The sequence below is a fragment of the Micromys minutus genome (assembly GCF_963924665.1).
Source record: "Micromys minutus genome assembly, chromosome: 2".
Taxonomy (NCBI): domain Eukaryota; kingdom Metazoa; phylum Chordata; class Mammalia; order Rodentia; family Muridae; genus Micromys; species Micromys minutus.
In genome coordinates this window covers 25,690,486-25,751,433 of record NC_137971.1, presented here as the reverse complement: position 1 = coordinate 25,751,433, position 60,948 = coordinate 25,690,486, and the positions used below count along the sequence as shown (strand labels likewise).

At 38.0% G+C, this 60,948-nt stretch overlaps 1 protein-coding gene across 2 annotated transcripts; it reads left to right on the top strand.

Moving 5' to 3' along the window:
* Window positions 1-647: 647 nt before the first annotated feature.
* On the top strand, window positions 648-45,273 carry KIF20B (kinesin family member 20B; the record flags this gene model as incomplete). 2 transcript variants are annotated; one of them, XM_080911808.1, is made up of 31 exons in its annotated part: window positions 648-794; window positions 4,116-4,202; window positions 4,282-4,398; window positions 5,231-5,369; window positions 7,129-7,313; window positions 9,472-9,508; window positions 9,976-10,200; window positions 10,693-10,804; window positions 11,825-11,896; window positions 11,986-12,132; window positions 12,664-12,826; window positions 13,665-13,937; window positions 14,936-15,075; window positions 15,228-15,366; window positions 16,397-16,505; window positions 17,606-17,640; window positions 21,752-21,878; window positions 24,323-25,556; window positions 26,018-26,156; window positions 27,409-27,528; window positions 29,205-29,265; window positions 30,356-30,481; window positions 31,659-31,789; window positions 32,848-33,003; window positions 35,497-35,673; window positions 37,648-37,758; window positions 39,431-39,628; window positions 40,765-40,866; window positions 41,213-41,360; window positions 43,169-43,311; window positions 45,196-45,273. In XM_080911808.1, the coding sequence occupies 31 exons, from the start codon at window positions 648-650 to the stop codon at window positions 45,271-45,273; spliced, it is 5,178 nt and encodes a 1,725-aa protein (XP_080767934.1). The 2 variants fall into 2 exon arrangements, with proteins under 2 accessions (XP_080767934.1, XP_080767933.1); XM_080911807.1 differs by having other exon boundaries at window positions 16,277-16,505.
* Between the last annotated feature and the right edge of the window lie 15,675 nt (window positions 45,274-60,948).

The window sequence follows — 60,948 nt, the reverse complement described above, 5'->3', positions numbered from 1 at the left end:
GACAGTGTACTCATGTACATAAAATGAATAGGTAAATCTGAAAAAATTGGATCACAAATAGCTGTAGCTCAATATTAGTATTTTCAGGACCTATAATTTTGCCTTTTATCTTTTCATAAGTCATGTACTGTAACAAAGCAGCCTAATGTTTTCTTTCTGTGAAATCTAAGGTTTTGGGGGGTGGGGAAGTAATGGGTTGGATTATAGACTTTATTTTTATGTTAACTAATTGCTTAATTTGAGACAGGCCCCCACTATATTGGGCTGTCTTCAAACTCACTGATCTACCTGCTTGTGCCTTGTGAAGTTGGTGGTCTGGGCTCATGATCCTGTCCAGATTCTTTTTAATTTTTTTGTTTTTCTTCTTTGAGACAAGGTCTATAGCCTAGATTGTCCTTGGATGCCTACCCTATGTAGCTAAGATGAACTGGAACTTGTATTTTTCCTGGTCCATCTCTGTAGTGCTGGAAGTATAGGCCCATGCCCTCACACCCTATTTATGGTTGGGATGGGACTCAGAGTTTTGTGCATGGTAGCCTGTTAACTCAATTACATGTTAGTTTCTAAGAGTGTAGACATCAAATTGTGGGTAGCTTACATGATGATTTATTAAGGCTTCCTAAAGAGTTTGCTGTTTTTCTGGCAGAATGGAATCTCATTTGAATCAAGATGGATTGCCTAGACCATCTTATGTTTTTAGTGCTGACCCACTTGCAAGGCCTTCAGAAATCAATTTTGATGGTGTTAAGCTTGATCTCTCTCATGAGTTTTCCTTAGTCGCTTCAGACCCTGGGGTAAGTACAATGTAAGAAAAACACTCGATTATTGTGCTCAAGGGAACATGTGTTTATTTCACAGTTTCCAGGTTTAAAGCAGATTAGAATCGTGGTATTGTTGCTGTTCCTTTCCTCTTCTACTCCCTTCTCTTCTCTTCTCTCTCTCTTTTTTTTCCTGAGACAGGGTGTCTTAGTCAGGCCGTGAAAACATCATGGCCATGAAGCAAGTTGGGAAGGAAAGGGTTTATTCAGCTTACACTTCCACATTACTGTTTATCACCACAGGAAGTCAGCACTGGAACTCAAGCAGGAAGTAGGAGCTGATGCAGAGGCCATGGAAGGATGTTACTTACTGGCTTGCTTCCCATGGTTTGCTTAACTTGCTTTCTTACAGAACCCAGGTCTACCAGCCTAGGGATGGCACCGCCCACAGTGGCTGGGCCCCTCTCCCCTTGATCACTAGTTGAGAAAATGCCTTACAGCTGGATCTCAAGGAGGCATTTACTCAGCTGAGGCTCCTTTCTCTGTGATAACTCCAGCTTGTGTCAAGTTGACACAAAACCAGCTAGTACAATGGGTTTCTCTGTGTAAGCCTGGCTGCCCTCGAATTTGATCTGAAGACAAGGCTAGCCTTGAGGTCAGAGACATCTTCCTGTCTCTGTCTCCTGAGTGATGAAATCAAGGGCATATACCACCAGCTACCTATCTGTATTTTAGCTTTTCAATGGAGTCCTGGGAAAAAAGTAATAAATAACAGTTTATTTTCAAAACAGTGGGTCTAAACAACTTAGCATGTATGTATTCTTACCTGGTAGCCATTTGAAAACACTTAAATAATAAAACATTTTCAGGTTTTAGTTCTCTGCTGGTTAACCTAATGTTCGAATATTCATGTGGCTTAGTTGATTGTAATAATTACTTTTATTACGAAGTTCTGGTGTTGAATATTATGCAGTTCTGGAACTGACAGTGTCTCCATTGCCGTGCAAATGTTCCAAAGTCCTTCTAATCTAGTAGATAGCTGATCTGATCATAGGAAAGCAGGGTCACAGAAATCTTCAGCTGAAGATTCTCAACCTGTGTCACCTGATAGTAGGAAGCTTTCAGTTCCTGAAGCATGAAAAGTAAATATCGAATTCAGGTGGTAACCTTACGAACTTCAAGGTTCTTTTTCTGAGTCGCTCAGTAGTTTTCTATGTAATTGATCCTTTACTTTTCTAAAGGAGGTTTAAAATCAATTTGTCAGTTTTTCCATATAAGCTTTCTGGAAGAAAATGTTTAATTGAGAATGCATTGAATCTGTATATTAGTTTGAAAAACATGCATCATAACAGGATCCAGTTTCCAAACACTGAGAAGCTGTGTCTTTATTAGGGGTGGCTCTTTAATTTCTCTCAGCAGTGCTTTGTAGGTTTCAGTGTGTAAATAGGTCTTTTCTCTCATCTATTCCTGGTTTAGAATTTTTTATATGCTTGTGAATGGTGTTGTTTTTTAAAATAAATCTCTAATTGTTCCCATATAGATAGAAGAATAATTGAATTTTCATATTAATTTGTATCCTGCTACATTGTTGAACTGCTTTAATATTTTAGTGACTCAGATTTTGTAGGTAGATGTTCCTGTTTATGAGAAAACATCTTCATTCTTAATTGGGTGTGTCTTCTTTTCTGCCCCCCTTTTTTCCCAGGTTGCACTGGGTAGGACTATTTCTAGTATAGTGTGGAATAGAGTTGTTAAAAATTTTATTTTATTTTTGTCATGATTAATTATTTTTGTAAATGACCTTTATCAAGTCAGTGAATTATGTGAATTAAGTTTTTTAAAAAGTTTGTTTTATATTTAAATGGGTAAATTTATTTAAATAAAATCTTCATATTTTAATTAATTTAGAAATAGAACATCACACAGCTGGTTTAAGGAAACCACTTAAACACTCTCCTAATCCCAAACTATACATCTTTGTGAACTTTATCCAGTTTGGATAAAGTTTATTTTCATTTTTAAGTCAGGCTCTCTCTTTGTAGCTGTCCCTCATCTCACCTTCCAGTCTCTGAATCCTAGGATTTGTTGTTTCTGTGGAATATATCTCTCTCTGTATATATATATATCTCACTTAATCTAGGTCTGGTCTGGAATGTGTATGTGTCAGAGAATGATCTTGAATTCCTGAACCTCTTACTAAAATCACATGCCTTGTTCTTACAACTGAGTACCTTCTCTCTTCCCATCACCTATGGAAATTAAAAACTTTTATTTATCTCTTTTTAAAGAAATCTGGATTATCTTGATAAAAACCATGGCCTGTATTTGTTAGGCAATCAATCACTTTACCACTGAACTATATATCTAAGATCTTTTACATTGCCCAGACTGGCTTTGAACTTGTATATATCTTGCAGCCTTCCATTTATGATCTTCCTGCTTTACCTTCAGAGTGTCTGGATTATAGAGTGTGATAGCATACCCAGAACACTCAGATTTAGTTATGATTTTGTTTGAGAAGGTGTATTATTTTACATATATATCAGTGTTTTGTCTGTGTGTATGTATCATGTTTGTCTGGTGCCTTAGGGCAAATCCTGGAATTAAGAGTTACAGATGGTAGTGAGCTGTCTGTTGGTGCTGGAAATTGATTTCAGGTTCTCTACAAGAACATTATACATTACTTTTTCTTTTTTCTTTCTTTTCTTTTTTTTTTTTTTTTTTTTTTTTTTTTTTTGAGACTGGGTTTCTTTATGTAGTCCTAGCTATTCTGGAACTCACTCTGTTGTTTAGGCTGGCCCCAGCTCAGAGATCTGTCTGCCTCTGCTTCCCAAGGATTAAAGGTTCTCACAACCACTGCCAAGCCTATTTTTCTTTTTTTAAGTATATGATGAAGTTAAACATGTAGTGGCTGGGTATAATGGTGCAGGCCTATAATCCTAGTACTTGAGAGGCCAATATTCAAGATTCACAATTTAGTAGTTGGTTCATTTCTCAGTGGGAATAGCTGATACTGCTCTGCCTAACCATCTGTGTTTGATCCTTAAGGAACCACATAGGAGAAGGAGAGGATCAACTCTTGAAAGTTGTCCTCTAAAGTCCACGAGCTAGCTAAGGCAGCCCTTCTCACCAAAACAAAACACCACCAACAACAAAAATTGGGAATCTTTGGCTTGCCTTAGCTTTGACTTGGTTGTAGAAACATTGAGAAACAAAGCCAATGCAGGGTAGTGAGTGGATAAATTCTGTCGATTATTATATGATCAGCTATATGGAGATGGTTAATCTCTGAAAAGCTATGTTTTATACTTTTCTCTTTTAAATGGCTTTTTGTTTTTGTTTTGTTCTTTTTTGTAGGCAAACAGTTTGGAATCTAAAAATTACCTCCAAGTTTGTCTTCGAATAAGACCATTTACACAGTCAGAAAAAGAACATGAGGCTGAGGTTTGTGTTGAATTTTATTAGATTTTAATGTTTTGCTTTCATTCGTAAAAGCAGTTCTTATTGTGAGCATGTTTTCTAGGGCTGTGTGCAAGTTCTGGATTCACAGACTGTTCTGCTGAAAGACCCTCAAAGCATCCTTGGCCACTTAAGTGAGAAGAGCTCTGGACAATTGGCACAGAAATTCAGTTTTTCTAAAGTAAGGAAGTACCCTGGGAAACTGAGGAAGTTTTTGTCTGTGAGGGAGCTATGTAGTAGATTGAGTGAAGGCCTTGCACATGTAGAACACATACTCTCCCTAAAATACACCCCAGCACCCCTCCTTGCTCTGTTTCAAATTCATGGCTTTTTAATGTTTTTAATAGAGTGAGACCTGGCTTAGGCTCAGTTGTTGTATAATTGTGTGCAGTGAAGTATTGTGTGCAATGAAGTATTGTGTGCAGTGAAGTATTGTGTGCAATGAAGTATTGTGTGCAATGACGTATTGTGTGCAATGAAGTATTGTGTGCAATGACGTTTATGCTTTGTGGTCATAGAATTTCAGTTTTTTGTGCGAATTTTTTCCCTAAAACTAAAACTGAGGACTGTACATTTAAAATTTGAACTGACTAAATCATTGTATTGATCATAAATTATTTTATTGTCCTTTTTATTCTAATTAAAAGTATTTTTTTTTAAACTTCAAAAAATTGACCTAGAGCTAGGTATGTGAAGTTTCTATCTTAGAGCTTTTTTTTTTGTTAAATTTTATCACCTGTGTGTGCATTCCCTGGTGTGGTAAAGTGCTTGTGAAAACCTGGTAGGATTCTTTCTGCCATGTGGTTATCAGAGATTTAACTCAAGTTCTTAGGCTTGCTGCCAGCGTTGAAGTTTCTGTCCTAAACATTTGTTTGAGAGCAGTTAATTACTTGTCATTGTACTATTGTGGTAAAGATATGCTACCTATTTTAAATAAATATTTCAAAACAAATGTCTAATAGTTTTGGAACATGAATTTTCTAAAAAAACTATAACCTAAAATGGTCTCATAGGTTTTTGGACCTGAAACTTCACAGAAAGAATTCTTTCTGGGTTGCATTATGCAACCAGTTAAAGACCTCTTAAAGGGACACAGTCGACTGATCTTTACATATGGGCTGACCAATTCTGGAAAAACATATACATTTCAAGGTAAATATTATTTATTTTGACTAGAAAAGAAAAAGAACAGTTAATTCAGTATTTTCCCAATTATATTGTAATATTTTCATCATATAGTTATTTTTTAATTTTACTATTTTATTATATATAATCACATCATTTCTTCTCCCCAGCTCCTTATATATCTGCTCTGCTCTCCTTGAATTCATGATCTTATTTTCTTTAATTATTATTTATATATATAGGTTGTGTGTGTGTGTGTGTGTGTTTCTATAGTATAGATTTTCTATTACTGTAAAGAGAAACCATGACCATAGCACTCTTATGAAGGAAAATATTAGGGTTGGCTTACAGTTCAGAGGTTTAGTTCATTATCTTCACGGTGGGAAACATGGCAGTGTACAAGCAGAGATGGTGCTGGAGGAGGAACTTGGAGTTTCCATAAAGTTTAGCAGACAGAAGAGAGCTGTCTTTAGCTTCTGAGACTTCAAAGGCTACCCTTATAGTGACACACTTTCTCCAACAAGGTCACATCTCTTAATGGTGCTGTTTCCTATGGGCCAAGCATTCAAACACATGAGTCTATAGGGCTATTCTGGGTCATTCCTGTTCAAATGACCACAATATATGAATAAATAGATAAGCATAACCTACTGAGTGTTAAATACTGTTTATATGTATGTTTTTAAGACCTATAAACACATTAATGTAGACAGTATTGGAGCGGGAAGTACTGGTGCACTTTATTGCCAGCACTTAGGAGGCAGAGGCAGGCTGCTCTTTGAGTTCCTGGACATTCTGCTCTATGTAATGTGTTCCAGGCTAGCCAGAGCTAAATAATGAGACCTTATCTCAGAAAACAAAATGAAGGTTTTCATTTAGGCATTTTCATGTATATGTGTCACTGCTACATGTTGTTTTCACTTGCCCTACTTTATTCACTCCCCCCATGCCTTCCTCTTCTGTCTCCTTCCTCCTCTCAACAGTCTTTCTGCTTGCATGCTGTATATTATAGATGTATGATGCATATGTTCATAGTTACATATATTCTAACCCTCTGTTTTGTCTTCTCTTCATTTTTTTTCTTTGCTCTCACAGTTCTTTTCCTACTTTAGTGATAGTCTCTTTCTCGATTTAAATCTAGGTCTGCATAGAAGAGGAAACACACACACTTGGTTTCTGCATTTGGCTTATTTCTCTGCACACTGATGTCCACTTTTTGCTGGATAAGCGCTTTATAAATATAGCACCTCCCCAGCTGTATTCTATCATTTTCTTGTCCTAACTCTCCTCAACCTGATTACACAGAGACAACTACTAGTTAGCCATCTTATCTGGATGTCCTCCTAATTTTTAAAAACATGTCATTTATATATTGCTGATGGTATTTAATTCAAATATATGCATAAAACTACATTATACATAAAATAGAAAGTAAAATGATGTAAGAATTAAGATATGCTTTAGAGAATTAAGCATAAGATAAATGAGAAACTATTTTTTGTAATTATGGGTGATAGATATTAGGGCTGAATCTGAGTAAAATTTCTGAGTATTGAATCAGAGTATGTTGACAATACAGTAAAGACTATATAAATGATAGAAACCTGAATAATTCTTTAACTTATATATATTATAAATACATATTTTCTTATATATATTCTCATATTATAAATATATATGTAGATATATATATATATATATATTTCCTTTTTACTCTTGATTATTAGGTAGAATAAAAGGAGCTTTGTTAATTCAAAAAAGTTGCCTTTGTCCTATTCTTTTATAGGCACAGAAGAAAACATTGGCATTCTGCCTAGAACACTGAATGTATTGTTTGATAGTCTTCAGGAAAGACTATATACAAAGATGAACTTCAAACCACATAGATGTAGAGAATACTTACAGTTATCATCGGATCAAGAGAAAGAGGAAAGTGCTAACAAAAATACATTGCTGCGACAAACTAAAGAGGTACGCCAGTATTTTAGTATAAAACTCATGAGATGTTTTGTAAACTTTCAGGATAAGGATAATTTTAGCTTGTATTATATTCTAGTTTTGGTCATAGGGGTTTTTGCTTTTGAAAAAAATATGTAAGGCAGTTGGCAATACCAATTAGAAATATAATGATGCTAGTCTTTTTTGTTATAGAATTAGTATTATACTTTGAAAATATGTAATATTATGAAAAAATATAAAATCATTTGATTAGAAAAGAATGTAGGAAATGAAAAGCAATTTTATGACTAACGTCCTAGTTAGGTTAGTTGACATCAACTTTGCAATCTTCCTGCTTCTGCGTCCTGGGTGCTTGACTTACTGAGTACACCATATACTTTCCTCATGCAGAGAGCTTTGTCTCTGAATGAATATACACATATGCAGTACCTTCCTGTTTATTATTATTATTTTTTGATACTGGTTATTTGAGCTATATTTTTGCTCCCCGCTTGTTACATACAGAATACAGTTTTCTTTTAAACAGCAGTGAAATATTATTCTTTTAAAAATAACCTAGCTTCTCATATAGCCTGACTTCAGTCTCTTAGTCCTCGGTATCATTGTGTCATTAGCAGTTAAGTTTGTGTGGTCAACTAATTTCATATTGGCGAACTTACTGTCATCAGTGCTTCAGTGAGTGGATGTTCTATTTCAAATATATTTCCTGTTGCTTTCTCTAAAATGAGTTCAAGAGTGAGAAATCCCTCTTCCTTTTATGGACCCAATCTCACTGTATAGCCTTGCTTGTCCTTGACTCTGTCTGCCTTAGCTCCCTAGTGCTGGGATTCCAAGCATTGCTTGCCCTGAGAGCGGTTTCCTAGTCTGTAGACAGACGCCTAAATGGTCTCAGTTCAGCCTTTGTTTATATTTCTCTACAAATGAGCTAATTAGTACATCTTAGAATTTTTCCTGTGAAATTTTAGGTGTTTGTTGCCATGTGATTTATTATTTTTAAAGAACTCATTTGTTAAAGTAAGTCCTAGGGACTGGAGGTTTAGTGTGGCGGTAGAGGGATAGCCTAACATATGAGACACACAGTTCATTCAAGCCAAACACACATAACAGTCAAATATATTAGTAAAGGCTTATAACTTCTACAGACTATCATTGGCTTCTCTTTTGTATATTTTGCTTTTCTTTAGATATGTACACAACATGCATACACATGTGAATACAATTTTTTATGTGCATGATGTATATGTGAGAATGCTGACGCCCATGTGCCAAGGTACAAGTGAGGTCAGAGGAAGACTTGGGAAAGTTAGTATTTTTTTCTGCTCTTGGTTCTGGGGTTCAAAATCAGATCAGGTTTATGTAGCAAGTGCTTTATCTGCTGAGCCATCTCCTTGGCCTCTGTTTTTTGTTTTCTTTTCAATATTCATTTAGTATGTTAATGTACTGTGATCTAACAATGTTTCAAATGTTTATAGAGTATGATCTTGCCTTTGTGTAGAGAGACAATTAATACTTCTGACTGGGAAGTTTATAGTTAGTCCATAGTTCTGCAGCCAGGAATTATGTGTGTGTGTGTGTGTGTGTGTGTGTGTCTGTCTGTCTGTCTGTCTGTCTGTCTGTCGGTCAGTGTCTATGTCTATGCGTCTATGTCTGTCTGTCTGTATCTGGTTCTGTCAGGCTGTCAGAAAACTTAGATAAGTCTGTTTTCTCTACTGTTTGGGCCATGGGGTTCTCACTTAGGTCTTCAGGCTTAGCAGCAAGTGCCTGTACCCTCTTAGCCATTTCACTGATTTTGGATTCAGGAAGTTATTAACATTTTCAGCTAGTGAGGGCTTTTTTTTGTGGGGACTTAGTACAAAGTTTTAAGGTGATCTAGTGCATCACATGGCAGATACAGAGCCAAACCGATTTTTATAGCTCACCAATTCCGAGATAAACCATTAATCCACTGATTAATAAATGAATTAATCCATGAGGTCAGAGCCCTTGGGATTTAATCACCTCTTTTTTTCCTCAGAATTGAAACAGGGTTCTTACTGCAGCTCTGGCTTGGAATGAATTAAGTATTTGAAAGGTTATATATTTGTTCGTAGCTTAATTGGATAGGTGATTAAAATCTTAGTTATTTGGCTTGTAACAAAAAGTGGTTTTAAACTTTACTTTTTCTTTTTAGGTTACCATACATAATGACAGTTATGACATTGTTTGTGGTAAGGATTTTTTTCTCACTTATGTTATTTGCTTGTCTTGAAATGTATTTGAAAGGTTTTATTTTCAGAATCACTCTCAGTGTTGATTTTTTTTTTTTTTTTGATCATGCATTTCCTACAGTTCCTACAAAATGTTTCAAAGCTATTCAAATTGTGAATAGCTGTAAGGTTTCATTTATACTTAGTATAATGAATATATTATCTCTGACTTTGACTTTAATATTGAATTAGAGAATTGTTCTTATTTTTCTTGGTCATTTTCATTAGTTTGTATTTGATTCTTTCTTAATTCCGAACAATTAAGATTAAAAGAAACTAAGATTTGGTTGCCACAAATATTCCTTTGTTCCCTAAAATGTTTCAATGTTGATGGTAAAGAGATTAAGGATTTTAGGAGCCATGATCTATATATTTCTGCTTCATATTTAGTCAGGGTCTTACGCCTTTTATGCCTTTTGTTGTTATAGGACGCTTAACAACCTCTTTGACTATCCCAGAATTTGAAGAATCCATGAGCAGTTGTGACCAATCTAGTCTGAATGTGGAAAATATAAAATACTCGGTGTGGGTTTCTTTCTTTGAGATTTACAATGAAAGTATTTATGATTTGTTTGTTCCTGTGTCCTCTAAGTTCCAAAAGAGAAAAATGCTACGCCTTTCCCAAGATGTAAAGGGCTATTCTTTTATAAAAGGTACGTTAGTGACTTTTAATTTCATTGTTCCAAAGTTCACTATTAGGTTTTGTGATAGATATAGTCAATAAAAAGGTAGGGCTGTTTTTTCTTTTAATTAATTATTTTTTAGCTGTTATTAACAGAAAGAAAAGCAGTTTGTGCTTTGGCAGTAATATTTGCATATAATCAATATGCCTAGCATGATTGATTTGCTTGAATGTTAATTATATTCTTGGTGATAAAATGCAGGATTTTTTTACACTGTTTTACTTTGCATTTGGAACCATTCAATATTGCTAGTCCTCCTGGTGTGCTTGCATAACTTAAATACTAAGTGTCTTTAGAGTTCATCTTTACATGACTATGGAATACGGAATAGTTTCAGTTGGTGCTCTAGGATGTGTGAGTAGAAGATTTTATGTGGTACTAGGAAAATACTTTGCAAAGATTATACTGTAACATAATTGTTATTTTACTTAAATTATTGCATACCTTCTTTATTTGTTAAAGATTTGCAGTGGATCCAGGTGTCTGATTCTAAAGAAGCATATAGACTCTTAAAACTAGGAGTGAAGCATCAGAGTGTTGCCTTCACAAAGCTGAACAACGCTTCTAGTAGAAGGTAAGTGTTGAACCCTACTCTACAATCCTTAGACAACCACAGTTGTCTGTGCAAATGTAAGAAGCTAATTTTAGATGGATGTGACCAGTATGTTCTCTGAAATCTATTGTGAATTTGTAGGTATGAAAACCACCTGTAGATAAAAAAAAGTACTAATTGATTTGTGTGGGGAGAGTAGGTTTTCTAAAATGCAGGATGTTTCTGAGGCATTTTTACTCTTGTAAATATCAGTGTCCTGGATTCTTTTCTCAGTTGCTGAAGTGGTGGCCTTTTCTCTATCCCTTACTGTATTATGTATTATTTGAAAAATGATTCAGGCCATACTCCCAAAGGGTTAAGGAAGGATGTTTGTGATGAGTGGTCTTAGGAGGTAGGAGAGTAAGCTTTGTCGGTGGGATGCATAAATTCTTGCTTGTAAGGAGGAAATGCCATCTACACTGACGTGGGCATAGGGTGATCTACAGCGTGTGTATAGGGCAGATTTATGCTTTGCTTTGGGTATATTTTCAAAGAATGTAGCTGTACATCCCAGCATTCTCACTAATAGTATGATCTTTACAAGGACATTTTTGTTATTCCCCATAGTCATGGAGGTTGAGTCCAAGGTCTCACATGCACTAGGCAGGCCTTCTTCTGCTGACCTGCATCCATCTCCAGCCATCGATTTACATTTTATTTTGAAACAGTCTTATTCAGTAGCCCAGGCTGGCCTTGAACTTTAGATCTGTTTGATTTATCCTCATGAGTAGCTGCATATTGAATCTTATTTATTACACATAATTTTATTAATAATTAATAGAAATTGGAGTGTCAAGAGGGGAACTTTGAGGGATTTGGGGTTTGGCAAGTGAGGATGTGATGCTAGATAGTTGGGTGGGCGTAGGTGAGAGTGGAGTATAGAAATGTATCTGGTGGATGATAGATGGAGCTAGTGTAGAGAAATGCCTCTGCACATGCTTGTCTCTCCTACAACATGGGCATTGAATGGGATGATAATACTTGATTTTGTTCTTTTTTTAGTCACAGCATATTCACCATTAGAATATTACAGATAGAAGATTCTGAAATACCTCGTGTAATACGAGTTAGTGAGTAAGTTGAACATTTTTTAAATTGTAGTTGTTTTGAAACATTTTGAAAATTTTTATAGTAACCTTTTTTTGGGGGGGGTGTTGGTTTAGATTGTCTTTATGTGATCTTGCTGGTTCAGAACGAAGCATGAAGACACAGAACGAAGGTGAAAGGTTAAGAGAGGCTGGGAACATCAACACTTCTTTATTGACTCTGGGAAAGTGTATCAATGTCTTGAAGAACAGTGAAAAGTCAAAGTAAGTGCCATTGGTATAAATATCAATATCTTTAAATTTTTCACTTTGTTATCTGTAGGAAGTACTTTCTGAAAACCTGTTTCTTACACAACAATTACTTTCTATAGCACACACACACACACACACATTTAGAAAATACAGTGATAGGCTTCAGCATTGATTATCTTTTTAGGGTGATTAGATAATAGATTAAGTAGCTTTCATAACATAGAAAGATGCTTTATAATATATGCTGTAGAATTACTCTATTCTGGGGAATACAGTTGAGTTAAATGTTTTGTTTTTAAACATTTGCCTAGTATGTTGTTGCATTGATCCTGACAATGTTTTTTAAAACAGAGAAAAACTATTACAAGGGGAAGTGGTTAAGCAAATTTTATTAGCAACTCAATTTCAAGAGTGTATTTATTTCTGTAGTATTAGAGAGTCATTTCTGGGGCTTGGCACATACTAGGCAAGAGCTCTCATACTTATTCATAATCCTGCATGAAATATATTTTTAACTTGCTGTGTTTTCAAATTTTCCCATAGGTTTCAACAGCATGTGCCTTTTCGAGAAAGTAAGCTGACCCACTATTTCCAAAGCTTTTTCACTGGAAAAGGGAAAATATGTATGATCATCAATATTAGTCAGTGTTGTTCTGCCTATGATGAGACACTCAATGTACTGAAGTTCTCAACTATTGCACAAAAGGTGAGTGTATTTAGATTTGTGCTAAATGTATGAATATCTCGTAGTGCCTCAACTGCTTGCTTAACTGCCTTGGAAGAGCAAGTGTTTGAGTTTTGTTTTGTTTGCTTTCCTGCTTTCTTTCTTTCTTTCTTTCTTTCTTTCTTCCTTCCTTCCTTCCTTCCTTCCTTCCTTCCTTCCTTCCTTCCTTCCCGCCCTCCGCCCCCCTCCCTCTCTCTCTCTCTCTCTCTCTCTCTCTCTCTCTCTCTCTCTCTTTCTCTCTCTCTCTCCCCTTACCCCTCTGTGTTTGTTTCTTCAGTGTGAAACTACAGGTGTGTGCCACCATGTCTGAGCAGTGACATGAGTACTAGGAAATATTTTAAAATAAAATTGTAATTGTTGAACTAACTAGAAAAACATGAAAAACTTGAACTTTGTCCCCAAAAGGAGTAAAATGACATTTACTATCATGTATTAGTGATAGACTATAGATTCTTGGTAATTATGGAATGAGCACTGCTACTCATCTGGCTCTGAGTGATGGCTGTCCCTGCTAGAGACAGTACAGAGAGCACAGAGAGGCATGTCTCCCTACAGACTGCATGAAAAGTACACTTTTCTTTCCCTATGCTGATTTCTTTTCTGAATGTTTGCATAACTTTAGAATTCAATCATTTGACAGTTACAAAGTTAGGCTGGGTGGAGCAGCTCACACCTTTAACCCTAGCATTGGTAGGCAGAGGAGGATGGATGGGTTCTGTTCGGGCTGATGCTATCTGGTGAGAAACTCTCAAAAATGTGCTTCAGTGAAAAACATTTTTTCCTTTTCTCTTGTAAAAAGCCATGTTGGATATTTTAACAGGTTTATGTTCCAGATACTTCAAGTTCTTCTCAAGAGAAATCTTTTGGGTCTGTTAAATCTTCACTAGACAGTAATTTGGATAATAAAATACTAAATGTAAAAAGAAAAACTGTTTCCTGGGAAAATAGTCTAGAAGATGTGGTTGAAAATGAAGATTTAGTTGAGGACTTAGAAGAGAATGAAGAAACACAAAGCATGGAAACTGAACTTACAGATGAAGATAGTGATAAGCCCTTAGAGGAATGCAGAGCCTTCACAAGTGACACGAATAAGGTATCATTTAGAACTTTGCTTGGCTTATTTATTTATTTTGAAGTTAGATATCACTTTTGAGAACCTCTTTTGTGTATCTAAGGGATCATATAAGTATATGCATGTGGAGGTCAGGAATAAGTGTGTGTGTGTGTGTGTGAGTGAGAGAGAGAGAAAAAGAGAGGGAGAGGAAGAGAGAGGAGAGTGAGTTGGGGGAGGGAGAGCTTGTGCTGTGGTGCTCATGTGGAGATAGAGGACAACCTCGGGTGTTAGTCCTTGCCTTCCACTTTCTTTGAGACAAGCTCTCAGGGTCCACTGCTGTTGCATAAACCAAGCTCACTAGCCCGTGGGATCCCTGGGCTTTGAAATGTGTACTACTGCATCTGGCTTTGTATCTAGTTTTTGTATGTGTGCGTGTTGGGGCATGGGGTGGTATCTAAACTGTTGTGCTCATCTTGTATAGCAATTATGTTATCTTCTGGGACATACTCCTTTCCAGGACAGTTTTCTGTTTTTATGTACAATCTCACTATGTAGTCCAGGCTGGCCTGGAATTCACAGATCACCTGCCCCTTCCTTCTGAGTGCTGAGATCAAAGTCATGGGTTAGCATGCCCAGTGAATAGGACATTTTGACCCAGCCTCTACCATTTCTTATAGATTTGGTCCTTATGTTCTCTGTGTATGAAATGTGGTACTATCAAACTCATGGAGTTGTGTAAATAAAATGAAAAAACATAATTACCTAACAGTTCTTAGTAGAAAAGAAGTGTCCCGATTTTTAAGTACATGTTTGTTTTTAAGATGAATATTCTTTCTGTATAGGTTTGTCTCTAAAATGTGGAGAGCTGCACTTGGTTTTCCAGGTTAGGGACTCTATGCCTGCATAGTTTTCTGTAAGACTATTAGTAGCATTAAAAGAATACAGTTACAGATGACTAAACTATAGCACCTGTCTGAGCAATCTGATATATTTTTCAGGATTTACTTTTTTCTATAATGTATATGTGCTTATTTTAGAAACTGTTGGATTTAATAGAAAACTTGAAGAAAAGACTAATAAATGAAAAAAAAGAAAAGTTGACATTGGAATTTAAAATTCGAGAAGAAGTTACACAGGAATTCACTCAGTACTGGAGCCAAAGGGAAACCGATTTTAAGTAAGTTAATTCTTCATTACCTATCAAGAATTGAGATTTATTTAATAGCTATTTCTTAATTTATATTATGTGATTTTTGAAAGTGGTGACTTTTACAAATGATGTTACATATGGTTAAATTGCTCTTTTAATGTAATTAATTTGTTTTAAAGGGAGACACTTCTTCACGAACGAGAGATATTAGAAGAAAACGCTGAACGTCGCTTGGCAATCTTTAAAGATTTGGTTGGAAAAGGTGACAGTCAAGACGAACCAACAAATAGAATTTGTGCCATGAAACTTGAAACTGAAGTATGTCAATGAGAATATTAAAAATAATTTGGCTTTTGGTACCAGGATTTAATAACCCACTTAAGTGATGAGAAATGCTAGTTATAAAATATTAGTATTTAAAATTAAAACAGTACTTTTTATTTTTGTATTTATTGTAATGAGTCATGTATTATTGGAAATGGATAGTAAATAGGTGGAGTTTTGGATTGTGTTTCTGAGACAGACCCTCATAGAGCCCAGGCTGGTCTGGAACTCCGCAGTGTGTCACTTTGCTAGGTGCACAAGCAGTTCTAACAGAACTTTTGTTTTTAGAAACACATTTTTGTGGCTTTTGTTTCCATTTCAGTTTTTCTTGAGTCATTGTATTGCTTGTAGGCAGTAAGGATGTAAAGGAACCTGTAAAGGCCCTTACTGAATTGTTCTGATCAAAACAGAAACACTTGTTCATGAAAGGGCCTGCCTTTGTTGGAAAATAGCTCGAGGAAAGTTGATGAGTTTTGCTGCTTTCACTGAAACTGATGAGGGCTTTTGTGAGGGATTGTTTGAGTTCCTCTGAGTGTGTGCTGTGCTTGTTTCTCAACCACTGGATACCATGGCCACAGAGCTCCAGGCTTTCTGTCACTGCATTATGATGTGATGTGAACATGGCTTAGAATGTGGACTTAGGTATGGAATGGAGGAATGCCACATAAGCCTCCAAATGTGATTAGAGGCACACTGGAACTCTATCAAATTGTTCTTTAATGATCGTATAAGATTTATGATCTATTACTGAGGAAATAAACTTCATATTCTATATTTTTTAAAATGAATATTAAAACACAAATTTTGTATAATTGGGGGGTCATATACTTTAAAGAATCTTTAAAGTATGCTCACATGTAGAGAAGTCTGTTAATGTTAGACATGTGGTTTTTGTTATTTCTAGGAAGCTCATAATTATGTAGGAGTTGAAGATATTTTTGATTCTCTTCAAGATGATGTCACTGATATTAAGAAACAGGCCGAACTTGCTCATTTGTGTATTACATCTCTTGTTGATCCCCAGGAAGCTATTGCTTGTTTGCAACTAAAGTTTAACCAAGTTAAAGCAGAATTAGCTGAAACTAAAGAAGAACTAATTAAAGCCCAAGAACAGCTAAAAAATAGAGATAGTGGTAAGTGCATGTCTTTTTACTCTTGTCTGGGTCTTTACGAATACATAAACTGTTGATGGTGAGTACAGGGATTTGTAATCTTTTGAAAATCGTAACTTTTAAATTGTGGGGAACAGAAAATGCTTTAATCTACATAACAAAGCTCACTATATTTTATCATTTGTTTTGTGATTTACTACTATAAATATTTTTTTAGGACTGGGCAGATAGTTCAGTAAAGTTGATGCCATGTATTAAGACCTGAGTTTGAGTCCCCAGGCTGTACAAAACTTGCTGGACATGTTGGCTGTGTTTGTAATTCCCATGCTAGGGACATGAACAGAGACAGGTCTTGGAACTTGCTTACTAGCCAGCCTTGCTTAATTAAGCACAAGCTCAGAGAGAGACTGTGGCTCAAAAGCAAGATGGACAATGCCTAAGGAAGGACATTTGAGGTTGACCTTTGTCCTCTACAAGTACATAAGTATACATGATCCACATGTCCATACACACAAAATAACTAAAGTAGTTTTTATTATTAGAAAAGACTTCTCAAAACAGAGCAAACAAACAGAGAAGCAACCCAGAAATAAAACAAGAGTCCTGACAAGAAATCATAACAAAAAGTGTAAAGTTGTATTTGTTTATTTTTTTAAGGAAACCTTTACATAGAATAGTTGAGAGTAGGGTAATGTCTGGAATGGTTTGAAATAGTCTTTTGAACTGATACTCATTTGATCTTTAAGGAGGAAAACCATGCACACATGCATGCACGCATAAGTGACATGGGTTTTAAGGGAGGTGAAGTAACCCACACGTTACTGTGTGAAAGAAGAGAGGTAAAGATAGCGAGTCAGTGGTGCCTTGTGAAGCGGACCAGTCAGGCGCTACCCATTGGTTCTGTGTCACCACCATGTTTCTGCTTCTTTAGCATGTACCTATCAGTTTGCTCCAAATTTTGAAAGTGACTTTTTCTGAAACATCTAACAGTTTAATATTAACCCTGAAATTCTTTTTCTGAATTTAATGTAATTTAATAGCCTGTGTTTCACTCAGGGTTCCTTTTGTTTTTAGATGCTTAGATTTTTTTTTTTTATTGTTAATATTCTTTATCTTTACAGACTCTTTGGCTCAGGCACTCAAGACATCAAGTAAGGTAATTTAAATTTAAATTTTACTTTGTCTTGGTAAGAATCTAATGAGTAAATAAAGTGGAATGGGTTATATCTTTATGGTTATTTTAAAATATTTTTGAAAAGTGCCATAAATGAAGGTATTATGAAGAATACAGAGGTTGGGCCTGGAGAGATGGGTTCAGTAGATCAGAATGAACCACATTCAGTTGCCAGCTGCTCCTCTTTCAGATGGCTCACAGATTGCACATAACTCAAGTTCCAGAGGACTCAAAGCATCTGGCCTCAGAGAGCTCGAGTACACACACACACACACAAAATTGCAAATAAAAGTAAATGTATAAAAGCAATTCAGCACTTTCTTCACCTGCATACTACTTTTCAGTGACGGTCAATAGAAAAATTTCTTCAAATCTTCTAATTTATGCATATGTAGAACTTCATTCTTTGTAATGTTCTAAAAATGGGATTATATTTTTGGTCTTATTGGATAATCTTGGAATTACTTCTGTCACTACATACTAGATTATATTCTTTTAGTAGTGTGTTATGTTGATTTGATGTATTAACTAGTGTTTATCTAATTGCCTGGTGTTTTTAAATGTATGGTGGACTGAGTTGTACAGTCTGACCAGAGGCTCTTTCTGTTTGACGGGCAGAGCTTGTTAGCGTCAGGTCAGATAGTCACCCCTGTGGGCCTAGGAGTATTTAATATACGTTCAAAGACAAGACTGTAGGTATGTGAATGTAGAGTGAGTTTAATGCTCAGAACTTACCACCTTTCCTAGGCAAAACTGTACTTTTAGACATTATAGTTGGTTTATACAATTCCTCTTTATTTTTCTAGTACTGAAAGTAGTTCTAGTTTAAAATAGTAAATGATCTAAAATTGAAAATAAAGCCCTCATGTAATGTTTCTTCTAATTAAAGAGGAAAAAGTAAAGAACAGAAGATACCTTACATATATACATATGTGCATGTATTCATATATATGTATGTATACTTTCCCAGGTACTCTTTTAGCTGTTTTTTATATTAACTCACTTAAATATCAACAATTTTTTTGATACAGATATGTTTATTGCTTATTCTTTTGAGATTGGGTCTTTTATATCTCAAAATGCCCTCCAGTTTGCCATGTGGCCCAGGACTTGTCTTCTTTCCTTCACCTTCCAAGTACTACAATACAGGATTGTGTCATTATGCCATTTTATTTTTCCTAGAGCTAAATGACTTGTATAGGATGACATAGTTGAAGATCGAAGAGCAAAGCTTTAAACACAGGAACACTGGATTGGGTGTTCTGGTATCTATCTAGTTTGTAAAATCAGGACCTCAAAGTGGTGGCCTAGGTTATGACCTCAGATTTATGTTAGTCCTCTTATCTTAGCCTTTTTTATGCTAGGGTTAAAAACATGGGCCCTCATGCCCCACGAACATTGTTTAAAGCAAATTAATATTGTGTGAGGTATAGTAGTACATGCTTATAATTCCAGTACTTGGGGGGTGAAGGAGGGAGAATCAATTCTAAGTTAGCCTAGGCTGAGACCCTGTGTGTAAAAGTAGATCATACTGGATAATGTGTTGCCATTGGTTATTTGTTTAAGTATTGAAAGTATTCTAAAGCTGCATCATGTTTGTATTCTAGTTTTCGCCAAATATATTTTCCAATCATTGTCATTTTCTTTTTAAAGGAAATAGTTCTATATGCTAGTCTTTGGGGTACATTCCTTTAGTTCCAACACTGAGAAGGCAAAGAAGGCTGGTCTCTTGAGTTCAAGGCCAGCCTTGTCTACATAGTGAGTTGCTGCCTCTGAAAACCTAAAGGTTTTCAAGCATTTAAGAGTAGAATAGGTTAGAATCAATGGAGTGACGCTGTTAATAAATTGCAGAATCTAATGTGTAAAAAACACATTTTAAAAATTTAACTTTTTAAAGTGCCTTTTTAATTAGTGATGTTTATATTTTGATTCAGACTGAGATATTTTAAAATTGCACATGCATCCAAAAGTAATTTACATAAGAAAGGAGAATCACTATATCCTGCCACTGAGTTTTGTTTATTTAGGTGCACAGATCTAAAGTGTTGAAAATGTAAAAGAGGGATCACTGCTTTAAAGCATATCTTAAGTATGCTGACTGTACTCTGTATATGAGAAGGAGCCTAATAACACATAAACGCTGGATGTCTTAGGGTTTCTATTGGTGTGATAAAACACCATGACCAACAGCAACATGCGAGGGAAGAATTTATTTCAGCTTTCATTTTCACGTTATAGTCTATTACCAAAAGAAGTGAGGGCAGGAACTCAAGACAAGAATCTGGAGGCAGGAACTGATGCAGAGTCTGTGGTGGAGTGTTGCTTATTGGCTTGCTCCTCAGTGGTTTCCACAGCCTGATTTCTTATACAGCCCAGGTGGCAACAGCTGCATCAATCATTAATCAGGGAAATGCCCCACAGGTTTGCCCAGTGGCCAGTCTGTGGGGACATTATCTCAATTGAACTTTCCCAAAATGCTTCTCACATATATTAAGCTGACATTAAAAACTAGCCAGCACACTAGGTTTTAACCTGGGCTAGTTGGAAGGGATTTTGAAGATACAGGAATTTGGATACATTTAGATAATGGTGGTTGGTACTGAGCTCTTGGGACCAAAACATTTGCATATTAAGTAGAATAAAATTGTTACTGTTCATGTGTTTATTGCAAAGATGTTTTTTAAAGAAAGTTATATAGTATGGCCATGATAGTCTCTGATGATTTTTAGCACCTCATAAATATAAATTTTCTATTCAGATGGCTTAGGTGAAGATTATACATTTGTTCTTTAGTTCTTAACATGGCACGTGCTTGTTGTCCCCCAAGATGTAAATGCAGAGGTCAGAGGACAACATGCAGGAGGAATCAGTTCTGCTCCTTTCCCTTGGGCCGCAGAGTTCAAGCTCAGGCTCTCAGGCTTGGTGACAAGAGTTTGCTTAGCTATCTTGCTAGCTCCAATCCTTCTCTAAAAATTAGAACATCATTTAATTATTTTCTATTATAGGAATATAAAGCAGGACAATACTATAACATGTAGAGTAAACTATTTAGCCAAGTGTGCCTGCTTTCTTTAAAATGCTTTTCTAGGGGGCTGGAATGTTGGCTCATGGTAAAGACTACTTGGTCTTTCAGAAGGTCCCACCTGCTGCCTAGTACCCATATGGCCGCTCACAACCATCTCTAACTCAACTTCCAGGAGATCTGATACCTTCTGAGCTTTCCCAGTACCAGTCAGCCATGTGGTGCACAAACATACATGCAGTCAAAACACCCATACATACATGTTTTTAATGATTGTAACATGCACGAGTGACATCTCATGGTTACTGATCAGATCTCCTTATATTTTGACAGAGAGGTATATTCAGTACCAACCATCAGTCTCTGAATTATCTGAACACGATATGTTATTATATTTTTAAGTCTACAATCCAGAACTTCATATATATAATGGCAAACAAACATCCTGCCACTGAGACATTCTTCAGGCTGGATGGGCCTTGATATTTTGATATATGGGCAGGGGAAGCGCTCTCTCTATATTACACCTCACAGATGTCTTTAAATATCACATGTTATTGTATTTTTCTGACTTATGGATCTGTTCTGAGGGAAATAACTTCTTTTAAAAAGGTAAGGGCACCAGCCAGCCTGAGAAACCAAAAGTAATTCTTTTCAGGCAAAGCACCATCTACTGTCTGCCAATTACTATGATAGGTTATTGGAACTAGATTAATAAAAAAGTATGTATGTGATACTTGGTTAGGATTTTATTTCAAAGCACACTTTATTCTTTATTTAGTTTAAGCTTAGGAATTTTAAAGACAGGCTGTCACTGTTTTGTCTTGAGCTTGTATGCTAGAGCAGTCCTCTCATGTATTCTGAATGTTGGCAACATAAGTTTTCTCAGTGTTTTCAGGGTGACTTTAGTGATATCTATCTAAATGCTTTCTACTGCCAGAAGCACCAGTTATTTTAGGGTGAGATGTAAACAGAGTGCAAAGTATTTCAGAATTTGAGAACAAACTGATGAGAGGTAATGTGGGCAGTTCCTGTTTCCGCATGAGAACATACTGAATTGTTTTGTTTTAGGTTGATACATCTTTAATCAGCAATAAGTCAACTTGTACTGAGACAATTGAAATACCCAAGAACAGTAGAACCCAGAAAAGATTAAATGAAGATGGACTTCAGCTTGGTGAGCCGCCAGCAAAGAAAGGTACTGGCTCTTCAGCTTCCTGCAGGGTCCCTCATAAGTAGGCCATGGATGACCTGCCAAGAGCAGGCTTTAGGAAACCTAAACACGGAGGGAGGTGATGTCAGCATGCTCTGTCAGGGAATGTGTGGATGTAAAGTTGTCTTATGTTTAATTAGCAAGGTTTTAGATGGTGAGTTTTTCTCATTCTCTGCCTCATAGTTCATTCTGAGCTTTTAATAGGTAGAGGTCACTTTCATAAAATGGTTGTGGTTTTGCCAAAATCTGTACTCACTCTTTTTTCACTCTTAATTTTTTTATGCGTTTGACAAATAGGGGATAGTTGACAGACTTTGAGCCAATGTTACTAACAAAACCCATACTTGAGCTGTACTTAAAATGCTAGAAAAAAGTCTTTTGAAAAATAATGTAAATTGAAACCTTTTTTGAAGTCCTTAAAAATGGTCAGATTTATTAAAAGAAAAAGGGCAAATCCTTAAAATTGTAGAGTTGCTATTCTCTTTAGAGTAAACTTAAGAAATCATTAACAAAGTGTCAATTGCAAATATACGAAAACTTTGAAAATCTGCTCAGGCCTGAATGTGTGTGGGTTTGAGGCCTTCCTGGGCTACATATCAAACTGTCAGCAGAACAATAAAAACTAAATAAAAAGAGATATGGAGAGGCTGTACCAATGCTAAATGAGGCATTGCCAAAAGTTTATCTCCTCTTTTAGGTTAAAAAGACAACATAAATTATATGTTTTAAGAATAAATTCATTTTTTAAAAGATGTATTTATTTTTATTCTATCAATATTCCTGCATGTATTTATGTGTACAGTGTGTGGTGCCTGGTACCCTTTCTGGTCAGAAAAAGGCAATAGATTCCCTGCAGCTGCAGTTGCAGGTTGTTGTGATCTGCCATCTGGATACTGGAAACAGAAAATCTTGAAGAAGTGCTCTTATCACTGAGCCATCTACCCAGCCCAAGATACTACAAACTTAAAGTTATAGAAGTGATTAAAACTGTACCTAGTGAGCTTTTACGTTATCCCATATTAAACTGAATAGATGTTGGTCTTAGTTACGTACTGCTCTAACAAATGCTGAACAGAACAAGTTAAGGAAGGAAGGGTTTATTTTGGTTCACAGTTGGAGGGTCTAGGCCTGAGTGCAGGGACCTGAGTCAGCTGGTTACATTGCACCCGCCATCAGCTTGCTTTGTCCTCCTTACCCAGAGAATGGCTCCCTGCATGTAGGTGTATATCTATCCACCTCAGGTATCTTACTCCAGAATCTCCCCTCACAGACCAACACACAGTTACAGCCACTGACAAAATGATAACAATATCCAATGTAGGAAAAACGCAGTTAACAAATTGTGTTTGGAAAATTTGCTGTATTTGCTGTATTCATGTAGAAGAATGAGGGCAGATCATTATCTCTCCACCTTGAACAAAATCTTAACATCACACCAGAAATTAAGGTCTTGTTTCTGCCCTTCTGGTGGTTAGGTTACAAGATGATGCTGCAAGCCTGCCTTTTTATGTGAGTGCTGTGGATCAAACTCAGGTGCCCATGCTCGCCTGACATACACTATGCAAACCGAGTTGCCTCTCTAGCCCCAGACATCCACTTTTTAATGGTTCCCAGTCCTGGGATTTCAGTACTATGTGTGCTGTCACACCCAGCCTTTTTCCTATGGGTTCCAGGGATCAGTCTTGGGTCTTCCTGCTTATGTAGCAAGCACTTCAATAACTGAATCTCATTTGACCCTGTTAGCATTAGTCTTTGAATAAGAGCCAGCAGAGCGATCTTTATCCTAGAAATTTACTTAGAAATTTATCCTGAATTAAACCTACAAACATGCCTTGAATTTATGTTTAGTTAGTTGGGCCCTTCCGCAGTTTTCAGGATTCTGCTAAGAGCTGTTTTATACTGCGCTTTACACGTACAATACAGGAGTCACTAGCACTGTTTTTTCCCCCATCTGAGGAAACAATTAGGATTTAGCAGTTTAAATAGTCCTGTCCTACCTTTGATACTGTATAACTTGTGAGAATTTTGACACCTTCTTTATATTCATCTATGAAAAAATTTAAGATTTTCAGTCTGCATATCACTACCATCGTAACTTTGAAACTGTTCTTCAATGTAGTTGGTTGCTAGGATTTCCCTGCAATTCCCTTTCTAATAATGTTTGATAAAGGTCTGGAATTAAAAGTTAAGTACTAAATATTGGAAATGATCAGATCAGAAGTAAAAACCATCATTGTTAGAACTTTTTGTCTACTCTGACCCAGAGCTGTACTCTATATAAAGTTTTGTATGTTTTTTTTTCTTCTTAATTCATTTCAGTTTTTCATCAGATGCATAATGCTTCTGGTGTGGGAATGTTGGTCTATATGCAAGTTTACTTTGATTTTTTTTTCTAGATTAATAACAGTAATACCAATGTTCTCTTAAAGGACTTATACTCGTTAGCCCACCAATCACTGAAGAGCAAAACAAAAGGGAAGAAATGCAACAGTCTGTTTCAGAAGATGTGGAAGGCAGAGTTCTGCAGGAAAAGAATGAAGAGCTAAAAAGACTTTTAATTATTGGTGAGAATGAACTCAGAAATGAAAAGGAGGAAAAAACAGAATTAAATAAACAGGTTCTGAATTTGCAGCAGCAACTTTGCTTCTTTGAAGAAAAGAACTCATCCCTGAGGGCAGAGGTAGAGCAAATCCAGGCCAGTTACAACACTGCAGTCGCTGAGCTACACACACAGAAAACTGTGAACCAGGAGCAGGAGGACAGGATCCTGAGATTGTCACAGGAGATGGAAACCGCTGCAAGGACCATCAAGAGCAATGTTTCACAGATCAAACAAATGCAAACAAAAATAGATGAACTGCGGTCGCTTGATTCTCCTTCTCATATTTCAAAAATAGATTTACTCCATCTCCAGGATGTATCAAGTGGTGCTATAGGGGATAATTTGCTGAACACTTCACAACAGCTTCCAGGTTGTGACCTATCAAGCACATGGGTTAAAGAATACCATACTCAGGAGCTCAGCAGGGAAAGTTCCTTCCACTCTAGTATTGAAGCCATCTGGGAGGAATGTAAAGAGATTGTGAAGGCTTCCTCCAAGAAGTCTCAACAAATTCAGAAACTAGAAGAACAAATTGAAAAACTACAGGTGGAAGTAAAAGGCTACAGAGACCAGAACAGTGAGCTCCGAACAAAGGAGCGTGAGGGTAAGAATAGAGATCACCAGCTGAAGGAGAATGAAAATCTTATCCAGCAGCTTAGAGAAGAGCTGCAAGAAACAAGTGCCAGTCTCCATGTTCAAGTACAGCTTGTAGCAGAAAGAGAGCAAGCTCTTTCAGAGCTCTCCGGGGATGTTACCTGCTGTAAGGCAAAAATAAAGGACCTTGAAGTGATAGTAGAGACCCAGCAAAATGAGTGTAAGCGCTTAGTTGAGTTAGAGCAAAGCATCTTAGAGAAGGAATCTGCCATCTTAAAGCTGGAAGCAAGTCTAAAGGAATTTGAAGCAAAGCACCAAGATCACATCAAAAGCACCAAAGATTTAAATGCAAAAGAAGTCAAGTTCAGAGAAGAAATCACACAGCTGGCAAATAATTTGCATGATACAAAGCAGTTACTTCAGTCAAAGGAAGAAGAAAATGAAATTAGCAGACAAGAAACAGAAAAGTGAGCTAATTCTTATTTAAATTAAATATGTTGTGTGTTTGTGTGTACCAGCCTGTGTGTGGGGGGCAGGTCAAAGAATAACCTGTCGAGACTGTCCATTTTCTGGCATATATGAGCCAGGAATTGGACCCAGGTTATAAGGTTTGGCAGCAAGTAATTCATTCACTAAGTAATCTCCCAGGTTTCAAACTTTCATTTTTCTACATCACTGTTGTGCAATTAGATGGACAACAGTTTGGTAGAATATAGCATATATAATGGGAGAAGCACTTGGACTTTCTTCATATACACTTTTAGAAGTAGCAGTTTCCTCCCACTCCTCATGACACCCCCTGAAGCACTCACTGCTAGTATGCATGTTTTGTGTTGTTCTGTGACAGGTGTTGCCATTTTACACATGATCCTAAGCAGCCAGCGGTGCCTCATCATAAATAAGTAGTTTGTGATTCTGTTCTTTTTAGATTGAAAGAAGAGCTTGCTGCAAACTCTATTCTCATTCAGAATCTCAAAGCAGACCTTCAGAGGAAGGAAGAAGATTGTGCTGAGCTGAAGGAGAAGTTCACTGATGCCAAAAAGCAGATAGAGCAGGTACAGAAGGAGGTAAGAAAAGCCCTTTGGTGTGCTGCAGATCTTCCTTATGTTCCAAGTTTAGGGTAGATGTTAGGACTAAACAGGGCATATGTAAACTTGAATTTTTCTCTAAAATGATGAGTGCTGATATTTTACAAAAGAAAATGCAGCTAACTTAAATAAAATGAAGTTAGGATGAAGCAAAATATGTGACTATAATAGCTTTGGAAATGACCCCTGCCTGCCAAAGATGTGTATGTACAAAATATATGTGTTTTATATGACTAGAATTAAAAAATACTATACATACATACTGTATGCTTTACATATAGTACTAGATAAAAAGTATAAAATTTATGTTTCTCTAAAAATCTGAAAGTTTTATTTGAAGTTAATATTTAGGATAGGCAAAGTGACTGACATATATATAAAACACATTTTCATTGTGATTTAATTTAGATGTTTGCCACCTTCCGGGTGGCATGGCTATAGACTAACATAATTTCAGAAAAGAAAATTTAATTACACAGTTCCAAAGTGTGAAACATACAAAGAAACTTTAGGGAGGGGAAGAATCATTCGATTTCTTCAAGTTATTTTCCTTGGAGATAATGCATGTGACCAATTATTTTCTTGTCCTTTAGTTTTCCTTTGCTCAGTATCCTCCCCACCCCACCTCACTCTTGTTTCTTCTGAAGAAAATTGAAAACATCTTGCTGGATGTGGTGATGCATACCTATAACTTCTGCACTCTGGAGGCAGGTTGATCTCTTGAGTTCAAGGCTAGCCTAGTCTACAGAGTGAGTTCTAGGACAGTCAGGGCTACACAGAAAAACACTGTCTCAAAATCCAGCCTCTCTCTCCCCAACCCCCCTTTCCCCAACCCTCTCATTCTCTTCCCTCTTCTTTCTCTCAGCAGGCAAGCTGTACATCTTGGCAGCTGCTGTGTAGAGGCGCAGGGGGCAGAGGGGGTGGCACAGAAGTAATGGTGCTTGACTTTAACAAGGGGGTTTACCATATGGCCATGTGAAATAGGAAGCCACTTGCTGGGTGGGGCAAAGAGTCTGTAAAGATGGAGAAAGGAAGACCAATGAGTTAGAGAAAACATGGTTAGACTAGAAATATGGGGAAAAAAGCTAAACTTAGTAATGTATTACCTTTAGTAGTATTCATTCTTTTCTGATGCGATTACAGGGCATGTTCTGAAGACATGACCATACAATTTAAACAACAATAAAAATGCTGAAAATGTTCAATTTGCTTTATAAATTATGCTTTGTAGGTATCAGTAATGCGTGATGAAGAGAAATCATTGAGGACTAAAATTAATGAACTGGAGAAAAAGAAAAACCAGTATTCTCAGGACATAGATATGAAACAACGAACCATTCAGCAACTTAAGGTAGTGATTATGTCGTCAGTGATACTTGCATGCTATTCTGCTGTGATAGTCTCTTGCCCGATAAAGCACATTATTTGTTTATTTACTGTATTAAAATTTGTTTTGTTGCTTTGCTATAGGCTGTTACTTTGTAGTCTAGACTGGCATTGACCTCTTGGCAAATTCTGTCATTATTTCTCAGGTGTCAGGATTATAGGCACAAGCCACCAGATGCTACTACCATATGATCATTTGTTTGTTAAATCCAGATAAAATGCTGTAGCTCAGATTGTTTTTTAATGATCCATCCTAAAACACATTGTAAAGCAGCAGTTCCCAGAGTCCTGTTGGCCACAACCCCTTAGGTTTGAAAGACTGTTTCACAGGGGTCCCCTAACACCATCAGAAAGCAAGATATTTACACTGTGATTCACAACAGTAGCAACATTACAGTTGCAAAATGGTAACAAAAATAACATTATGTTAGTGTCACCATAACACCAGGGACTGTATTAAAGGGTCCCAGCATTAGGAAAGTTGAGATGTACTGCTCTACGTATGGTGGTGAGACAAGAATGGAGCGTGTAGTCTAGGTGAGCAGACACGTTAAAACTACAGTTGTAGACCTTGCTGTCCGTATTCAACCTACCCCTTGAGACTCCTGATTTTTTTCTCAAACTTTACAACAGCTTTTTTGATATGTTTTCTATATTTTGTATTTCCTAATGGTGATTTTTAAAAAGTCTGAATATACATTATACTTCCATTTCCCTTGAGTTTACATTTAATGCTCTGTGAGAACACATTTCTGAGTAGGTGTAATGAAAGAACTGATGATATTAGAAGTATAATCTTTTTGATTGTTGTCTATTTTTAGTCAAAATGATTTGCTTTAATTTATGTGTTCACGGTATATGAGTAAAGGTGTGTCTGCACATGTCATGGCACATGCATACCCCACTTTCACGTGTGGAGGTCAGAGCACCTACAACCTGTGAGACTTCTTCCTCCGTTCTGTGTTTCAGGAACAGAACTCAGGCTTGCCGGGCTTTGCTGTGCTGTACTCACTTGATCCACTCGCCCTGTTTTCTTTTTTCTTTTTCCTTTTTCCCAGCGCCGAAACAGGGTCTCGCTGTGCCTCTTTAGCCTTGGTTGGCTGTCCTTGAAGATTAAATGTGTATGCCTACTGATTCACTATTCTAAAGCTGTGGGGTCTGGGAGACTAAAGTCTTATGCAATAGCCTACTTTATTCAGAGCCTCATTTACATTTATATACAGTTTACATTCTCAGGGTTAAGAAAGGTCACTTGGGTAAAGTTGTCCTGAGGCCAAGCTGTATGCAATCACAAGGCGTATACAAGGACAAGCCACACCTGGCAAGAGCTTGTTTTTCCATACATTTCATTGAATAACAAGAGCAGCAATAATCTGATGTAAAGTTACTCCTATTTACTACCTTAGAGGAGCATAAAAACATAATCCAGGAACAATTCCCTGGACTGAAGGAACTGAACTGAAGTCTCAAGATTCTTGTTTTTGTTTTTTGGGTTTTTTTTGGGGGGGGGGCTGGTGGTGGGGGTGATTGTTCTCATAATACTCACCCAACTCCATCCTGGACCACGTTTGACACATACTATTAGCAATGGTTAAGTATTGACTTATATGTGCCTTTAATTGTATTCCTTAATTTTTTTAGGAACAATTAAATAATCAGAAAATGGACGAAACTATACAACAGTATGAGAAAGCATGTGAAGGTCAGAACCAAGTTCTTGTTCTAGAATTAAATTGACTGTTAAATAGTCACAATAACAGTAAACATTTTTCTGTGAAAATGTTGAAATGATTAATTCTGCTGAATAACTTAAAACATAAAGTTAAGATTTTATACAAACATTAAGTAATATTCATTGTAATATTGATTCCTTGGTAATGGACAGTACTTTTAAGGGACATTTTTATTAGTTCTTTGAGAATCTCATACCATGTGTTTTGATCACTCCTCTCCATTCTCAGATCCACCCTACCTTTCCTGTCCTTCCCAACTTTGTGTCCCCCTCCCCTTTCCCTCTTTTTCTTCTCTAAGGCCAGTTTTTGCTACCTTCTTATGTTTGGATTCGAGGGCTTCCACTGGGGCCAGGCTGACTTAGCAGGTGGTATCCTCTCAGAAGACTGACCTTTTCTTTCCCAGCAGGCAACAGTTGCCAATAGCTTCTCAACCAGGAGTGGGACTTTGCCCAGTTTCACTCTCTGTGCTGGGATTTGGTTTTGCAAGGTATGCACTGTATCCTGCACAATTCCTTCCCGTCACTTCTACAGTAATCCCTGGGGGGAGGAGGGAAGGGAGTGAAGGGTGCCTTCCTAGTCTTTCCCTTACGTCATTATCTCTTTGAATCTTTGTTGGAAACTATACTATAAATGATGAATGTGATACATTTATTTTCTGGCCTTCAATTTCTGATTTTTGTTGTACTTGTTCGATGGTATAGTCTCACTGTTGCAGAAGTGATGGGATGCACTCTGAGACTGAGGTGTGAGTCCTCTGCTTACGAGTCTCGTCTGCAGTTGTTTTATCTCTGTTAGGTGCTGGGCATTGCCACATGGATTTTAGGATCAATCTGCCCACTACTACATAAAAACTTCAGTAATTTTAGTAGTCATTGTGTCAAATCTGTTGTTATAATTGATAAGATTACTATTTAACAACATCTTTCATTAATGATGAAATGACTAAAACCTTTGCGTTTTAGTCTTAAGTTTCAGTGATTTTTTTTTTTTATTTTCAGTGTACATGTTTTCAGAATTTTTAAAACTATTTTGAGTTTTGATGTTTGTTCAAACCTGTAGCTCTCAGTGTTAAGGAGAAGCTGATTGAAGACATGCGACTGACACTAGTGGAGCAGGAGCAAACTCAGGCAGAGCAAGACCGGGTGCTCGAGGCCAAGTCACAGGAAGCTGACTGGTTAGCAGGAGGTCAGAGCAAGTGCATCTCAAAACTTCCTTTTCCTGATTTCTTTCTTCTCTAAAGTAGGATAGTTTATAATAATTCATAAGTTTTGAATGCTTTCATGCTTGCCTTTTCTACTGTGATGAAAATTAATTTTTTTCTGAGTAAAATTGTATATCATAAAGAAACAAGAGGTGGTGCTGGAGAGATGGCTCAGTGGTTAAGAGCACTTGACTGGTCTTCCAGAGGTCCTGAGTTCAAATCCCAGTAACCACATGGTGGCTCAAAACCATCTGTAATGAGATCCAGTGCCCTCTTCTGGTGTTTCTGAAGAAAGCTGCAGAGTACTTATATATAATAAATAAGTAAATCTTAAAAACAAAACAAAACAAAAAAAAAAAAAACTAACATTGCATGATGCCCCAGGTCCAGCACCCACATGGTGGCTTTCAACCAACTATTTGTAACTTCAGTTCCAGAGATCCAGTGCCTCTTGATCTCAGTGGACCCCAGGCATATACATGGAACATAGACATACATGCAGACAAAACACTCATCCACAGAAAATTATTTAAAAAAGGTCTGTAAAGAAAAAGCAAGCTTTTAACATTAATTTGTTTATCTAAGTATGTACTGATTCCATTTTCTATCAACATCATCCATTTTTCTACCATGTAGAAAATTGTAGCACTAGTAACTAAGCTGGGTGTGGCCTGGCACAAAAGGGAAGGAATGTATGTGCTTATTTTATGACACCGATTACATATAATTTTGTACATTTGCTGAGTTAGCCTCATTATCCACATCTGGGAAACATGGCTGCTGATGACTGTGGTATGTCTGTGATTGCACGTTAGTGTTCTGTCAGCATGAGAGTACTCTGCAAGCCCTTGAACTGTACTGGTCAATGAAGGTTTTCAAACTTTCCTAGCCATTTTCATAGACTTTAAATTTTTTTATTTTTATTTTTGAGAACCACAAGTATTGTTATATGTTAATACAATTAATTATTGTTAAACGATAATAAAATAAAATTTGTTCATACATATATACAAGTAATCTCAAAGAATTTTGTGAGACTGCTTAAAGTTCAGTTGTTGGAAGAATTTTAGTCCCATCTTGGTCTGTACTTTGGGCTCTACTAACTCTTTTTGGTCAGTCATATTGCACCATATCCTAACATTTGTCTGTATTTTAAATCAGAATTGGATGAATGGAAAGAAAAATACAAAGATCTGGAAACTAGAAGTAATCAAAGGTTAAATACTGAACACCCCATGGATGACACAGACGCGCTTAGTAAAAAGTTCAGGAAGCTTCAGGACGAGTTGCAGGTATCATCTTCCTCTCTCTCCCTACCAGCAGTTTCTGTATCTTTTGGTTCATTGTATTTCTGGTAAGAGTTTTGTGGGTAAAATAATACACAGGGTTTAGTAATATAGAGAAAAAACTTTAACTGCACTTTGAAAAGTGTCCTAGGGAAAATTCCTAAAACATTACTTATGATCAGCTAATGAAATCACATTGTGTCCTTAATTTTGTGTGCATTTGTGTAATTGAACTTTGATCCTCCTGTCTTTGCTCCCCAAATGCTGGCATTATGAGCACGTGACCCCATGGTTAGTTCTGCAGATGAGGTTTTTTGTTTTTTGTTTTTTTTTGTTTTGTTTTTTTTCCCCTTTTGAGACAGGGTCTCTCTGTGGAGCTCTGGATTCTTGGAACTCACAGAGATCCACCTGCCTCTGCCTCCCAAGTGCTGTGATTAAAGGAGTATGCCTGAGTTACTAAAAATAACAGGAAAAAATACTTTTTTTCATAATGATTAATTATGTACTTTAGAGTATATCCTTTCCATTATGAAAACCCAAAAGACACTGAAACAAATTATTCATTTATTGTGACAAACAAACAGAACTGTATCAGCCATTTTAAGATTGTTATGTGTTGCTATATTTGCATGTTTCTGAGATAATGCAATCTCCTATGTTTCGAAGTCTGCAATTCTGATATGGAGTACTGTTTTGTTTTTAGAATTTCCTTTGAATTTTCAATGGCTGAAATTAGATTGTCATGAGAAGAACTTTAAATCTATAGAATTCAGTTAGAAAATCACTTGTCTATATTCTTTGAGCATTTATTTAGAATGTTCCTTTAATAAATTATACAGTTATAGGTCATTTTGTGTTTTACTTTTGGAAATATGTAACCAAGTCCCTCCAGGGGGCATTTAGGAATATTTGAGTCACTGTAACTGGTGAAGGGACTTCATAGGAAAATACTGTTTAAAAACCACTTGTTTGATGGTTTTTAAAAGGGTGAACTAGGTGGGTCACACGCAGATATTAAAATGTAACTCCTTTGCCATGTGAAAATAACTATTATCTTTACTCAGGAATCTGAAGAGAAATATAAAGCTGATAGAAAGAAGTGGTTAGAAGAAAAAACAGTTCTTACCACTCAAGCAAAAGAAGCGGAGATTCTACGAAACAGGGAGATGAAGAAATATGCTGAAGACAGGGAACGTTGTTTAAAGTTACAGAATGAAGTGGTTGGTAGCAATGATTCTTGCATATATTTTATTTTTTTCCCCCTTGGTTTGTTAAAATTGCTCTATTTTTGTGAGATTTCCCTCCTTCTATTTGATCTGACATTCTTTCTTGTGCTTTCCTACTTTTTATCACTAAATTTAGCCACTTGGAAAATGCCTGATTGTATTTCTCTGATTGTTAAGGATGCTTAACAGTTTCATGTTTACTTCATTTTCTCATGAGCCCCAATGGGGTTTTTTCACTTTTTTTGTAATACTGTTTTCAGTTCTTGAGAAAGACTTTGCCTATGGTTATATTTTATAGTGCTTCAAAGCTTCTGGTGTTTTGATTCACTTTGAATTTATTTTTGTGCAGGATGAAAGAAATAGTCTTACCACTTTTATTCTGCACTTGGTTATCTAGATTTCCTAGAGTTAAAGTGGCCAAGTGTATCCATTCATTGGGTTTTAGTATCTTCATCAAAACTAAGGTGTTTGTAGCTATGTGAATTTGAGTCTGTTTCCCTTTTGTCTTCTTTTCTCTTCCCTGGGGAACCATGTGTCTATTTGTTGCTATGCAAGGGTGGTACTGGTGGCTTTGTAGTATGACCCGAGATTGTGCTGTGTCCAGTATTGTTCCTTTTGCTCAGGATTGCTTTGGTTATCTGGTGTCTTCTGTAGTTCTATTAGTTCTATGCTAATTTTAGTATTGATTCCTCCTCCCCCATTTTGTGAAGAGTGTCATTGGAATTTAAAGGAAATTGGGTTAAAACTGGATTGTGTTTGGTGAGGTGGCTCTTACAGCATTAGTTCTGCTGAGACTTGAATATGGAGGTCTTTTTGTGTTCTAGTGTCTGCAGTTTCTTTGTGTCTGAATGAACAGAGGGCTTTCACTTCCTTGGTTAGGCTTATTTTTAGTTTGAATTTTCTTTAAAGCCATTGCAAGTGGGATTGTTTCTCTGCTGTCCCTTCTCACTGTGTTTATCACGATATAAGCAAAAGCTACTGGTGTCTGCTCATTGGTATGCTGCTACTTTACTTTGTTCAAGATGTTGGTCTAGGACTTTTCTGTATGGTCTTATGTACAGAATCATATTGTTTATAGGGATGGTTTGACTCCTTTTTTAATATCTTATTTCTCTTGGTTTATTGCACCAAGATAGCTAGTCTTATTAAATAAGAACAGAAAAAATGGACGCCATTGTCCTTATAAATACTTTACTTAGAATTTCTGTATCCTATGGAGGTTGTTCAGTAATTTTTTTCATGTCCTTGTTTGGCTTTGGTATAAATGTGATACTGGCTTTGTAAAATGAGTTTGAGAGCATTTCTCTTCTTTCTGGTCTGTCAATAAGTTAAGGAGCATTGGTACACACATGCGCTCTTCCTGCACACACACACACACACCATGGCCTTTTCTCTAAGTTTATGAGGGCTGGAGAGATGACTTAGTGTTTAGAGCACATAGTGCTCTGCAGAGGATGTGAGTTGTGAGTTCAAGTTTCGAGTTCCACATGCACTTCCTCCCTTAAGCTCCCATCAGATGCCTCTGACTTCAGATTCCTCAGATGCTTGTACTCACACATAAATACAACAAAAAATACATTTACTTTTGTTTTATGTCTATTTTACTTGTGTGTCTGTATGTGTACCATTTGTGTGTGGTGGCTGTGGAGTCTGAAGAGGTCATCAGAGCCCTATAACTGCAGTTAGAGACAGTTGTGAGCCACTGAGGATCAGCGAGTGTCTTAATGGCGGTGCAGCCTCTAGTGCAAGCTCTAATTTAAGACCTGGGATTCAGGTTTAAGTCCATCTGGGCTTAGGACTTTTTAGTTGAGAAATTTTTTATTATTGCTTAACTATTTTTACTTATTATATATTTCTTATGCTTATTTTATTTAAATTGTTTATATTCTCTTCCTATATGTCTAGAGATGTCTATGCTTATATATTTTCTAATTTAGAATAGTTTTCTGAGGTATGCCTTAATCCTATTTCATTGATGTCTATTATCTATCTTTTCATTTTAAAATTTTCTTTATTAAATTTGTTTTTCCCTCCACATGGGTTAGTAAGCTAAGTGTTTGTCAAATCTTATTTGTATTGTTTACTCAAGTTAGATTTGGCACCCCTTCTCTCCCTCTCCCTTCCGTACCTCTCCTTTTCCTCCTTCTCTGCTTCCACCTCTCTTTCCAACTAGCAAATGACTTATTCTTTTAATTACATTTTATTTAGTTTCTATGTGTGCTTGCGTATGTGTGCATGTGTAATGACATAAGTTTAAAAATGCCAAAATGAACCCATTACCTTGTTTCCCAACTTAAAGAAAAACTAACTGAAAAATTAAACATGTCTTTATAATCTAAGAATGTTATGACACATGAATAAAATACATTATGCACTCGTGTGAATAAAATTTTATAAAATACAAAATATGCCAGGAACAGTGGCCCACACCTTTACTCTTTAAACTTATGTCATTACACTTCAGTATCTTTTGTGCTTGTTGGCTAGGAAACACTGACAGCACAGCTGGCAGAGAAAAGCAGTGCGCTCCAGAAGTGGAGAGAAGAACGGGACCAGCTGGTCGCAGCTGTGGAGACACAGATGGAGGCTCTGCTCTCCAGCAGCAAGCATAAGGATGAAGAGATCCAGCAACTGAGACAGGCCACAGCAGCCAGCGAAGGGACAGTGAGTGGACACTTAACTTTCTGGGCCTTCTTGTTGCACATAAGGCGTCCTCAAAATTACTTCTCAGCTGTATATACTCAGCACATCAGAAAGGAACCAGTCGAGTTAGCATTTTTGGATATTTTTCATGGTTTTTGAATTTTTAGAGTTTATTATTATAATTGATAGTCAATGGCTAAAAAGTAACAACTTCTCTTAATACTTTTTATACTTCCCAAATTAAAGTAATTAAAAGTCTATAATTTAGGATTATCTTAATCTGTCTTGAAAATGTAGATAGGTAGTTCAGCATGAAGTTTTGGTGAATTATATAATTATACCCACCTTTAATTAAATTTAATTAATTAATTTAAAAAATTTGAGGTGGTTGGTCTCAGAGTAGCTCTAGCCGTCAGGGAACATTCACTGATATTTTCACCTCTGATAGGATTAAAGTCATCACCACCAATGCATCCATTCCAGCCTCGCCTTAATTTTAGTGTGTGAAGGCACAAAACATTTTTAAAGAAGTATAGTGATGGAGAGGCATCATGAGTTGACAAAGCAGTTACTTTTTAAATTGGGGTTGGAGATCCTAAGTGGGGAGCTTGTCTTTTATAGATAGCATATCCTTATAAACAGGCAGGGTGTATTTGAAGCTTGGCAGACAGATGTAAGTAGATCTGTGTGAATTTGAGGCTAGCCTGGTCTACATAGCAAGTTCCAGGCCTGGCGGGCCTGCATAGTGAGACTTTCTCAGGACTAAATATGCCAATTAATAAACAGGGAACGCTGTCTTCTTAGCATCATAAAGTTAGTACAGTTTTTAATACAGAGGAAGCCAGTGCTTGGGAGTTGCTCTCTCCGTATGAATGCAGTAGCATCTCTGTTACTTGCCAGGAGATGACATGGGCACATTTGGATATTTGTGCTGTGATAAATATTGGAGTCTATTAAGTTAAAACATCATTTCTTTATGAGTGGCATAAGTAGAGTTTTGGAATAGGACTTATCTTAAAGGAAAATGGCATGAAGATTGGCTTGTAAGAAAAGATTTAGTTACTATTTTCTTTTTTTCTAGTCTTAATGTTGTAGTTGCTTTACTAAGCAGTTTCTAGGCTTCATCAGTTTTAGTTTTTTACATATATTTATTTTGTATGTGTGTACGCGCACATATATACTGCAGCATGCTTCTTGACTTCAGAGCAGAAACAGGGAGTTGGGATTTGTCCTCTACTGTGTAGGTTACAGGATCCAACTCAGGGTTAGTCTGATATGGCTGACTTGGTGGCATGCATCTTCACTTGCTAAGCCATCCTTCTAACCCAACTCTGGTTTTTCAAAAATTAGTTTATTAAAACTGGGATTCAAAGTTCCACCTAAGTACAGAGTCTGTCATTTAACATAGCTAGGTCTGTCACTTTGTTAAGAAAATAGAACAAAATAGAAGACATGTAGAAATTACTACACTTAACTGCCTAGGTCAAAAGATAGCATTTAGGACTCTGTTCTTTCTTTCCACTATGGGTTCCACAGATTAAATTTAGGTTGTGAAACCTGAAGTCCAGTAGTTTCTACCTGCTGAGCCACCTGTTGTGTTCTGTTTTTTGCTTTTAGAGGCAGGGTCTTACTGTGTGTGACCTTGAACTCATGATTCTCCTATGCTTCCTCCTGAATGCTGAGTACAATTCACCACCATGCCCCAGCCAAACATTATTCTTCCAAATTTAACTAGAAAAATATAAAAAAAGTGAAGTAGTAAAGTGGCAAGTGGGTTCAATCTTTCAGATTTTGTCTCTCACTGAATGAGAAGAGGCTGGTAAGTTGCCCAGCCAGCCTTTCCTGAGTCTAAAGATGAGGATGCTGAGGGAATGAAAAGTGGTTTATGGGAGTCGGCACTTCTAATAAGTCTGTGCATAGCTTCATTTTAAAAATTCTATATGGTATTGATTTTTCAGATTAAATAATTTTCTTATTTAATACTTCCTTGTTTAGGAAAGCCAAACCATGGATCTCAAATCTGAATGTAATGATTCAGTTGATCTTGGTGGAGTTGAAACTGAACTTCAGTCAACACGTTTTGAAATTTCTAGGAATACAGCAGAGGTTGGTATCCAGTAATACAACCAGTTCTTTGCCTCTTTACCTGCTATGAATTATCAGCAGTGTAATTACAAGTATAATGTAATCAAGTATTGTAGGTACCTTGCTACATAATTTAACTCTATATGCTGATAAATGGGAAGGAAAATTAGAGGCACTTGAGACATTAGATTCCAGAATTACGTTTGTCTCTTATTTACTTATTTTTATTTCTGTTTCTTGGATTTTTTTGGGTAGACAGTATGTGTGCCACATGGCATATATGGAGATCAAAGTACAACTTGGGAGGCGAGTTGGCTCTGTTTTTCTACTCTTGTGTAGACTGTGGTGATGAAGTTCAGGTCATCTTAAGGGCTTTTTCTTCCTCCTTAAAATGTTCATAAAAATAAACTTGATGGTCAGAAATAGATTCCATAAAGGATACAATAAAGGTCAATATTTGTTTTTATTATACTTTATGATTGTATTCATTATAATAACTACCACCAAGTTCTTATAATAAATAACTCCATTGTGTTTAGTTTTATATCTAAGCAGAATTCCTCAGTTTGGATTATGAAAATCATAAATAATATTCTGTATTATCTAAAATATTAATTAGAGATGTATTGAGCTTACTCAGCAGCGTTGGGGATTTCAGTACTTAAGGGACGAACATAGATGACATGATTGCCATGACTGCTGGGGAGAAGTGTTACTTCAGAAGGCTGGGAGGAGCCCCCGCTTGGGATATTGTGGGCTGGATTAGCGAACATGGTATCATGCTAACACTCCTGCTCTTTTCTTGCTGGTCATACATGATGGAACATTATTTTCCCCATAAATTTATATACTCTCTCCTAAAATCTCTTGGTTCCAACTTTCTATTAATAATTCTAGCAGTTATTGTCTATTTTGTGATTTCTGAAGAATCAAGTTTGGCATTCTCTTCTGTGTCTTTTTACTGTCTTTGTGAGATTGGTACCATCAATGAAGCTGAAAGACCGAGTTTTTGCATAGTGGATGTCGAAAAGATGTCTGTGACCTCTGCTGTGGCCTGAGCCACTCACAGGCTAGGGGCTGGATTTGGGTTTCTGACATTTTCAATAGGTGAAGTGTCCTGAAAGCCTCCCAGGGGGATGAGGGGACAGAATGGAAGTGGCAGTGCTCCTGTAATTGTGCTCTTTAGGACCATGTTTTCCTGTAAGCTCTAGTAGCAACAGATCATTCAAAGGAAGGAGGATGAAAGACTCCTTTCCTAAATGAAATAGGCACGAGGAATTTATTGCTGGAGTTACATCTATTATAATGTCCAATGAGTACGTGTTTAAAATACCAAGTTTTGACTTGGATGTTTCTGTCTTGGTGGGATTTATGGTGAGGTCCAGTAAACTTTTATCTTTATCTTTTTTAGGTTCATGAGAATTTGGGTAATGCCAGTCAGTCTCTTAAGTGCCTCCAACTTATTTGTTGGTATTAGGGAGCGAACCCTGACCCTATTTTCCCCCCTTTTTAATATACCATGTGTAATCTGGAGTATAGATACTTCAGTCTGTTGTCCTTGCTGTTGTCCTGCATAGTCCTTTATCTTAAGTCGTTGTCTTGAATAGCATTTGAGAAAACTGATTCTGTGTGATTTATTCATCCACATTACCACAAGTAAATGATACCTTCTCCCACTTTTATATTGTTGTAGGACGGATCTGTAGTTCTTGACTCTTGTGAAGTGTCAACAGAAAATGTACAAAGTACTCGATTTCCAAAACCTGAGTTGGAGATTCAGTTTACACCTTTGCAGCCAAACAAAATGGCAGTGAAACACCCTGGTTGTGCCACAGCAGTCACAGTTAAGATCCCTCAGTCCCGGAAGAGGAAGAGTGCTGAGATGGGGGAGGTCAGTAGTCAACTGGGCAGCTACTTATGTCTGTTGCCTAGTTCTGTTAATTGAACTTACTGTAGATAGTCCTAAGAAAGCTGTGCTTATTTGATAATTTACATATCTCATCTGTAGTAGGTCACATGATGCTGGATTTTACCAGACGTCTATTTCAGTATACTAGTGCGCTCCAAACTAGTTGCATCAACTCCACTGGGGTGGGGAATGTCTGATGTGGAAATTAGACTGAAAGGATGAGCTTGCTTGATCGGTGTTTTGTCATTTAACTAAAATCTTAAGTCTTTATGGCCGTGGGATGTTTGGAAAAGAAATTCCTTTCCATCAACCAGTGTTAGGATTGAGACCTTCATTCAGTGGTGGGTAAAAGCTTTTACAGCCTGTTAGTGGAGCTTCATGATGACTGGGCTGCTGGACTTTGTGTTGCATCTTAGCCACATTAATGTGGAGAATCACATAAGCCTTCTGATCCTTAGTTCTCTGAAGCAATGTATTAATGTTTTATTCCATTAACTACTCCCAGAGAAGCTCTTTGTTGAGCATGCCAAATGTGATGGTCCAGCCTTGCTGTCTTTCCTTATTTGCTTTCCATGATTACTGTTAAACTCTTCATGTAGTCTGCTTATGACTTTGTGCCTTCTCCAGCCCTGGGATTGCATCTTATTTTCCCATTTTGTGAAGTTTTAATTTTCTTGCCAGATTTTGATGAAAAATCTTAGGCATGTATGTCTTTGGAGATATGAAATGATTATGTAGAGCGGCATGTAAAGCTCAGGTGACATACGTTCTTAGAGCGTCTCCATTGAGTTCAGGCAATCCCATTGCCACGCTCATACTTCGACCCATGGTTTCTCAGCCTCAGCATGATTCAGGGTTCTAAGTTGGAGGCCTCTTTCTGTAGACTGATTTTTATTTTTGGCTTTTACCTACTAGTTACCAATAATATGTCTTTCTCTCTAGCAAAAATAGCCAAATATCTTCCAACGTTGCTATTGATTTTTTTTGAACAGTAGCTGCCCCTGTTTAAGAACAACCACCCTAATTAGTAATGTAGCATTTACAGACATTCTTCTTGAATCTAAAGAAATTATAATCTAGAAAGTAACCAGTATTGTTACTACATTCATTACTTGTAGGACTTGGTGAAACGTGAAAATAAGAAGAATTCGACACCCAGAAGTAATGTGAAGTTTCCCGTTTCAGAGCATAGAGATTCCTCTGTCAAAAAGGAACAAAAGGTTTGTTTTCGCTCCAGTTGACCATTTCTATAGTTTATATGATAAAGCAGGAGCTTACATTTATGATGTCAAATTTTGAGTAGTAGTTTTCTTATGTCTAATTACATTTGTGTCCAATTACAACTCAGTTGAAGTTTTTTACCCATGTAATTCACACTGGGGTGTCACCTTTAGCATTGGCCCACTAGCAGTCATTTCTTCAGCTGTTCACCTCGCTCACAGGAGCTGTCAGACTGCTTCTGCCATTGTTTAGGTCTTGGAACTTAATTCCAAATTCCTTTAACAATGGCCATACTGTTTCCATGTAACCCTTTTCATTATCAGTGACAAAGTGTTTGTTTCTTAGGTTTTATGTTCGTCATCTAAGAAAACATACTCCTTGCGAAGCCAGGCATCTACAGTTAGTGCAAACATGGCCTCTAAGAAAAGAGAGGGAACACTACAGAAATTTGGAGACTTCTTGCAACATTCTCCAACAATTCTTCAATCAAAAGGTTTGTGGAATAGTTAAATGACCTTTCTTACTACATGCAGAGTGCTTTCTAATGTCTAGTTTTACATACACCTAACAGTATAGTAGGTCTAATGCTTAAAGCAAACAGGCATTGTTTTATTCTGGATACTGTGGGAAGAACTGGATTAAAAATTGTTCCTCCATGTTCACTGTGTATTGGAGTAGAAAGGCTAACATTTAAGTAACTGATCTAGATAGAGCAGAAGTAATATAATATATTTATTATATATTATAATATATAGCAGAGGTAAAATAAAATGGATGGACAGTATTGGAAGAGAGAAAGCCAATCATAATGATGAGCGAACTTTGAAAAAAGCTTTTTTGGGGAAGAGAATTGAATGTGGGTATAGGTGGGTATAGAAATGTAGGGCCGCACCCTCCACCCTTTGGAGGTAATGCCTGGAGGTACACACACACACACACACACACACACACACACACACACACACACACACCAACACCAACTTGGGGTGGAAGGGTTTATTGGCTTAGAATTTCACATCACAGTCTATTATTGAAGTGTGACACTCATGCAGAGACCATGGAGGAACAGTGACATGTTATATAATATGTCTTTGTTAAAACATACATATGTGCATGTTTATTACAGGAATAGTTTTAATGTGGTAGAGTATGCAATATTTGAATAGCATTGTATGTAGTAAATTTCCAACCCCACCAATAAGTCCATGCAAGGAAAACACAGCTCAGTTGTATATTTACGAACTGCACACCTATACTGGACAGATCTGCCTCTGCACCACTTTCTTCCCCAGATGTGAATTCCATGCAACGTTCAGTTTCTCCAGGCCGTGCACTTCTGCTCCATCTTCCTTCCAACTTCTCTCCTGTCCTCCTCTGTTTGCTGTGTTCTTTAACTCCTCCTCCTTTTCATCCCCCTCCTCTTCCTGTCCTGCTCGGAAAACCCACCTTCTCATTTTTATCCAGCAATTGACTATTTGTCATCTTTATTAGCTAAACAGATAGTTAAGGGAAATTCCTCTGCATAACAGTATAAAGAGTACTTGAAATTTAAGGTAAGGAGAGTGTAGAGGTTTTGTGGGATTACCTGAGTGAGAGCAATAAGATAAATTGGAGATAAAAATGGGGAAGATGGGAAGGAACGGCGAGAATCGCAGTTGAAACGAGAAAGATGCGAGCACTTTGTGAAGACTAATGAGGTTGCCAAACTGTCTTGATTCAGTGCCTTTAATACCTCAGAAAATTGAAAATTTTCTAGTCTATTTCCTAAAATTTATCTACCAAGAACTGGGTAATGTGCATGGTTATATTGTCATTATGGGCATCTTGAAATAATGGGTATCAAAACAAATCTACCATATTCTTTATTCATGTATTTGATTTATTTAGTGTTTTCAGTTTTTGAGACAAGGTCTTCCTGTATAGCACAGGCTATCCTGAAACTCAAACTCTAAGTGCTTCATCCTCCTAGGTTTTGGGATTCTGGGTGTGTGTGTGTGTGTGTGTGTGTGTGTGTGTGTGTGTGTGTGTGTGTGATGCCTGGATTTAGCTCTTTACTTTTAATTTACATTGTGGGCAGACCTCCATGTCATTAAAGGTGTTAGTCTCAGTGATACTTTTTTTCATCCCAATCTTTGTTAAATGTTATTGGATGTGTTTCTTTTACCAATTATCTAGTCATCTCTTGCCACCATTTATATAGTGCACTGTTTTTCTTCTTGATTTCTATGTATTTTTCATTAAGAATTTCAAACTTTTGCAGTTAGAAAATTAACACAAGAATTAACATTTTTTTATTCATAGCAAAAAAGATAATTGAAACAATGAGTTCCCCAAAGCTATCAACGGTAGAAGTAAGTAAAGAAAATGTGTCCCAGATAAAAAAAGGCAAACGGAAATTATACAGAAATGAAATTTCATCTCCCATCAATATATCTGGCCAAGTGGTAAGCTACTATTTTATTTTTCAACAGTGTAAAACTATATATTTTCTTTTTAATTCCAAAGTATTTGTAACAGTTTGAATTTCATGATTTTTTAAAAATTTCTTTTTAAAAATTATTTTATTTTTAATATGTATGGATGTTTGGGAAATTGTATGTATACATACAATATACATGCCTGGTGTGTATAGAAGTTGTAAGAGTGTGTTGGATTTTGTGAAAATGGCATTACAGACATTTGTGAGCTCCACGTGGATGCTCTTGTGGAAGAGCCACCAGTGCTTCTCATTTCTGAGTCATCTCTCCAGCTCCTGTGGTTTTAAACTCTTTTCTTAAGCTTTCTTAAGACAGGTGTAATACTTTTGGTCTTAGATATATTAGCCTTATAGTATAAGTATAGTACTTAAATATAAATGCCACAACAATGTATAATATATACACATACAAACAAGCATGTATATACACACACACATAAAAACATGCATCATGCTGTGCCATTTGAAATTTTAGCAGAGTAATATTTCCATCAATAGATCACAACTAATAATTTATGTACTTCTAAAATATATTCTTTCTTGTGCTATCATTATTATAAGAGTTGTTATAAGAGTCTGTGTTTATGTATCTATTAGAAACACAAATTCTTTAAGCTGTCCGTGTTTTTGTTTTTTCTTGTTTAAATTTAAATTTTAATTTTGTGTTTATGAGTGTGATGTGCACCATGTGTGCAGTACTTTTTGAAGCCAGAAGTGGGCATTGAAACCTCTGCAACTGGGGTTACAGAGGGTATTGCGCTGCCATGTGGGTGTTAGAAAGGGAACCCAAGCTTTGTTCTTTTTTTTTAAAAGATTTTATTTATTATTTCATGTTTATGAGTAAGTACACTTGCTGTCTTCAGCACACCAGAAGAGGGTGCCAGATCTCATAGATGGTTGTGAGACACCATGTGGTTGCTGGGAATTGAACTCAGGACCTCTGAAAGAGCAGTCAGTGTTCTTAACCACTGAGCCATCTCTCCAGCCCCCAAGTTTTGTTCTTACCAGAGCAGTTGTTAAGCACTGAGCCAGCGCTCTAGTCCTGTTTGTGTTTTTGAGATAGCGTGTCACTGTGTAGTCCAGGATGGCCTGAACCTTGTAAGGTTCTTTCTGCCTCAGCCTCCCTGTTGCTGGGATCATCGGTGTGTAACTCCATACCCGGTTTCCTGTAGGCCTTATTTATCCAAAGGAGGTTGTTGTCACTCTGATTCATTGTCCCCATGAGAGCTGTTACAGGACAAGTTCTCATTTGCTAAGTGGATAAAAGTGAAAGTAGAAAAGTAATTAGAAACTAATTTTAAAATAAGTAGAAAAAAACAGGAAGTGATCAAGAAAAACTAAGAGTATTGATTTTTGCAAAGGTAGTTATTAAATCTAAGGTTGGCATTAGAAGGCACCTAGAAATGATATAGTGTCAGTTTCCACTTGCTGTTTCATGTACTGTTCTGCTAGTCACATTTCCCATCTGAGCAGTGTACAATTTCTCCTCTTTAAAGGAAGATTCCTCTGTCTACAGAATGGTTTTCGTAGAGTATAGTGTGCTTTCCACTTAACATTAGACCCTTATTGCTGCGAAGGGTGATTGCTTAAAACTGGTTTGAGGTATGTTTTCAAATATTTTAGTAACTATTTCAAGGTTAGATTTGCCTTGGATTTAGTACAGACTATAGGTTTTTTAATTCTTGAATTAGGTAATGTTGAATGAATCTTTTACAAAATCTGTTTTCTTTTACACGTGTTTGTTTAGAAAAATCTGATGTATTTATTGTAGTCAGTGATTAAGCACATAAGTACACCACTCATAAGCAAATTACTTTTACCTATATTTGAAAAACTAAATTGTTAATTTCAGATTTTAATGGAACAGAGAGTAAAAGAAACTGATCATCAGATTCTCAAACGACAACTTCGAACACGAACAGCCAAATGAATTGCTTTGGGAGACTGTTTCGGTGTAAAGTTTATATTTACAGTCATTGTAAATTGTAAGTTCTCAAATTTACATATATATATTATGGTATATTAAATGCCTTTGTATAGATGGTGTCTTATGTATAATTTTAATTCAATAAATATATCAATTGATCATATATCTGTGTACTTTATAAGGCTCTTAATTTTTTTTTTAATTGAATGTGTGCTTGTGTGCCACAGTGCACATGTAGGGGTCAGAGGGGAACTAGTAGGAAACTAGATAAAAGTTGATTCTCTCCTTCTGCCACTCAGGTCCTGGAGATTGAACTCAGGTCGTCACAGTGGAATGCACATATTCACATTGGTCTAAAGTAGACTCGAATTGGACTTTTATGTCTTGTTAGTCTGTGGGGTGGGGTGAGAAGTCCTCTCCTTACTCTCCATTGCAGGTACTCTGAGCACGTCCAGTTATCAGTGAGAGAATAGGGAAAGAGCAATGCCATGTCCTAGGACTCTTCAGGGCAGGGAGGCCTGCCCTGGGCCTTGTTGAAATCCTTGTACAGGTATAGGTCTCTCTAGTTCAGGAACTACTTGATCTCATAGGAGCAGGGCCCCCCATCTGTCAGGGTTGCAAGGTAGGATGCTCTGAACTTCCTCAACTGAAGGTGACAATCATACCTACCCCTCTGTTATACCTGTGGCTGTAGATTCCAGCAATGGCAGTGGAAGTGGGACCTGAAGGAATCCAGTAGGAAGCATAGCAACCACCGGATGCTGGGGAGGGAACTAGATTCTACTTTTTGTTTGTTTTTGTAGTTTTGAGACAAGTTTCTCTGTAGTCTTGGCTGTCCTGGAATTCAGTCTGTACACCAGGCTGGCCTCAAACTCAAAGATCCACCTGCCTTTGCCTCTTAAGTCCTAAGATTAAAGGCATGCACCATCATTCCCCGGAAGATTATACTTTTTGATTCAAGAAAATAACAAACATTATGAAGCAAAAGCAGCTTTGTCCTTAATTTTCAAGCTGAGCAGTACTGTTTGCAAAAACTTGCTGTCTGTCAGCCCTAGAGTGTACCCAAAACAGGAACAGAAGTGGAGGGCCAATGAACTAAGGTACAGATAAGGAAGCAGAGCTGAGACTAGTCGCAGATGACTGCAAATTTGAAGTGGGAAGAGAGTGAGTCATTTTTACATGTCTTAGGTACTTTCCTATGTTAGAAGAGGCATGGCAAAGGAAACTTATAAATGAAAGCATCTGCTTGGAGGCTGGCTTTGAGTATCAGAGGTTAGTCCGTGACTCTCATGGTTGGGAGTATGGCAGCAGGCAGGCATGCATGGCACTGGAGCAGTAGCTGAGAGCTCACATCCTAACCCACAAGCAGAAGGCAGAGAGGCTGGGGAGCGGGAGCATATTGTGAGTGTCATTTGACATAAAGTTGTAGACTTACATAAAGAAATTTAGAATACTGAAGACATGTACAGGGCAAAAATAAATCCTGGAAAGGATATCCTTAGATTCAAGACCAAAGTGATTAAGGAGAAAAGTCTCTTCTGAATTGGACTAAGCTTAAAAGTTACATGTAGTGCACATGAAGAAACTTATAATTAGGCAGAGTCTTGCAGAAGATTGGAATCAGTAGAGATCCACGGCTGCACACCGTGCAGTGAGAAACTTTGGAACACTGAGACTCAGTCTTTATGGGATATCTCTATGGAACCCTTTTCTCAAGGCTCAGGAATCCACAGGTGGTAGGAAGATGTGGGTGACCCCAAAGAAAGTCATGTTCTGACACAAGACTGACAGCATGCATGAGACTGTCATAGGTTCAAACCACACAAGCTCCCTCTGAAGGGAGTGAGGCTACCTTCAAGCTAATTGGAAGTGGCACCTGCTGGTATTTTAGCCATACTTCATGTCAGGCCCTATAAAAAACTGAATTGTACTTGGTTGGTTTGGTTTGGGTTCTTTGGCATGTAAGTACTTACTTTGTTATGGGGAGAATATTCGGGGAGTTAGGGAAGACAGTATGATCAAAATTTATTGTATGAGAAGGTAGGTTTTTTTTTTTTTTTTTTTTTTTTTTGTCTTGTATTATTTTATTGCAGCTACTATTACTAAACAACATACAGTAAGTGTCTATCATATGTCAGACATTCTCTCTGCTACTTGCCTGGCATCATTTTGCAACAAGAATACTGTGCCATAGGTACTATTAACTCCATTTTGCTGATGAGAAAGCTGAGTCTCAGAGAGAGTGTATAACTTTTCTAGAGTCAAATAGCTAACTGATCAAGGAGGCAGAATTTAAGCCTAGATCACCTGTGATTTATAAAGCAGCAAGTCTGCTTATTAAGGGAAAGCTACTGTGCTAAGAATTCTACACATTTTCAATGGCCCTGTCACTTTTTGGTAACCTGGTTAATGTGCAAAAGTACATATACCAGATCCAGAAGAATTTCAGTACTCATGATTGAAAAGCAATGGAGTTGCAGTTTGCCAGAGTACCCCCACACTCCGTCACTGCATTTTAATTTCTAATCATCTTTAACTGAGGATCCAATACCTATGAGGAGAAAGAGGAACATTATCAAGGAGAGGTAGATAGATGGGCAGATGGCTGGAGATTCAAGGTTGTTGCTCAGTAAGATAGTACTTTACTTTTATGTACAATGCTCTGGGTTCTGTGCATGTGCGAACACACACGCATGCACAAAAGAAAAAAGGAGAAAATTAGTTACTCTTGATTTTTTTTTGTTTTGTATTTTTTTTTGTTTGTTTTTATATCTAATGTCTCAAGTTAGGTGTTTGGTTACTTATGTTGTGATTTAAAAAAATTTTTTAGACCTGGGATTGGGGAGACCCCAGGGTGTCTATGGGGGGTGACTAGCTGAAACTTCAAGCAGTGGGGATCCTGAAATAGCCACTGCCTATAGCCAGGCAGGACTTCCCAGTGGAGGGATAAGGACAGCAACTTACCCTCAAAACCTTTGACCCAAAGTGTATCCTGCCTACAAAATGTTCAGGGACAAAGAACAGAGGGAAGGAATGACCAATGATTGGCTCAAATTGAGACCCATCCCATGGGCAAGAACCAGTCCCTGCAACTATTAATGATACTCTGTTATGCTTGTAGACAGGAGCTTAGCATTGACTGTCTCCTGAGAGGCTCCAGCTGAACAAAACAGATGCAGAGACCTACAGTCAAACATTAGGTAGAACTCAGAGAGTCTTGTGAAAGAGTTCGGGGAAGGACTGCGGGACCCAGAGTGGATGGGTACTCCACAGGAAGACCAACAGCGTCAATTAACTTGGATCCTTGGGGGTTCCCAGAGACCGAACAGCCAAAGAGCAAGCATGGGTTGGACCTAGGCCCTCACACATGTGCAGTGTGGTCTTCCAAGTGGAGTGGGGACTATCCCTGAATGTGTTGCCTGTCGATGGATCCTATGCCCCTAACTGGGCTGCCTTGCCTGGCCTCAGTGTGTGTGTGTGTGTGTGTGTGTGTGTGTGTGTGTGTGTGTGTGTGTGTATTTTTATTCTTTAGTCAAGGCTTTTATTTCCCTCTTGGTCCACCCTACAACTGTTCCACATCCCACACTTCACCCTTTCCCCTGAAAGACCCCCGCTTAGCAACAGTAAATGCCATGTCTGTAAGGCTGTGCACACACGGGGCAGGCTAGGTCAGGGTCCCAGGTGGCCAAGCAAGATACCGGTGAGAGGCCAGCTAGCAATAGACAAAGAAAGGGAGACACTCAGACAAGCCCAGCTTTCAGATAAGCTGCAGCCCCCGACTGGAACCAGGAGTTGTCTCCTTAAAGCCATATTTCTGCCACCGTTCCCACACTTAAATAAGCCCAAGGCAACTATTCTCAGGAGCTGCAGCCCCAGCTGGTATCAGGAGCTGTTTCCTTGGAGCCATGTCCTTGGGCTCACTCCCTGGCCACATTTAAACTAACCAATTAGAACCCTGTTGCTATGCTTCTGCTTCTGTACCTTGCTTCTGCCCCCCAAGCCCTATAAAAAGGGGACTGCCCCTTTGTCTGGCGCACAAGTCCTCTGAGAGACTGTGTGCCCACAGGTACCTGTGTAAATAAACCTCTTGCTACTTGCATCCGAAGTGAGTGGTCTCGCTGTTCCTTGGGACGGGTCTCTTCAGACGGAAGATACCCTCCGGGGGTCTTTCACCCCCACCTTCGTCTCTAAGAGGATTTCCCCATACCACCCCCACACCACCAGACCCTCCCCAACTCCCTGGGGCTCCAAGTCTCTGGAGAGCTAGGTGCATCTTCTCTGACTGAGTCCAGACCTGGCAGTCCTCTGCTGTGTGTGTGTGTGTGTGTTGGGGGTCTCATATCAGCTGGTGTATGCTGCCTGGCAGGTGGTTCAGTGTCTGAGAGATCTTTTTTTTTTTTTTTTTTTTAAAGCTTGGACCTTAAAAATAACATTTTCTTTCTTTTACAAATGAGAAGATTGAAACCGGTCAATTTTCTTGTGTTGTGATGTAACTAGTATATGTTGAGCTAAGAGCCACACAAACACTAATAGCTCATAAGTGCACAGAAACACATTTAAACATCTAAAACCTTATAGTTTCTTTGTTTTTTAGCATTGCTTAATTGATATAACCATGACAGTAAGAAAAAAAATATTATCTTTAGGGTTTATTTCCATCAAAGCATTTGTATTCAAAGCCTTAGTGCTAGGAGCATTAAAGCGTGTTCATTGTGAGTTCTAGAAAGACAGTCTCTCCTTATTATTCACAGGCTCAGGGCTTGCAAATCTGCTTACTTAGTAAGGCCTATTTGTGTGTCCCAGACAAAGAGTGCACAGTTGTCATTTGCAGAAAGAAGCAGAGTGGACAGAGAGTTGCCCGGTGCTTGGAGCTGAGGTTGAATAAGGCAGTCCTCTTGTGAATTTTAAAATGGAAAAAAGATAAGATGAATGAGAAAGAATTTAGACACATTTAACTGCAAGAGAAAAAAGAATAAGCATTGCATACTAGCTATGGACTGACGGAAAGGACTTAATTAGAATGCATTAATTAGACAAAGGACTTGTAAGTCATGGTGTGTCCTTTAATTGAATCCATTCAGAGAAATGCACCATTAGGCAATGTTTATCATTAGACGCATAGGCAATGGTAAGATTGTTTGAGAAGATAATCAAGGTCATTAGCAGGGAAAGCAAAATCTGGAGGGGGTAAAAGTAATGTCAGAAGGAAAACAGTGATTGTCTAGAGCAGGGGTTCTCAACCTTCCTAATACTGCCACTCTTTAGGACAGTTAGTGTAGTGGAGCCCCTGAACCATAACATTATTTTTGTTGCTGCTCATAACTGTAATTTTGCTACTGCTATGAATAGTAATGTAAATACCTGGTATGCAGGATGTCTGATATGCAGCCCCCAAAGGGCTGCTGTTGCCTGTGCCCTGGACTACTCACTGCCTGACCCTACCTGCCCTTGGGGGTTGGCGACAGGGTGGCACAGAGTCAATGACACAGACTCTGGGAGCAGATGAGAAACACCACAGCAAGCTCTTTAACACTGCTGCAAACTCCTTTCATACCCTCCACCTGCAGCACATTGGTCCCAAGAACGCATCTCTTCTAAACAGCAGGTCTTGGTTGGCTGGCATTGTCTGCACTAGCAATCAATCCTTGGTCTCTCAGGCAGTCTTCACTTAGGTCCTCTTGCAGAAGATGCTTTTGCACCTGCTCAGCCCCCAGTGTTTACATGGAGGCAGCCCTTCTGTTCCTGCTACAGGTTGCAACCCACAGGTCAAGAATGCTGAAGAGGGAGAGGGTGGGGGTTAGAATGGAATTAATGGACATGAAAAAAAAAAAAGGAAGCCATGTTCCCTATCATGAATATTGTATATTCTGTATGCAACTGGAAAGAATTGTCAACTTGATTTGTATGGATTTTATCTTAGAAAGATGGGAAAAGTATACACACACACACACACACACACACACACACACACACACACACACACACACAAGCAGATCATGAGATTAGAACAGCTAAAACAGCTAAATCTGACAAAACCAGCCAAAATCATAGTGTATAGTGCCTGTCTTAGGGTTTTACTGCTGTGAACAGATACCATGACCAATGCAAGTCTTACAAATGACAACATTTAACTGGGGCTGGCTAACAGGTTCAGAGGTTCAGTCCATTATCATCCAGGCAGGAGCATGACAGTGTCCAGGTAGCCATGGTGCAGAAAGAACTGAAAGTTCTACCTCTTCAGCTGAAGGCTGCTAGAAGACTGGCTTCCAGGAAGCTAAAATGAGAGTATTAAAGCCTACGCTCGCAGTGACACACCTACTAGTAGTGCCTCTCCCTGGACCCAACATATACAAACCATCACACTGCCTATTTTAAAGGTTCCTTTTCAATTTTCAGATAGGTTGGAAACAGTTTCCCTTTAGCCCTTGGTTTCCCCTCTTGCCATATCTCGTACTACAGAGGTCCATCTGAAATACCAAAGAGTCAGACATTGGCATGCTAGGATTTCATGAATACTTTCAGGTATGTTCTTTCTCTGCATAAAGGTCTTGTTCAGGACAACCTGTCATAACTAGTCACCTGTTGCTTTTGTTTTCTCCAGTTTCTGAGAGTTTCTCAGATTTCTATTTCTCAAGATGTTGACAGATTTGTGTGGATGTCAGGAAGGCAGTTTAAATGATGTCTCTAGTTTTGGGTTTGTCAATGTTTTTCTTGTGGTTTGGATTAAAGCCTATAAAGAACATTGTGATGTTTTCTTCCCATAGTTACAGTATTATGTATTCTAAGTCATGGTAAAGGTATTTACAGTATTTCTCCATCATCACTGGAAACACTTTTGCATCCTCCTCTATTCTTTGGAAGCAGCCAACACTCGGTAGTGAGGGGAAGTACGTGTTTTAGCTTCATACTTGGAAAAGAAATGGCGATTTCCTGCAGCTCTTCATATTCCCGATGAGTTGCTTCTTTCTGCTTGGAGCTGTGTGTGATGTGATTTACAGAAGACACAGAGGAAGCATTTGATGTTCCTGTAAGGTACACTGAATTAATACAACAGAATGTGAAGCATTTCTTTAAAATGCTTTATTATATTTTTGTTTTCTTATTTTATGTGTTTGTGGGCTTTACCTGTAAGTATATCTGGACACAATATGTGTCTCTGCTGTCCAAGGGGGCCAGAAGATGGCATCTTAGTCCTTGTCACCAAAATTAACAGCTGTAAACCTCCATGGGGGTCCTGAAAGAGCAGCCAGTGCTCTTAACCATTGAACCATTTTTCTAGCCCCCTTTGTACTTTATTATTTTTATAATGAGCATGATTTTTTTTATTATTTGTACATTGCCCATTCTGGTCTTGAATTCCTGGACTTGTATGGTATGATACTTCTGTCTCAGCCTTCTGAGTGGCCTTTGCCACACCCAGTTAAAACACATCCTTTAGTTCCAGCATTGGGAGGCAATGAGTCTGCAAGTCGGAGACCAACTTGGTCAACAGTGAATTATAAGTCAGCCAGTGCTTGAGACCCTGTCTCAAAAATAAATAATAACAATAGTGAAATTTTGTGGATAGTCTCAAAGTTACACTGGTATGTGATGAGGTAGCATTATTAAACACAACAAACTGATAAGATAGACACAGTGACACATACCTGTAGTTATAGGTACTTAGGAGGCTGAGACAGGTGGAGTATGAGTTTTGAGGCCAGCCTGGGCTTCTCAAAAAGATTCTTCTCAGATTCTCTTATTATGTAGCCCACACTGGCAGATAAGTTTCTATATAGGCAGACTGGCCTTGAATTTGGCAAATCTCCTAAGATTATAGGTAGGAGCTACCATGCCTGGAAGTTAATACTAATTTTAAAGTACAAGAGAGAAAAATAAGTTACATATGAAAATGGGAAAAAAAATAGAGCTGCTTGATTCTGTTCTTTCAGAAACACTCCATTGGGCCCCTCCCCTTGGAGATAGGAGAAAATTAAGATTATAGGAATCAGAGGGGAAGGACACCAGGAGAGCATGGCCCACCAAAGCAACTAAGTAGGCTTTACATGAACTTACAGAGACTGGAGCATTAAGCATGGGGCCAGCAAGGGTATGTTATGGCTGTTAACTCAGTGCTTTTGCGGAACTCCTAACAGTGGGAGCAGGTGTGTCTCTGGTTCTTTTGCCTGCTCCCGAAACTGTTCCTGCTCTTGAGTCACTTCCTCCAGCTTTGCTATGAGGGCTTTTGTACCTTGTTTTGTCATACGTGGTTGTCCCTTGGAGGCCTACTCTTCTCTGAAGGGAGATGGAAGAGGAGTGGATGTAAGAGAGAGTGAAGGTGGGGTTAGGTGGGGGGAGTGGAGGGAGGGGAAACTGGGGTAGGGATTGTATGAGAGAAGAATCTATTTCCAATAAAAATTCTTAACACCCTCTCAGCCACCATCTGAGGTCTCTTCAGCTCTGGGCTGTTCCTGCCTAACTTCTCTCAGGATCTGCCAGTCTTGATCTCTGACCAATTGAGCCAAGACAGGCTGGCAAGCAGAGCCTAAAAGACATCTGGTGCAACAGTGTGGGGCACAGACACTGCCAGTATGCACAGGACGAAGGTGGACATTCCCCCTCCCAGGGACATCAATCCCCAGCCTTATCTTGCCTCCCTGTGAGGAGGGCTGACAGTATTTTTTCCTTTGGGTTCATGCCATCACAAGGGACTGGGTACAGTAAAGGGGCAACTGACATCTTCAGACCAAGGTGACTCCTAGGTTTTTGTACAAGGCCCCCACCCCTCTGTCTGGACCCCAAGAGCTTCTTAGGTGTTAGCCATAACACCTACCTTTATCTATCTTAAAACACAATGGCCAGTTAAAAAGCCTTAGCATGGTCACCAGCTTCTCTGAAATGTATAGGCAAGCTTGTGTTGGACTTTGAAGAATATCCCATGATACAACTAGCCATAGTTTACTTCTGGCCTTGGCATTTCCAAATGTTCCCTATCATAGGAAACCCTTCATCTCATCTAAAGGAATCCCAGATCCTACAGCTATATTAGCATTATTCAAAACTCGAGGCATGAAACTGACACAAAGGTGTAGCATGTATTATAAAAACAAAAACAAAACAACAACCACAAAATTGATTCATGCTGTGGCCAGCTGGGCTCCAGCAGCAGCGGGTTTCCTTACCCCCATGGGGTGCCCCAAGCAGCAGTTTGCCCAGGTTCCAGCTGTCAGCAGCTGCTTCCCAAGCCACCCGCCCCCTGCAGCTAGCCTGCCCAAACTGGCTACCTCTAGCTCTGATCCCCTAGCCCTGTAAAATGAAAACTCCAGAGGTTTGTAATTTATCAGCTAGATTTATAACAGTAAATCTTCAACCTCCAACATGCCCACACAGAGAACTCAAAACTCAACTGATACAGATACTAGCCACACACCTAGAATGGGCAAATGTGCCCTATATTACTCAGTCGTCCATCGGTGAAATCCCCAGTTACTTATGTCTTTCTTCTAGGACCATGTGGTTCCGGCTCATCATCCTCTCTTTTTAACTTTACGACAATTAAATCAAACTTCTATTAATACCTGCTTATAGGAAGCAGGCAGCTTTTATTTACACTGTTTCGATTAGGTCTATCGCTGTTTCTTTGTTTAGAATCCTTCATGGGCGCTGGGGTCACATGACCCCTCTTCACTCTCTAAGAATTAATTCTCCCACTCACAGGCCAAGAATCTTAAATTCCTAGAAGATTCTTGCTTACCATGTTGGACATATTCTGTAAGATAGTATAGAATACAGATTTTGCCTATGTCATGTGGGGAATTCTGCCCCTCTCTCCTTCCCCGTTTGGAACTAGTTCAAGGACAGGAAAGCTACAGCCTCCAAGAAAGATAAGAGAAAGATGGTATAATGGTGAAATGCTATAATAAAGTCTTACAGAATACTCATTCTTTCTAATGTGGGCTCCACTGGAATTTTGGTCTAAAAATTCTGGCTTGACAGATTACAAAAGGCCTAAGATAGGCTCAAATAGAAGTTGTTTAATTTTCCTGTTTTAAATGGTTTAATTATCAAGATGGGTTTTGTGGTTATTTTATTATTTCTTGGGAGAGAGGTCAAGCTAAAGGTTTTCCTGGTTACTGGCTAAAGGACATACTAACTTTGGGGAAGGACATTGTGCTTGTGTTTTTTGAAAAGGTGACTAGACTCTGGGTACTTTCCAGAGTTCTATGGATCAGATATGATGGATGGAGACCCCCTGAAGAAGTAGATTCAAGAGAATAAAACAAAGAAGGTAAAGATCAGGCTGGAGAGATGGCTCAGCGGTTATGAGCACCGAGTGCTTATAACCAGAGGTCCTGAGTTCAGTTCCCAGCAACTACATGGTGACTCACAACCATCTGTAATGGGGTCTGGTGTGTCTGAAGACAGCTACAGTGTACTCATATACATAAAATAAATAAATCTTAAAAAAAAGAAGGTAAAGATTCTTTGTGCCATCCTTCACATGACATGAATGAAGACTTATGGTTGGTTAATATTAAAATTGGCTCATAAAAACTTTCACATGCTCAGACTAAGAGCAGAATTTCATCTTGACTAGTCTGTTAATCCTACACAGACTAACACAATCCACACAGATATCTTGATGGTACTTACATTTTGTTTGGATATTTGTATATTGCAGTGTACAGCTTTGGTTAGATTTATTGTTAGACCAGCTCGAACTCCTGACATTCTGGATTCCAGATCATCTTCCCTCAGTCAACCTTTCAGACAGATCCAATCAGAACTTAGAATTCAGAGACTAATAACGATTGTTGTCATGGCCTTCTTAAGGTATCTTAAGGCCTCCTAAAAATATCTCAATGCCCATATTCAGCAGGAAGAAGTTATGAAGAGTCTTCATCCTGGTTTCTTGGGCTTGGTGGTCTAGATGTGGTTGTTTTTAGGTTGTCTTTCTAGGGAAATTAGAAATGTTCATTGAACCTGAAGAAAATAGTTAGAGTTGATTGTGTAGCTGTAATCTTATTTGGTAGAAATCTTCATAATTGTTTCTAAGTTGAAGTTATAATTTCTTACATTGGTACAGAATTTATTTTATAACAGATTTAAGGTTTTTCATTGGCATGAATTTCTTCTATTGATATAAAAATTTAAGTATACAAATCTTAGACCCAATCCTTCTATAACTGCAATTACAAACTGAGTTTAGATGATTAAGCATACGAGTTAAGGGCCAGATGGCCAACCATGACTCAATCGTAAGCGTGTTTTTTGAGATATTTTAATTAGAAATAGCTGAGAGTAGTTAAAGGACATCAGTTCAGATCAATTTATATAGGTAGTTTTCAAAAACATTAGACACTCACAGGATGTGACATTTAATGTTATTTAATCTTTTGTTCTTGAGACATATCTGCTCCTAACAGCACACCATTCTTGAATTTAAAAAAGAAACTGAACATTCATACCTCCAGGAGAAGGTGTATATTGTGGCAATGTACCACTGGGCAGAAATTGCCTATTCATCTACAGACAATAACACTGTCTAGAAAAACGACATACTATATGGAATAGTTGACTGGTAATCTCTGCCAAGATTGGGTAATAATTTATAATTTTTATTACAAAGGTCTGTCAGATGATCCTGGGCAAAACAGCCACAGACTGATACTCCAACGTGTTGAAAAACAGGAGACTGTGTAGGTATGCAGCTGTCTCTACTATTTGTTTCAGTTTTGGAAGCTATATTAGTGCTTCCTATATTTTCAGGTAAATTTTATGTTGCTCTGGGAATTCTGACAGGGAAACTGTATATATATTTGAAAAGATGGTTTTCAGATAGTATACAAGTTAAACCAGGACATGACAGGTGTGGAGTTATAAGACGTTTTAAGATAAGATAGATGGTAGAGTGTTTTATTTAGTTGACAAGAATGATGGACTGGGTGTTAGGTGTATCTTATATTTTATAAAATTCAGAATGGTAATAGTTGTGCTCAATTTATATCTGAGAGAAAAGAGCCTTTTTATTGGGCAAAAGGGGGAAATATTGTGGATTGCTGTCTTTTTTTTCTGCTCCCTCAAAAGGGGTGCCTGTACAAAGGAGAGGTCAGGTGAAATCTCGTTAGTTAGATATGACTAGAGGCTGTGATCGGGCAGTGTAAAAAGAGTTCAAAGTTTTAGAGAGGGAACAGAGGGGAAGGGTGGGAGAGAAAGAGAGAGACAGAGACAGAGAGGGAGAGGCAAGATGGTCCCTGAAGGAAAGGATGATTAGCCAGAACCATGTGGTCCTGGGAGCCATAACTGAGGATTTCACAGATAAATGATTAAATAATGTAGGGCACATTTGTTCAATCTAGGTATGCAGTTTGTATCTGTATCAGTTGAGTTTTGAGTTCTTTGTGTGAGCATTTGGAGGGTTGAGGATTTATTGTTATAAATCTGGCTGGTAAATTATAAGCCTCTGGAGTTTTCATTTTATGGGACTAGGGGATTAGAGCCAATGGCAGCCAGACTTGGCAGGCTAGCTGCAGGGGGCGGGTGGCTTGGGAAGTGTGAGTGGTTCTGTAGCAGCTGACAGCTGGAACCTGGGCAGACTGCTTCTTGGGGATTCCTATGGGGGTGGGGAGACCGCTGTTGCCAGTGCCCAGCTGGCCACAGCACGAATTGTTTTTTTTTTTTTTTTTTTTTTTAAATAACCATACCTACACAGAGAGGCCTTCTTCTTCTTCTTCTTCTTCTTCTTCTTCTTCTTCTTCTTCTTCTTCTTCTTCTTCTTCTTCTTCTTCTTCTTCTTCTTCTTCTTCTTCTTCTTCTTCTTCTTCTTCTTCTTCTTTTTCTTCTTTTTTTTGGAAAGAAGTCCTTGAGGCAGCACCCTGGATGGTAGCAGGAAACCTCTACAACCCCAATATGTGGACTTGGGTCGCTGATCTCACTTGCTGAGAGAGCCAGGAAGGAAAGCCCCCTTCCCTTCATTTTCTGCCCATTTTAGCTACTGTCTGCCAAAGTTTGGGTCTCTCTTAGCTGCAGTCCACAAAGGACACTTTGCCTTCCCTATCTAATGACTCTGATGATGGATATTCTGAGGATGTTTGTGGAGAGCTTTTGGGGCCTCTTGGCAGGAATTTGACACTGGACCAGGACAAGGAAGTAAGCTCAGGCAGGAATCTGATTTTGAACTAGAACAAAAAATTAGGCTTCAGGCAAGAATTTGACTCTGGCTTCGAACAGGGAAGTAGGTTCAGGTATCTTTGTTATCCTGATAAACCCTTAGAAACAGTGACTGTGGGACTTTGTTTATTGCCTTGCTTGTTCCTTAACCTAGAACTGACCTTATTACTTCCATGTAATTAAAGTTGTATAAAAGCAGATTGGGGAAAAAAAAATAAACCACCCCAGCCTCAGAACTGGCTGGGGTCATGCTACAATGTTGTCTAATTGTCTTTTTTCTTTTTAATCCTCGATCCTGCCCTGGAGAACCTGTTGACTGAACTGGCTTAGTCAGATGGTCCCATTACCAACCTCATACATAGCCCTTAAAAGGCATTAGAAGAGCTTTGCTTCCTCAGTCTCGGCAGCACACTCTGGCTGCACCCAATCCACCCTCTACTCTCCCTTTCCCATGTCTCCCTATGTTTCACTGCAGGACAGTGCCCCCCTCTGTTCCTCCTTCTACTAACCACAGCTCTGAGACCACTGGGACTCTGTGGTTCCAGAGATACAGGGATTTCCAGTTAACATCCACCATACCCAAGTTAAGTTTCTAAATTGATATCTGTATCAGGCTGTAGATTTAAAAAAACTCCTGCAGGTAGTCAAGGAGAATGGCATCCCTTGGACTAAAGTCAAATCACCACTTTAAACATGCCCCAGGATTGTTGAGCTATCTGCTCTTTCTACAATGAGAGGCTCTCTACAGAGACAAATGCCTCCAGCAGGTTAGGTGGGCTATGATGAGCTTTTCTGCCTAGGAGCTTTCTCCATGGGAGCCCAGAAGGCAGCTACCCCAAAGGCAGCTCACCCCACAGGATTAAGACCAGGTGTTCTGTACACTTTAATTCTGGGACAGAAACACTCCATCTTCCAGCCCACAAGACCCTATGTCTCCCTGCTTTTCCTCCACCAAAGCCCAGAAGAGACTCTTTCTTACTTTATTCTTAAAACTAAAATGAATTTAGAAAGAAAAATCCCTGACCTTGCATCCAGAGACCTCTGTCTTAAAAACATTATTTGGGAGGGTATAACTTCTTAATGCAGGTTCAACTACCAAGACCTCAACGATGAACACCATTATAGATGGGTTGTGGCCACTCAGGACTTTGGGACATCCATCCCATCAGGGTGTGTCCTTTTCCCACACCTTCACTCAGTGATAAAAGAAAAGAAGGTAGGTACTTACTTTAAATATGTCACAAAGAGACATTGGAAAGGTGAGTGTCCTAAGTAGGCCCCCTCCACCAGAAATGCCACCATCCCAAGACAGTCTGTTTTCAATGTTGTAGGGACTTCCACTGGAGGAGAGATTGTCATTCCTGTCACAAGGGTGGCAAGCCACTGGAGCCTTTAAATTTAAAATGAAGCAAAGGTCAGTCCCAATAGTAAGAGAGGCTTTATGGGTTTCCAGCATCTTAGAAGACTCCCACATAAAGTTAACCATGAAGATAGGTGACAAACCACTTAAATGCCTCATTGATATAGAAGCAGATAAAAGAATTTTAAGACAACCATGAGATCCCACAAGACTGGGAACCAATTCTTGGGCCTCAACTTGTAGGCATAGAAGGTTGTTCTCATACTTTTACCACCAAATAAGCCTACAAATGAGAGAACCCTGATGGGTCTACAGACATGATATGCTTTCTTGTTACCAACATCACCACCAATCTTCTAGGAAGAGCTATCCTGGAGGTCCTGGAAGCTACTTTCACTAGTCAGCCAAAATGAATTATACCCATAGTAATAAATTATACTCATAGAAACTTAAAAAACACTCCTCTAAGCTACCCCAAATTCTAAGGTCCACTGTTTACTTCCTGCCTTCACTGGCTCTCCAATGAACCTAACTGGGTTGAACAATGGCCTCTATTAACAGAGAAACTTCAAGAGCTCATAGAGTAATAAAATAACTCTAGCTTCACCATATTTTTTCTTCCTGAAGTCCATGGAATAACTTTGTGTTTGCTATAAAGAAGAACTCAGGGGGCTGGAGACTGCTACAAAATTTAAGGGCAATTAATAAAACCATTTCTGGTATTGGGGTCTCTACAAAGGGGTATACCCTTGTCTAGGGGTTACCCCTTATCTCCACCATTCCCACCAATGTCCCTCTCTTAGCAATAGATATTAAAGACTGTTTTTTTTTTTTTTTTATCTCCACCCAGGGCTGAGCTAACATAGCCAAATTTTGTGTGTACAATAAAATTGTATGACTAATAAATGAATTGCTTTTCAACAATAGTCTTTTTATTTGGTTTTGTATGTATGTTTGTTTGTTTTGACACTGTATCTTTCTACATAGTTCTTGCTTGCTATGTAGACCAGGTTGACCCCCAGTTTGCAGAGATCCACCTGCCTTTGCCTTCCACATGCTGGGATTAAAGGCATGTACCATTATACCTGGATAAATTTAATTTAATTCTAAAGCACATTTACATTTTTTGGTTATATGCATATTATGTTTCTATGCATATTAAAAAAATA